This window comes from Dendrobates tinctorius, unplaced genomic scaffold, assembly GCF_039654945.1.
Source record: "Dendrobates tinctorius isolate UK_male_01 unplaced genomic scaffold, ASM3965494v1 ptg000119l, whole genome shotgun sequence".
Classification (NCBI taxonomy): Eukaryota; Metazoa; Chordata; class Amphibia; order Anura; family Dendrobatidae; genus Dendrobates; species Dendrobates tinctorius.
Window position 1 is genome coordinate 1,133,058 of NW_027361787.1, and position 72,089 is coordinate 1,205,146.

General features: G+C 43.4%; 2 protein-coding genes across 2 annotated transcripts; both read right to left on the reverse strand.

Annotated features, from left to right (window-relative positions):
* Positions 1-27,706: 27,706 nt before the first annotated feature.
* On the reverse strand, positions 27,707-41,488 carry LOC141101502 (uncharacterized). Its single transcript, XM_073590630.1, has 5 exons — positions 38,019-41,488; positions 34,356-34,544; positions 29,645-29,786; positions 29,416-29,560; positions 27,707-28,850 (listed from the first exon to the last, which is right to left on the reverse strand). Exons 2-5 carry the CDS (start codon positions 34,404-34,406, stop codon positions 28,490-28,492), a joined length of 699 nt encoding a protein of 232 aa, XP_073446731.1. The 5' UTR covers positions 34,407-34,544; positions 38,019-41,488; the 3' UTR covers positions 27,707-28,489.
* Positions 41,489-43,150: 1,662 nt separating this feature from the next.
* LOC141101534 (uncharacterized) lies at positions 43,151-56,038 on the reverse strand. The gene is made up of 3 exons (XM_073590659.1): positions 55,973-56,038; positions 47,973-48,063; positions 43,151-45,296 (listed from the first exon to the last, which is right to left on the reverse strand). Exons 1-3 carry the CDS (start codon positions 56,036-56,038, stop codon positions 43,354-43,356), a joined length of 2,100 nt encoding a protein of 699 aa, XP_073446760.1. The 3' UTR covers positions 43,151-43,353.
* Positions 56,039-72,089: the final 16,051 nt, after the last annotated feature.

A 72,089-nucleotide genomic window follows, 5' to 3' on the forward strand; every position in this document is an offset into this window, starting at 1 on the left:
AAGGATAAAACTAAACTTTATTAATTCCAAATGTAAAACTATACCCATAATTCACCCCCTGAAGGTTAGTCAGTAGGTGACTAATAGAAAAAACATGTACCCCACATCTCAGTATATAGGGTGAGGTGACGTATACACACTCACTCTCCAAGCCTCTCATTTCTATGGGTTTCATCATCCTCACCAAAGGCGACTCATCAAGAAACTATTTAATATTGACCTATTTTCAAGCGAGACTAATCGAAAAAAAAAAAAACTAAAATCATGAATCATGTTATTTGAAACAGTCAGAAAACTAGCCCCATATTGGCAGATCTCAGACCTGCAGCAGCCAAAAAGGCAAATGCAATTCTAGGATGTATTAACAGAAGCATACAGTCTAGATCACGTGAAGTCATTATTTCCCTCTACTCCTCTTTGGTCAGACCTCATCTGGAATATTGTGTCCAGTTTTGGGCGCCACATTTTAAAAAAGACATCAACAAACTGGAGCAAGTTCAGAAAAGAGCGACCAGAATGTGACCGGTCTGCAAACCCTGTCTTATGAGGAAAGGTTGCAGGATTTGGGAATGTTTAGTTTGCAAAAGAGAAGACTGAGAGGAGACTTAATAGCTGTCTACAAATATCTAAAGGGCTGTCACATTGTAGAAGGATCATCGTTATTCTCATTTGCACAAGGAAAGACTAGAAGCAATGGGATGAAACTGAATGGGAAGAGACACAGATTAGATATTAGAAAAAACTTTTTGACAGTTAGAGTGATCAATGAGTGGAACAGGCTGCCACGAGAAGTGGTGAGTTCTCCTTCAATGGAAGTCTTCAAACAGAGGCTGGACAGACATCTGACTGGGATGATTTAGCGAATCCTGCTTTGAGCAGGGGGTTGGACCAGATGGCCCAGGAGGTCCCTTCCAACTCTATGATTCTATGATTCTATGATGAAAAAGACAGGACTGTGTCGGCTCCTGTTATAAAACCTAAATAGACTGTATATTTATGTCATTCTCCGCGCTATACTGAGTAGGTTTATAAAGACAAAAGGGGGGAGGATACTAGATCTTTAACCAGATTGTTAGTTGGTTAGTACTTATAGTGAGGTTGGTGTAGAGTGTTCAGTGTAGATTGGAATATCTGTGTTGTGAATAACTCGCAGTTTCTCTTGTTTGGTGGTCGGAGATGCTAGTAAGGTAATAATAATAGAATGAAAATATCCATATATGACTGAAAAAAGGGGTTAATGCTATTCTTTACAAATCCACTATACTCACTGGTTATAGCTAAGATTTCTATTCCATTGGAGGTGATGGAGTGTTCCCTTTCTGGCTGACCAATAACAGAGTGCTGTATAAAAAGAACGGGGTTAGGTTTGGTCACTAATAGTGGCCACAAACTTGATATTCAGTCCCAGTGTCAGTGGTACGTGCGCACTTACTGGTGCTGGTTTTTACCCAGGAGGTGAGCAATGTCCGGTGATATGAACACCGTGGTTAGACTCCGGTTGTAATGTGTGGGTGATGCAGGCTGCTGAACGGGCAGTGGATCCCGATGCGATTCTTTATGCTGATCTCTGCTGGCTTTATTATAGCCGTTGCAGGGGTGATGTCCACTGATAGAATAAATATGGCAACCACTAAATGAAAGTAAATACGCTGATTCACTAAGTGTACGGGTGTCGCAGCTACCAGTTAGTCCTGTTAGGGCTCGTATACACTTGTGGTGATTGCTGAGTGTCGCAATCTGGCTGAGGCGGCAGCTACTGGTAGGATGACAGGAGAAGTAGCGTGTTGCCGGGGAGTGGGTGAAACGCCTGCACCTCACGTACTCCGGCAGGAAGTATCGTCGAGGACGCGGCGAGATCAGGGGGCGGGGCTACTGTGACGTCACAGGCAGTGTAAAGGACGGGTGCACGAGAGGCACAAAACAACCAACGCGTTTCGAGGGGGTTTCCCTCTTCGTCAGGGCTATGCTGTGTGCCTGTCAGCCCGTCCTTATATAGTAGCTCGCCCAACTGAAAACACTCCCCTTACTAATCTAAGACAATAATGGCTGTTCTTTATCTGTTGCCTAGTTATAATCCGATTAGTAGTAATTCTAATGTGATTAGATGTTATGTTGTTAGTTTATCACATTGGACAACCTGCTTTGTCTGAAAAAATTGGAGATTTACCTAGCCAAGTATATAATCTGTTAAAACATAACTTTTATTTTAAAACAATTTTAAGATAATTTTGCACTGCTTGCCCGAGACTGAATATAGGTATGAATATAAAAGGATTATAAAAACATATGAACTCCCTGTATGTTAATGAGGCATATAAACTATTATGTATTAAAAGACTGTGCACTAAAAGCTACATGCTGCTCATATTTGCAGTGTATCAATTTTTTCAAAATTAGGCACAAAACTAAAAAAGAAAAAAAAGAAGAAAAAAATGTAGGATAATAAAATAGAGAAAAATATAAAAATATATTTCTTTCTAAACCATAATGAACCTGTCGCAGTGGTTCTTTAATAAAGGAAAAAATTAGGAGGGAAGGGGAACTGGCGTGAAAAGGTGATATATCCTTAGTTTTTATGTGCCATAAATTGCGGATAAAAATGACAATGCAAAAAATATAACATAGAGGTAGGATAAAAGTTATTTAAAAACCTCTAATTAAAAAGCATATAGCTCTATCTCATAGTTGAGGCCTTTTGGGGCCAGACTGTCAAGAGTGTAAATCCACTTAGACTCCACTCTTGACATGGCTTTTAAATAATTGCCCTTCCTTGGATTTTTGGGGGACCACCTGGATTCCACAATAGGATACCCCCTTGTAGGACTTATTGTGTTTATCCAAAAAGTGACGTGATAAGGGGTGACCTATCCTTTTTTAATGTTATCCAGGTGCTCCTTCATCCTATCCATTAAGCGTCTCTTGGTTCTACCTACATAGAGTTTATTGCAGGGGCACCTGAGAATATATTTCACTCCCTTCGTTGCACAGGTTATTTCATCCCTAATTATGAACTCATTATTTGTCATATCTGTGAATGACGTTTGTAACTTCCATCGTGTCAGTGTCCTAATACAGCATGAACATTTGCCGCATGCCAAAAAACCGGAGGATTGTGCATCTGAATTGATAAGAAGTGTTTGGCGTAAGGATGGCCTAGTTACGTGTTTAATGGTTTTTGTAGTGGGTGCCACTAGAAGCCCTAGATTCTGGGCTCTAGTATACACAAATCCAGGGTGTTTCGGTAACAAGTCCCCTATATGTTTGTCTCCTTGTAATATAGGGCAATATTTTCGATTGATGTTATTGAATCTTTTATGGCCCGCATGAAATTGTGTAATAATGGGTAGTTGTTTGATTTGATCTTGAATGGTGGATGGAGTATCCTTATTACGAGGTTTGAATATTAAAGAGGTTCTAGACATATTTTCCACCTCTTTCTTGGTTTTCTTCAATATTTGGGGATCATAGCCCTTTTCCATAAACTGACCTGTCAGGCGTTCTTTCCTTATGGAAATCCTGGGCGTTTGTACAATTTCTTTTTACCCTCATGTATTGGCTCTTGGGTATGTTTTTTAACCACACCGGTAGGTGACAGCTATTGATGTGGATATAGCTGTTCGAATCCACCTCCTTGTGGTACCCCTTAGAGATTAATTTATTGTTTTCCACACAAATAGTTAAGTCGAGGAAATTCACACTAATCTTACTACATGTAGGTGTGAATTCCAAGCCATATGGATTTGTGTTTAAACTGGTAATAAATGTTTGAAGGTCTATAGATGTGCCATCCCAAACAAAAAGTATGTAATCAACAAATCGCTTCCACAATCTCAAGCCCTTATGGAGACTATTATTTTGGAAAATGAAATTGTGCTCCCATATGCCTACATATACATTTGCAAAACTGGGCCCGAAACGCGTACCCATAGCAGTGCCATGTGTCTGTAAATAATATTGGTTATCGTTTGAAAAATAGTTATGCTTGAGGATGAACTCGATACACTCAACAATAAACGCTATTTGGGAATTATGGTACATTCCCAAGGTATCGAGAAAAAACTCGGCTGCCTGGCAGCCTTTCAAAGGGTCAATAACTGTATAAAGGGACTTTATATCTAATGTTCCCAGAATGGAGTTGCTATTCCACTCTAGTGAATCTAAAATTTGTAGGGTGTGTGTAGTGTCTTTTAGGTAAGATGGCAGCAGTGACATACATTTTTGTAAGTGCGTATCAACATATCTTGATAGGATGGCAGTAAGGCAGTTTATACCAGATATAATTGGCCTGCCGGGGGGGGTTATATTCTTGTGAATCTTTAGGATATGGTAAAATACTGCTATAGAGGGAGTTTTATTATTAATGTATTGGAATTCTTTTTTATTTAAGATCCCTATAGTTTTGCCTTTTGTTGCCAACATGTTCAATTCCTTCATGAACTGGATGGTGGGGTCAGAAGGAATTTGCTTAAGCCCCCGTTACGCACTGCGATATCGCCAGCAATATTGCTGCAAAGTCACCGATTTTGTGACGTTGCAGCGATATTGCTAGCGATATCGCTGCATGTGATACTTACCTCCGACCGGCTCCCCCGCTGGTTATCGCTGATCGCGCGAGAAGCTGCTGGACCATTCCTCGTCGTCTGCTGCCTGCGGCGCTTCCTGCTGTGACAACGAGCGACGCGTGGAGCTGGGCGGGAGGATGCAGGATCGCCGCGTCTGACAGGTAAGTAGCGATCCCCGTCTCCAGGGATGTCGCTGGTGAGATCTGCCTGTGTGGCAGCTCACTAGCGACCACCCAGCGATGCACCAGCGATCCTGACTGCGTCATATAGCTAGTCGGGATCGCTGGTGCATCGCTAGGTGTAACGGTACCCTTATATGTGATTGCATCCCCTAGGAGTCTCAGGGATTCTTCATGATAAAATGAATTATCCATTACTACAATGCCCCCACCTTTGTCCGCCGGGCGGATTACAATTTGGTTGTTTTCCTGAAGTTTAATGATGGCCTTCCTTTCTCCTAAACTTAAATTGTGTGTAACCGTTTTAGTTGATCGGTTATTAATTTTTCTTATTTCTGCTGTTACCAAGGTCTCAAATGTTCTGAATGAATTTGAATATTCATTCAGAGGGTTAAAAGTGGAGGGTAAGGACAAACCAGTGTGAATAAAATTTGTAGATGTGGGGCTGGCACTAGTGTAGGTTGGTTTTTATAATTGTCCCCTTTTTTAAAAAAATATTTCTTTAGGGCAAGATTATGAAGGTATTTCTTCATGCTAATATATAGATTAAATGGTTTGGATGTAGCAGTTGGTGCGAATTTTAGACCCTTTTGAAGTAATAATCTCTCATTTGTTGAGAGTTGGTAAGAACTTAAATTAAAAAACTTTTGTGCATTCATTGATTCTATATGATCAAGTTTGTTTATTTTCTTTTGGGAGAGTGACCTACCCATCTTACCTCTTTTTGTTTTGTATCTGAAAAAAATCCTTAATAGATGGATGAGTATGGAGGCCTACTTGCCTTTTGGGCTTTGTCGAATGGTTAATAGTCATTTTTGATCTATAAATAGGTTAATAATTTGGACCATAATTTGAAACTGATTGCCTTCGGGCTGGATTTTTCCCATTTTGAGGTCTATTAATAGACAGGGTTTTTCTATATATTGAATTAATAGGTTTTGTTCCTTTGGCCGAATTTGATAATGTACTTATAGGTCTGCTAGGTTCATGTACCCATAATGTATTGCTTCCTGAGGGCGTAGATTCCTCCCAATTACTGGCATTATCTGGTTCCTCTTCCAATGCAGCTAGTTCCGAATATCTGTTGGTGGTAGGAATGTTGTCAACATCCAAGAAAGGAGAATCTGAAATAGTGGAGAGATCCTCCTGGTAGTGGGGGTGGTTGGAGGTACCATCCGCCCCCGGCGAGAGGTTTTGTGTATTTCTTAATTGAATACGAGTTGAAACAGGTGTGTATTGTGTTGAATTACTACATGTAGAAAACACCATAGATGTCTCTGATGGATTTTGCGTCAGAGATCTATTATATTCATCCAGAGTTATAAAATTATTATTATTATTTGGGCTATGATTAGAATCTTCATTACTATTGGAGTGATCTTGTTTGTAGGTCTCATATATAGAGATATTATCCCTTGCGAATTTACGCATTTTTTATTTATTATGTCTTTTTTTCCTTTTGCTTAAGTTTATACATAATATTAGCGGTGAGGCTCTCCAGCCCCTCTAGGTCATTGAAGGTGTTTAATTGATCAAAGAGTGCATTGATTATATTACTTGTTTTTTTAAGATTAGCTGCTCTTTTAGAAATAATGAATTGTAATATTTGGTTAGAAAATTTTGATCACTACTGATGTTTGCTGATATACTAATTATGCATTGTATTTGTTGACTTCTAAAGCAGAGAGGGAAAAACTATGCAAATAGTTGAAATAATCAAGTAATGCTATAATAATCTCTTCTCCATTCTTACCCTTTATGTAAATACTGAATGAGGGACACTTGTTAAGTGTAAAAATAGATTACATGCCTCTGTATAGAAAAAGCACAAAAATTGAGCTTGGTTTGAGTTGGTACACATACAGCGTATAAATGCATGTTCACATGGCCAAAAAGCATACAAAACCTACAAAAGACAAAATGAAAAAAACCCTGCTGTAATTAAATAAGTAAAAAGCAAAAGTGCATTTAAATCATACAGAGTTCTTAGTAATACTGTATTTGATCAAACATAGCATAAAAGCCGTCCCACCATCGACAAGGTGACTCTGCGGTCGGGGCGGTCCTACACTGTCTAATATTAAAAACCTTATCATGTGTCAAAGTTGACGTCTGTGTGAATAAGGGCAGACAAGGAACGGGTCCCAACCACTGGACACCAGTCAGGGGAAGCTTCTAAATACAATTTCCAGCTCAGAAGAGGGAGGCCACACCCCAGGTTGCACAGAATGCAAAAATACAAAGAAAAAACACAAAAATTGAGCTTGGTTTGAGTTGGTACACATACAGCGTATAGATGCATGTTCACATGGCCAAAAAGCAGACAAAACCTACAAAAGACAAAATGAAAAAACCCTGCTGTAATTAAAAAATTAAAAAGCAAAAGTGCATTTAAATCATACAGAGTTCTTAGTAATACTGTATTTGATCAAACATAGCATAAAAGCCGCTTTTTTTTCTTTGTATTTTTGCATTCTGTGCAAGCTGGGGTGTGGCCTCCCTCTCCTGAGCTGGAAATTGTATTTAAAGGCTTCCCCTGACTGGTGTCCGGTGGTTGGGACCCGGTCCTTGTCTGCCCTTATTCACACAGACGTCAACTTTGACACATGATAAGGTTTTTAATATTAGACAGTGTAGGACCGCCCCGACCACAGAGTCACCTTGTCGATGGTGGGACGGCTTTTATGCTATGTTTGATCAAATACAGTATTACTAAGAACTCTGTATGATTTAAATGCACTTTTGCTTTTTACTTATTTAATTAAAGCAGGGTTTTTTCATTTTGCCTTTTGTAGGTTTTGTATGTCTCTGTATAGAGACTGAGAGAGAGAAACAGCCAGAGAGATTCTGCCAGGACATCTATACATCCAAAGGACAAGAGACAGGACAGAAGCCACAGCATCATCACAAGATACACGGATGTATCATTCTGGAAGCAATCTAGGGATTTTCAGCCTTGGTAGGAAGAATACAGATCTGTTCATCACTGAACCGTGGATACGTTTGGAGAAGCCAGGTTGTGATGCTCAGATCCACTGGCCTTGTACCTTGCATGGACTCAATGGATTGTCATCTTCCTACACCTATTGCTACCTCATCTCTGTGTGCGTGCCACAGGTGGAGTAGTCGACCCTAGAAGATGAAGCTGTCGAGGTAGCTATTTTGGGAGGGCTAAATTAACCCTTCACGGTTGAGCTAGTGATTTCCAAATTATTCCAGTGTTGCTAGCAACTCAAATGACCACACGGAGACTGGGGTCTCTGTACGGGAGGATCGAGGCAGATCACTAAGCCCCTTTATTTTAGTCACATCTTTTATAATCTTTTGCTTAATTATGCAAGGTTCTCAAGTACCAATAGCATCATTTCACTTTATAAGCCAATAATATTGCAAGAAAACCGGAAACTACATATATGTCCGTACCTAATAAGCGTAGAAAGTAGTATAATGGCATATTCTTCAGAGTTTAACATTCCCACCTCCCTTATCTTTGCACCAGATGAGAACAATCTGGTTTCATGACAGCCCATGCCAATTACAAAAATTTATCTTACAACAACAAAACTAAGAAACGAAACCTTACAAAGAAATGGAGAAGTGAAACTTAAGCTCTGATTTTAGTATTAACCCTTGACATTCCCCCCTAGATAAATTTTTTAACACATATGCAGCATCAGAGGTGCTATCCCAAGCTAACAGCTTGAGGGGTACTGGTCTTCACATGACTGATGCCGTGTTACCAGTCATGGCTGTCGCGGCGCACCCATCCCCCTGTATACTGCAGTTCACGAATAACAATTTTTGATGATGGTGGTGGGGATCTTTTGTAGGTAGCCATGTGCTTGGCTTCAACATCTTCATCAAGTAGCCTTTTGAGATCGGTGCAGAGAAGAGCAGGGGCAACGACACCTTTGGTATCATCATTAGCTGGCTTAGTGCAGAATTTCCTAATACATACAGAAATACGCCAAAGAACAAGTTTTAGTATCACATATACAACAAGGATACAGGCAGCAATGTGCAACAAGCTCTGTAAGATCCCAGCTATCCAGCCCCCAATGCCCTTAAGCCAATTGGCTGGATTGAGAAAGGAGAAGGTGTCTGACCCCAACTGTCCTTATTACAATCATTGTCTTTATCGTATTAATCTCTGAGTCTTTGAATATCTTCTAACTTTAACTTTTAACTTCTACCAATAATAATATGGAAAATGCGAAAAACCAGAACATTATGTCCCTTCATTTGCTATTGGCTTGTTGGGTGATGAGGAGAACTTGATAGGGACCGTCATACAATGGTTCTAGTCCGTGCTTCCTGACATGCCTCTCCACGACTACCAAATCACCAGGCTTCAGGTTATAGAAGGTGTCGGTTTCTGCTGAATCTGGAAAAGAAGAGAAAACTAGAACATGGGTGTTAGCAAGATTTTTACTAAGCAGAATAACATATTGAACAACACGGTCAGTTTCTTCTGATAACAGCTGAGGCTGGAAATTTGCAGCTGGGGGCCTAGTACCAAACAATATCTCATATGGGAACAGGCCATATTTTGCAATAGGGGTAGTACGGATGTGGTAGAGTACAATGGGTAGGAGCTCTGGCCATGGAGCCGTAGTCTCCTGCATCATTTTGGTCAATTATCCCTTCAGTGTCCCCTCAGCCTCTCAACTTCACCACTGGGTTGTGGGTGGTACGGATTATGGAGGGCTACAGTGGATCCAAGCATTGTCAGAACTTCTTAGTACACATGAGAAGAAAAGGCCGGACCTTGATCACTTTCAACAACTTCTGGAACCCCATATCTGCATATGACTTCCATCACCAGTTTCTTCGCTGTGGTCTTTGCAGTCATGTTGGTAACAGGGAATGCTTCCAACTGGAGAACCGGGGCCCAGTAGAATTTTTGCACCAGTGCGAGGGCCTGATTTTTTTCCTCGATGTGTAGGCCCATGTGCCCATGTGGCAATAGCAGGGTACATCCGCTTAGGGAGACACACAAGTTTGTCCTTTTTCCAGAGACCATTATCCATACGTGCCCCATCAGTCTTCCATTGCTTCACCGCTTCCTTTGGAGACATTCTCTGCATCGTCATTAAGCAGTCTCGCGGGGTCCGACAGCAAACTTCAGTCTGTTGTCGATCATCAGGTTCTTGTAGGGTCAGTGCTTCTTGTAACTGTTTACACTGAGAGCGTGTGGTCACCACAGTTGGTATGGTTGGTTCAACGGGTAAGAGAGCGGCGGCTTTTGCTTGCATATCCGCAAATGTGTTGCCAACAGTCTGTGGACTGTTCCTAGGACCGTGCGCCTTAACTTTGATAATGGCCACCTGAGTAGGTAATGTGATCGAGCCCATGAGGGTTTTAACAGCTTCAGCATTTTTCACTGGGGTTCCGGCAGTAGTAATAAACCCTCGATTGGCCCATAGAGCTCCAAAATCGTGAGCAATACCAAATGCATACCGTGAGTCCGTGTATATATTAGCCCGTCTGTTCTTGGCCAAAGTACATGCAGTAGACAGAGCCTGGAGTTCTGCTTCTTGTGCTGACTGTGAGGGCAGGAGCGCAGCTGCGTGCACTACAGTGTCCTCTGTGGCAGCAGCGTATCCCGTGTGAATCTACCAAACTCGTCAGCATATCTTGAACCATCCGTGTATAACACCAGATCAGGATTTGGGAGTGGATTCTCACTGGCATTTGGTGGAGTAGCTGTTTCTTCAGTCAGAAGTCAGGAACAATCATATTGGAGGTAATCCTCATCACTGCCATCTTCCCTTATAGCTCATTATGCCGTCTTTCAAGGCATTGTAAAGGGGTTGCATTATGCGGGATGCATCCGGTATCCACTGACAACAATAAGTACATAAGAAAACGCTGGAGTTCAGATTCATCTTTTGGGAAAGGAAGGGAGCTGACAGCTATTTTACTTTCTTCTGCGAGGTGTCTGGCACCCTGAAGGAGACAGTGTCCCAAGAATATCACTTGACCAAGGCAGAACTGAAGTCCCGAGGCCGAAACCCGACAGTTCAGTGCTGCCAGATGCTTTAAGGAGGCTAACAATGGCAGCAATGGCAAAAGACACCTGCTCATATCTTTTTTGCAAACTGGTTGGGACTGTTTTGGGCCCCTTGTGGCATAACTGTCCATGTTAACTGTCGTCCCTGCTAAGTGAATACAAATAGAAACTGGCAATCTCGGTGTAACGGAATGCTAAAGAAGGCATTGGTAAGATCAATAACTGTAAACCAAGCAGCATCCTGGGGTATTCGGGACAAAAGAGTATGAGGATTAGGTACCACTGGAGTTTCCAGAATAGTGGCTGCATTAACTGCCCGTAGGTCTTGTACCAGCCGGTACACAGGGGGCTGGCCAGGTGGGGTCTTTTTCTTAACGGGAAACAAGGGCGTATTACACGGAGAAACACAGGGTACCAGAGCACCGTTATCAAGTAACGTTTGTATTTGTTCCTGGAGGCCCCGCTCCTGATCATGTTTCAAAGGATATTGATGGACTTTGGGAAAAGGGGCACCAGGTTTGAGAAACACTTTTACTGGTTCTACGGGCATTTTCCCTATATCATTTGACCCTTTTTACAGGAGTTTAGATAGTATCTCTGAGAGGTATGGGGTGAGTCACTGATCCTCAGACAATATTGGGGATGGATCTGAGCCTATCAGGGCCATCATAACTGTAGGAAGGGCATGCAAAATACAGATTTCCTCACTGTCTTCATCTACATAGGGATTATATAACAAAAAAAAAAAAAACATCTGACCATCATCTTGGAATTGTATTCCGGAGCGGAACTGTGATAATGAATCTGCCCCTAGTAAACTTACAGGACATATGAGAGAGATTACAAACTGAGCAGTAACGAGAATTAGCAGGGAGGGGCTGAGGAGCAAGATTCCCACTAGCTGAAGTCTGGGGGGGCAGAGTTTGCTGTGTGGGCTGAAGGGCACACTGTGTGCTCGCAGCTGCGGTGGGGGCTAGAGGCTGCTGTTTGCTCTTTTTTTTCTCTCTCTTTCTCTCTCTCTCTCTCTCTCTCTCTCCTGAACAGAGCAGGTTAAAGTCTGAAAACTTTTTTTTTTTTCTCTGGAGCTGGTAAATGCAAGGGGTGGCTACTCATAACCACTAGCAATAACGGGGACTAAGGCTAGCGGCGGATGATAATAGGTGCCTTCAGCAAAGGTGGGGGCTGCAATTCTCGGTCTTCTTGTACAATTGTCATCTAGCAGGGAGACCTCTTGTTTCAAATCATTACTTTTAACTATTTCCCTGACACATTAATATCAATCTTAGATCCTTCGTAACCAATCACATTCTCACAGCACAGTCACTTTCTTGAACCATAAAACATCCCGTCTTTGCCATAATAATAGACAATTTTTCCTTCTTCAACATAGCAGTAACAGAAACAATCAGGACTCACTTGCTGTTCAATGTCCACATAACCTTCATTATACAATTCATGTGCCAAGCCTCGGAATTCCTCAGCGCCTTTAAGTAATCCATCATCAGTCAACCTTTTAACTCCTTCATCCCATAGCGTAGGCTGTAGCCTCCTGCCCTTAGGAAATCCCAGAATCGAAAATATTTTTCCTGCATTCCTGACACATTTCTTTCCTCGTCTTTGAATCATAAGACTAACAGTATCTGATCCTTCACACAATTCCAAACTTTTCTTTTTCTTCCACAGAAACATAATTCTCTCCTTTAGAGCTAAATATCCTTCAGTTGTGCACAATACTGGAGCAGCCGTCTCCGTTTGTTCCACAGGGTCAACCCCCTCTGGGAAGCCCAAAATTCACGGTACTCAGTGAAAGGAGGAGGGCGTCTCAGACTATCCTTCCGGACACCTCTGGTTATATATATCTTTCTATATATACCTGAGTTACGTATCCTAACCAGTCTTCGATCACATGACCACGCCCAATACTAATAATGATCGGGAAGTTCAGGATATTTTGACTATAAAGAGAGTCCCAATCACTGGTCAATCCGGGGTGTCCGTCCCTTATGAGGTACGGTTCGAGCACTGGGCCCCCAACGGGACTACACCTCTATGTGATTCCACCCATGAATCACCCCACCAGGGGACAAACCTCAGATCCTCTTTGCAGCAACAAGCACAGGAAAACCACACCAACAGTCAGTCTGAACAGTATAACTGCCAACTTACCGTGGTCGTGGGGGGGTGATCAGTCCCAATTTTCCAGCACCTGTGTCTGCTCCGAGGGTCCTTTGTCTTGTTGTCCTCCGGGGGCAGAGGCGTCCCTGTTCGGGGGCCCCACGTTGCGCGCCACTGTCGAGGTAGCTATTTTGGGAGGGCTAAATTAACCCTTCATGGTTGAGCCAGTGATTTCCAAATTATTCCAGTGTTGCTAGCAACTCAAATGACCACACGGAGACTGGGGTCTCTGTACGGGAGGATCGAGGCAGATCACTAAGCCCCTTTATTTTAGTCACATCTTTTATAATCTTTTGCTTAATTATGCAAGGTTCTCAAGTACCAATAGCATCATTTCACTTTATAAGCCAATAATATTGCAAGAAAACCGGAAACTACATATATGTCCGTACCTAGATAGCGTAGAAAGTAGTATAATGGCATATTCTTCAGAGTTTAACATTCCCACCTCCCTTATCTTTGCACCTGATGAGAACAATCTGGTTTCATGACAGCCCATGCCAATTACAAAAATTTATCTTACAACAACAAAACTAAGAAACAAAACCTTACAAAGAAATGGAGAAGTGAAACTTAAGCTCTGATTTTAGTATTAACCCTTGACAAAGCCAGGTTGTGATCCTCGGATCAACTGGTGTTGTATGGACTGTCATCTTCCTACGCTTGTCATTACCTCCTCTCTGTGTGCATGCCACAGCTGGGGTAGTGAAGAAAAAAATATCTCTTTCTTACTTTTTTTAAGTAAGAGCACGGTGAGGATAAAAAGGAAAAGCAATGTTGAATTGTGGATAAAATAAATCTTGTTTAATTGTTCATTCAAAAAGTGATTACAAAAATGAAGAAAAGTAAGTTCATGACATGCAATAAATATTGAAGGATAAACAAGCATTCAATTATTCTTAAAAACCAGGGGAAGAGTCTTGAGGAGATCACTTGCATATTCCCAGTGCCTTCTGGGGTAAGTGAAGAGTCTCCGCGAGCTCCTTGATCACTGGGTTTTGGCCGTTGCAGCTGAAAAGAGGACATCGGAAAACTGCGCGCCGCTAGGCGCGCGAATTTTGGCTCATCTTTCATCGTTTTTAAGAAATCTCAATATGGAAGAGGCCAGGAGCCATTTGGTGAGCTGCATTTCTTGCTACATGTTCACAGACTTACCAGTGGAAAAGCCAAACTTCACATGCCACAAATGCAAGCTTGTTTCCCTGTTGGAGGAAAAGTTGCAAAATCTCGAAGAGAGGTTAGCTACGTTGAAGACCATTAAGGAAGGTGAAGAGTTCTTAGACAGAGCAGAATTATCTCTTCATGTTACAGGAAGAGAAGAAATTCGAAGTACACCTGAAGAAACAGAGGAATGGAGACATGTGACCCAGAGAAGCAGGAGGATCGGGAGGCAGTCAGCACCCATACTGCTCAGTAACCAGTACCAGGCTCTTACACAGGAGAGTGATGAAGAAATACATCAGGATAAGACTTTGCCCACAAACAGCAACCTTGTACGCCTTCAGAGTCCTCCTGGATGGAGAAAGAAAAATGTTGTGAAGAAGAAACGGAGAGTGGTGGTCATGGGGGATTACCTGTTGAGAGGAACAGAGGCCACTATCTGCCGACCGGATATAACTTCAAGAGAAATGTGCCGTCTTCCAGGTGCAAAAATTAAAGATGTGACTGACAGGATATCAGGACTCTTCAGACCTACAGATGACTACCCATTCCTGCAACTACATGTGGGGACAAATGACACCGCAAGAAGCGACCTGGAAACCATTTGCAGAGACTTTGAAGACTTAGGCAAGAAAGTGAAAGAACTGGGAGCGCAGGTGGTCTTCTCTTCCATCCTCCCAGTGGATGGCCATGGAACAAGGAGGTGGAATAAGATTCTGCAGGTGAACAATTGGCTACGTCGATGGTGCCGTCAGCAACGATTTGGATTTCTGGATCACGGAGTGAATTACTTTTACGATGGACTACTTGCTAGAGATGGGGTGCACCTTATGAAGACTGGAAAACATGTATTTGGAAGTCGCCTTGCTACACTTTTAAGGAGAGCTTTAAACTAGAACAACATGGGAAGGGAAGCAAAAGACCAGAAAAAGCTATACATCTAACAAATGCTATTGAGAACTCTGCTATTAGAAGTGGAAAGGAAGAACAAAGACAAGAGAATCTAAATAATAAAAATATTGGAGAAAGAGAAACCAATCACAAACTAAAATGTTTCTATACTAATGCACAAAGCATGGGCAACAAACAAGGAGAATTGGAACTACTAACACAGGAAAAGAAATATGATGTCATTGGAATCACTGAAACCTGGTGGGACAATACACATGATTGGAATACAAGACTAGAAGGACACAACTTATTTTCAAGAAACAGACTTGATAAACGAGGAGGAGGTGTCGCATTGTATGTTAGAAACGCGTATATCTGCACAGAGATTGAAGCTTCAGAGACTGGGAGTACTGTGGAAACTGTTTGGGTAAGAATACAAGGACAGAACAATGGAAAGGACACCATTGTAGGCATTTACTACAGGCCGCCTGTGCAAGCTGAAGATATGGATGAACTCTTTATGCATCAAATGGCCAAGTTCTCCAAAAAATATGACACAGTTGTCATGGGAGATTTCAACTATCCAGACTTTTGTTGGGAATCTCTCTCAGGCAAAACTAACAGGTCAAGGAAATTCTTATCCTCTCTTGCTGACAACTTTATCTTCCAAAAGGTAGGGGAGAAAACAAGGGGAACTGCTACCTTGGATCTAATCCTTATAAACAGGGAGGAAATGGTTGAGGAGGTAAAAGTGGCTGGGACCCTAGGAGGTAGCGACCATGCTATTTTAGAATTTTGGATAACTAGAGGCGGAAGACCTGTGAAGACTCAGACATCAAGGTTAGATTTCAGAAAGGCAGATTTTAAGGGATTCAGAAAGAGAATTGGAGGGATCCAATGGCTGGATATCCTTAAAGACAAAAATGTCCAGGAAGGATGGGAAATCTTGAAAAATGAAATTCTCAAAGCACAATTGTTAACAATTCCAAAAAGAGGGAAGAATAGGAAGCATTTAAGGAAGCCAGGATGGATGAACACAGAACTTAAGCACATGCTAAAAAGGAAGAAAAAAATGTTTATAAAATGGAAAGCGGGAGGCATATCTAGAGAAGAATATAATGCTGTCTGCAGAACCTGCAGGGAACAAATCAGATTAGCTAAAGCTGACAATGAATTGAGGCTTGCAAGAGATGTCAAAAGCAATAATAAAGGATTTTGGGGATATGTCAAAAGTAAAAGAAAAGTCAAAGATGCTATAGGATTTTTACAGGATGAAAATGATGAAATGGTAAGACAGGATGTTGAGAAGGCCGAACTTTTAAATTCCTATTTTGCATCTGTTTTCTCTCAGAAAGGAAATGTAACATCAACTGTTCTTCACTGTCCTATTAAGGGAATAGAAGAATCCAGGATATCTATAAACAGAAAGATAGTGAGGAAACACTTAGCTAACCTAAATGAATTCAAGTCACCAGGACCAGATGAATTACACCCCAGAGTACTGAAGGAGATAGCAGAAGAAATTTCTGAACCCCTCTCCATAATCTTTGAAAATTCTTGGAGAACAGGAGAAGTCCCAGAAGACTGGAGAAGAGCAAATGTTGTTCCTATCTTCAAAAAGGGGAAGAAGGTGGACCCAGGCAACTATAGGCCGGTGAGTCTGACTTCTATACCAGGAAAGATCTTTGAACAAATTATTAAACAACATGTATGTCAGTACCGGGATAAGAATGAAGTGATTAAACAGAGTCAGCATGGGTTTGTAACTAATAAGTCATGTCAGACTAACTTAATTTCCTTCTATGATGGAATCACTGATTGGGTGGATCAAGGAAATGCTGTAGATATAGTATATCTTGACTTCAGCAAAGCATTTGACAAAGTATCTCATACAATCCTTATTGAAAAAATGTCTAAGTATGGAATGGACAAGGCAACTGTTAGGTGGATTCATAACTGGCTTAGTGATCGGACCCAAAGAGTGGTCGTAAATGGCTGCACATCCAGTTGGAAGAAAGTCTCAAGTGGGGTACCACAGGTCTCTGTCCTGGGCCCTGTATTGTTCAACATCTTTATCAACGATTTAGATGAAGGAATTGAGGGTAAACTGATTAAATTTGCTGATGACACAAAGCTAGGAGGGATAGCTAATACTAGAGAAGAGAGAGAGAGGATTCAAAAAGATTTAAATAAACTGGAGAAGTGGGTAGCAACTAACAGAATGGTTTTTAACAGGGAAAAATGCAAAGTACTACATCTGGGCAATAAAAATGAAAAACGCATATACAGAATGGGAGGAATAGGGCTAAGCAACAGCACATGTGAAAAAGACTTGGGCATACTAATAGATCACAGACTGAATATGAGTCAACAGTGTGATGCAGCAGCAAAAAAGGCAAATGCAATTCTAGGATGTATTAACAGAAGCATACAGTCTAGATCACGTAAAGTCATTATTTCCCTCTACTCCTCTTTGGTCAGACCTCATCTGGAATATTGTGTCCAGTTTTGGGCACCACATTTTAAAAAAGACATCAACAAACTGGAGCAAGTTCAGAAAAGAGCGACCAGAATGGTGACCGGTCTGCAAACCCTGTCTTATGAGGAAAGGTTGCAGGATTTGGGAATGTTTAGTTTGCAAAAGAGAAGACTGAGAGGAGACTTAATAGCTGTCTACAAATATCTAAAGGGCTGTCACATTGTAGAAGGATCAACTTTATTCTCATTTGCAAAAGGAAAGACTAGAAGCAATGGGATGAAACTGAATGGGAGGAGACAGATTAGATATTAGAAAAAACTTTTTGACAGTTAGAGTGATCAATGAGTGGAACAAGCTGCCACGAGAAGTGGTGAGTTCTCCTTCAATGGAAGTCTTCAAACAGAGGCTGGACAGACATCTGACTGGGATGATTTAGCGAATCCTGCTTTGAGCAGGGGGTTGGACCAGATGGCCCAGGAGGTCCCTTCCAACTCTACGATTCTATGATTCTTACATATGGCCTTGAGTTGAGCAGCTGGTCCGTGTATTTGAGAGTCTCCAGCTATGGGAGATCTCCTGAACAAGAGTTAGGCTGGCTTTTATACTATTTTGACCCATAGACTTGCATTAGTGTCTGTCCTATAACCACATACAGTGATTTGCCGCTATATTCGTAGCCTCTTCCATATTAGAAGCTTATGGAATACACATATAGTTATTTTTTGCAATATGCATATAATTAGCTATGCATTACCTTAGCCTAAATGGGGTTTTACACATAGCGATATCGCTAGCAATATCGCTAAAACATCACCGATTTTGTGATGTTATAGCGATATCGCTAGCGATATCGCTATGTGTGATACTTACCTCCGACCGGCTCCCCCGCTGTCCATTGCTGATCGCACGAGATCGGGCGGCTCCATTTCTCGTTGTCTGCTTTCTGCTGGGCTTCCTGCTGTGTGAGACGAGCGACACTGGACGCGGGCGGGAGGACGTCTGGATCGCTGTGTGTGAAAGGTGAGTATCGTGCGCTGCATCGCTGCTGCATCGCTGTGAGATCTTTCTGTGTGAAAGCTCACTAACGATCATTTAGCGATGCACCAACGATCCTGACCGGGTCGGTATCGCTGGTCGGATCGCTGGTGCATTGCTAAATGTAAAAGGGCCTTTAGAAACTTAAGCCTATGGAGAACCATTCATTATCTCTAAATAGTCACATACTGACAGTTCTGACAAGTGACCTATAGGTTTGACAAGCAGGGAACAGATGTATCAGCCAAAATCCTCAGACTAGCTCACTCATCCACTGACCAGAGTTTCTGCTAGCTAGTTAGACTCTGCATATGTGAAGTAATCTATATTATTTTTTATTATAGAAATACTGATATTTTACAGTCCCCCCTGATTATGATTTTTAGAAATATCATAATCCTAAACTCATTCTCTCACCATTCGTATCACATTCATTCTTTATTCTGAAAACCTTGTGTCACCATCTGCTTTGAATGTCATCTGAATTCTCAAACCTATTGTATAAAACAAAAATTACATCAGAGAGTTTATATTTTTTCATTTTAACATCTCTCTTAAAATATCCTCTTCCTTTTTCATTTCTATCTTTATATTCTTATAAATTCTCCTAATTTTACACATAATAATTATTTGATATATTATACACAACAAAACTATAATAAATATGATAACAATCGGATTAGATGATACATTCCCTGCTGCCATTTTCGCTGAAGACTGTGACCAACTCGCTATGGATTTTCCTAAATTCCTCCACCAAGATGACCCTGACATACTCGTCCATTCATGGTCAATATCATGTAAATTACCTTGCTCATGTCTGAATACAATTTCAGCTTCTTTTATTTGTTTTGTCAGCAGATTTAATAAACCCTTGTCTTTCTTTATCTCATTTGTCCACAAATCCCAAGGAAATTTATTGACTTGTGACAAATTGAACTGGATCGGAAGGATTTTCAGATTTCTTGAGCCTATTGATGTAGTATTAATACAGTTAGTCCTCGGTTTACGACGGTCGCGCGTTACGTCGTTTCGTGGTTACGACGCTTTATACGACACCTTATTCTGACTTACGCGGTTTTGCGTCGTAAGTCAAACTACGTGCAGCAGCGGAAGAATACAGTCCAGTACTGCACACTGTACCCGGTTACACGAGGAAGACGAGTCTCCTGCATGCCACAATGCCCTTCATTATGGCTCCCAAACATAAGCCAGACTCTTCTGATGCCAGTGCATCAAAGAAAAGGAAGGCCATCACCATGGAGGTGAAAGTGGATATCATAAGGCGATCTGATAAGGGGGAAACACCAACAGAAATTGGCAGGTCATTAGGACTTAGTCGTTCGACTGTCGCTACGATTATCAAGGATAAAGATTGAATCCTTGAACATGTGAAAGGATCTGCTCCTATGAAAGCGACAGTGATAACAAAGCAGCGTAGTGGGCTTATTCTTGAGATGGAAAGATTATTGGTGCTTTGGTTGGAAGACCAAAATCAACGCCGTATCCCTGTGAGCTATGGTTATTCAGGAGAAGGCTAGGCGACTGTTTGAGGCGTTGAAAAGAGAAATGGGGGAAGGAAGTGAAAGTGAAGAATTTGTGGCGAGTAGGCGTTGGTTTTTGAGGTTTAAGGATCGTGCCAATTTCCATAACATTAAAGTGCAAGGTGAAGCTGCTAGTGCTGATGAGAAAGCAGCAACTGAGTTTCCTAAAGCATTGGCTGAGATAATTGAGGAGGGTGGTTACTGTGCTCAACAAGTGTTCAACGTGGATGAGACAGGCTTGTTTTGGAAACGTTTGCCTAACCGTACGTACATCACCAAGGAGGAGAAGTCAGCACCAGGTCATAAAGTCGGCAAGGAGAGACTGACTTTGCTTCTTGGGGGCAATGCTGTTGGCGACTACAAACTGAAGCCCATGCTGGTGTATCAGGCTGAGAATCCAAGGGCACTCAAGGGCATTTTGAAGGGTCAACTACCAGTCATCTGGAAGTCTAATAGGAAGGCATGGGTGACACTTGCAGTGTTTGATGACTGGTTCACCAACCATTTTGTGCCAGGCATGGAGCGGTATTGTACCTCCAAGGATATCCTCTTTAAGGTGTTGCTAATTCTGGACAATGCCCCTGGACACCCTGCCCATCAGGATGACTTTAACCCTAATGTCAAGGTGGTTTATCTTCCACCTAATACCACTGCCCTAATACAGCCTATGGACCAAGGAGTCATTGCTACATTCAAGGCCTACTACTTCCGAAGGGTCATTGGTAATGCTTTAGCAGCAAATGAAAAGAATAAGGACTTGACTCTAAAGGACTTTTGGAAAACATACATCCTTGATGCTGTGAATAACATTGCTGATTCCTGGGATGAGGTTAAGCACACCAGTATGAATGGTGTGTGGAAAAAAACTGTGTCCCCAGTTTTTGAATGATGTCACAGAGGTCCAAGAGTCAGTGACTAGTGTCATAAAGAACGTTGTTGATATGAGTAAGACAATGAATCTGGAGGTGGAGGAGGAGGATGTCACAGAGCTACTGGCATCTCATGGAGAGGAGTTATCTGCTGAGAACCTTATTCAACTGGAGAAGCAGATGATAGAGGAAGAGGAAGACATACCAACCCCAGAACCTAAGAGATTTACAAGGCAGGGCTTGGCAGGAGGTTTTGCCCTGATAGAGGAAGGGTTGTCAAGGTTTGAGGCTGAGGATCCCAACATGGAAAGGTACACTAGGGTTGCCAGAGGAGTCATGGATTCCCTTAGGTGTTACAAGGAGATCCTGGAGAAGAAGATGGTCTCCTTCCAAACTAACCTGCAGCAGTACTTCAAGAAGGTAGAGAGGCCTGCAATAGATCCTGCAACAGATCCTGTACCTCCAGCACCTTCTGCAGCTTCCTCCCAATGCTATTTTTGTTTATTACAGTACTGTACACTGTTGATTACTGTTACAGCACTTACAGTACAGTATTTCATTAAACGTACTGTACTGCACAATATTTTACTGTACCTATGTTTATTGATAATTATGTAAGGTACTGTGTTAGGATAGGCTAAGTGTTTGCAGTACTGTACTGTTACTATGGTACAGTACTGTATGAACGTATGGTCTGACTTATGTTGAAATTCGGTTTACGACGCCGCGTAAGAACGGATCAACGTCATAAGTCGAGGACTACCTGTACTTCCTTCCTTCTTTGTGAGAGCTTTAACATTTCCCTCAATACAATGTAAACCTACTGTCAGATTTTCGGCATGTACACAAGATGAGAAGAATGCAGAAACTGCTTCTCTTCCTGACATGACTTGGAAACAAATCCTGTTAGCGCTTACTGGTGTCACCGGGTCATGTATCGTGTGGACAGTCTCAACTCTGGCATGACATGAGGTATGATTATGGAAACATGAATGATAAATGACTTTATCCTGTCCAGGTAGACACATTACCTTGGAAACAAAATTTAAGCATGACGAAATGTCTAATTGTTCAGTGTTGATACCATCAAATGCAAACTCTGTGTAGTGTAATTGATAATATAGCAATTGTGTAGGGCTGACAGGAATTCCCAGAACACTTATAGGAACCAGGGTTTCTTCTCTTCCTGACACTGGGATCAGTGATGTTCCTACACAAATGTTCTGTTCACATTCTATCCACTTATTTACCCACAAATCTGTATGGTTTAACGCAAAGTTATATTCTATAGGCAAATCTCTCATTAGTCCTAGAGGTGTAATTCCACTTTGTAAGGCTTGTGCAATCATTGTCAGATTGGTGGAATGTTCAATCTGAATTTCTAGACATGTTTTGGCCACTTGAGATTCCTGTTCACTTTCCATTAAAGCTAAAGTAGCATCTTGTAGATGTGATACAGAAGATCCCAATACAGTAGCAGTGTTCAAAACCATCTTTTCAAGGACTTGATTCAAGCTTTTCTGAATCTTTACCCCTTTTCCTCCCATATACCCAATATTTTCCAGATCTGATTTAAGTGTATGAATGTCCATAGTGTTAATTAAACTTCCTACTGTTCCTAATCCCCCCAAAATACCTTCTAACATTCCCCTCTTACTCCTAACCTGTGTTGAAGTTCTTTTCCCAAACCATTGTTCTATTCCCATCTCCATGTTAGTGAGATGTGACTGACACTGGGGATATCTAGAAGAGATTTTCCAGTTAGACATGTTAAAGGTCCATACCATGGTCAGAAACACTCCATCTCATAACAGAGGTTTAGATTGGAATTGATTGATTTGGAAAGGAGTAGATGGTTGAAATCTTGTCTGTGTGCATACATTATCCACTGCTGATCATATATTTACATTTACACCTTTTCATTGTTTGTAGTTATTTTTCGTTACAACATTGGTAAAGTCCAGAATCTTTAGGAGATGGATTATCTACAGAAAAAATAAAATCCTTATCCAACCATCTCACATTACTGGATTGACCTCTGTGGATAACATTTGTTGGACCATTTGAAAAACTTCCCAAAAATGATTTATCTTTGGTCCATGATAACAGAGATTCTGAAGGTAGCTCTAACCTCGTGCTGCATTTTAATAATAAAGGAGACATATTTTCTTGACTATATACTGCTTGTGGTGTAACCCTTACTTCTGGAGCTATAGTATTTGATGCTGTAAAAACTACAGATACCTGTACTTGTACTGGTTCTCTGGTTATCTGAAAATTCCATGTTTTTACCCAATCCTCGTCTCCTTCTGTAATAGAAAGAAATGAAGGATCCAAAACTTTCCCAAAAAGTTGTGTCTTTAACCAAGCATCTGTTTTGGATGTTCCAACTTTCCCTTTTGTGATCATATCATTTGTAATATCTCCTGACCACTCAGCTTTCTCTTCACCTCTTATCTCTATATTCCGGAATAACACATCTGTAGGACTACATTCCCATGTGCCTGTCTTATTATTGTGTATATAATCTCCTTGTAACTGTGTGAACTTCGTCTTAGGTCCTGTGGCTGCATGTAATATTATGTCAGTGTCATGTATGAAGTGTAGCTCAATACAGCATTTTGCACCAAAACCCATGCAAATGTTTCCAGTAATATCTACTGAATCGTCCGGTATGTCCTCATCTATTAAGTTTTGTAGATTCGTTCCTCTTGGTTTCCTTGGATGTAAAGTTCCTTTGAAAGGTTCATTCACTTCACTAGTATTTGTTCCATGGTGTGAAATATCTTCAGCGTAGATCACAGTTGAAATAGTACAAAACAGCAGAAATGTGATTCCCATCAGATAGTAGCTTCTCCTGGGAAATGTCTTTTTCTCCTGAAGGATTGGTGTTGAATCCCTTCCATCAAGGACGTGGAGTTTCGTATTCCAGTTCTTATTGGAATCCATTTCTTCCTAAAAGAAATGCAGTATCATTATTTTGCAATATACAGTTTGCATTGATCAACATGTACCCACAATTTTTGTTGTCTGCGGGTATTTTTAACCACCTTAGATGCTCGTTGCACAAGAATCATCACTTGACCCATGGTTTCGATAATTTCAAAGGGACCTTCCCAATTACTTTCCCATGGTCCATTCTTCCTGAAAGTTTTAATCATCACTAGAGCCCCTTTCTTGAATTTGGATTCATATGGTGGCTCCATTCTCTGCATTCTTGATGCAGCATGTGGAAGAATCGTTTTCAAGTTATCCTGCAACAATTGCAACCATTTGGACCTTGCAACAGCATCTTTTTGTGGTGTGGACAAAAATGGTTCATGAGGAAAAATCAATGGCATTTTTCTTCCTGTCATCAGTTCAAAAGGAGTAAACTGAGTTGTGGCAAAAGTTGTTCCTCTTAGGCTAAGTGCACACGTTGCATATTTTAAGCAGAATTTTCCTGACAAAAATCGCATGTCACCGCTCCCAGAAGCCGCATGCGGTTTTTTTGCGGTTTTTAAAGCGTTTGATGTGCGTTTTTCATGCGGTTTTCTATGCGGGTTTTTATGCGGTTTGCAAGCGTTTTTACATTCACACAAAGTTGATTGAAAAAAGAAAAAAAAAAGTTTATGAAGTCATTTCCTGTTACAACCTCTATTCTCCATGTTTTTTTTGCAAATGGCAAGACAGTGAAGATGCGTCCATTGCAGAGCCTGTGTTTGAGCCCAGAACTGATGCTTATTTTGCATCTTACAACATTGATTTTGCTGCACCACCACAAGCAGGTAATGCTGGACACAGCATCTATCGTTTTTTGCATCATCTCATTGTGCGCGTCTATGCGCATGCATGGCGTGCACATGGTCTTGGATTGTCCTGTGTTTAATGTGCATTTATGCACATGTGTCTTTTGTGTGCATTGACAGGGTTCACATTGCGTTAGGGGACAATTTTCTGATGAGTCCACCATTGCCGGCAATGAAAATAATGCATCATAAGGCATGTCCACATCGCAATGTGCTATCAAGCAGGCGTTAATGATGCACCCTTGAACGCTGCTTGCCATTTTTTGGTTGCGTTGGTGAACGCACTTGTTGCATGTGCAAATGCTAGGTAGTGCATGTTACCTGGGCGCTACCATATTTTTGCGCAATCGCTGCGTTAATAATGATGACAATAATGACATCTGCTGTACTGCATACAAAATGTTTGCTTTAACGCCATGTTAACCGAGCCTTAGGCCTGCATTGCTCATAGTTTTGTGTCTGACAAAAGACTTTAAAACAAAAATGGCCAAGGTTTTATGTTTGAATTTTACAAAGTAAAGCACAATGGTCAATGGAAAATCAGCGTTCGCATGAACATGTGTTTGATTGCGTTACGGTGTGCATGCAATCTTTGCGTACAGATTTGTACATACTATATTTTACCACTCGATTGCTAGGGCGCATAAATGCAAGCGCGCGCAACTAGCTTTATATTACATAGGATTTTTGGTCACACAATGCGGCTTCAGAAATAATGCTAATGTTACAGTACCGTAACATAATGTCCGCATATTTCTTAATGGTTTATTATTTTGATGTATTTGGGACTCATATTTAATTATCCCATAGGAGCGATGTCGTACGAGGAAGAGGAGTACAGCTTCCAAAAGAATGTGGGTGCACCCAATTCTTCAAGAGCGTGTGGACAAGGGCCAATTCAATCTTCTTTACCAGGATTTAAGGAAGTAAGTTATAGTAGGGCAAATTATGTTCTTTGTGACTCAGTGAGGCACACATTTTGTTTAAATTTGTTTTGTTGTTTATTGTAATCATGTTCAATACTTTACCTGTTAATTTTTTTTTTTATTCTTGTTTCAGGTATCCTGAGAAATGTGTCCACTTCTGCCGGCTGACAATACCAGCATTTGATCGCCTACTCGACCTTCTTTCACCCGAGTTAAATTATCAAGAAACAGTCATGCGAAGACCCATCTCTGCTGAGGAAAGGCTGCTCATCACCTTGCCGTAATTTTTTTTCACATAACCCCTCTAAAGATCCCATCAAACATCAAGCAGATGAACGCAAAAGATTTTCCCAAAACAAAAAATTAAAAAAAAAATTCAGACATGGCAATGTATCTGAAGTATTGCCGTCTACTTTTCGGTTAAAACATCGAGGTGCTTGCATCCAAACCAAGGAAGGTTTCAAAGTGGCAAAAAAATAAAAACAGCACTACACACTACAGGGGAAAAATAGAGTGTCTTTATTTTACATGTATTTCATCAATACATATGTAGACATGCAGGACGTTAGAGGAATGCTAGGGGAGGGAGGTGCTGGACAACAGGTGTTTCTACTCGATTAAACTCGCTTCCACGGGTAAAGGACAGGTAGAAGTGATACAAAGCAAAAAGGCCATTCCAATAACGTCCTGCATGCATATTATCCTTTATTTGTATTTCGATGCTTTACTTACATTTTCCTTTCCTTTTTTTACAGGTTTTTGGCCACAGGAGAGAGCTACACATCACTGCACCTACAATTTAGGGTTGGTAAATCCACCATCTCTCAAATTGTGAGGTGTACATGTGCCGTCATCTGGCAGAAGTTGCAGCCCATCGTCATGCCATCGCCGACCGAGGAGACTTGGCTGCAGGTCGCAGCTGGCTTTCAGTCTGTGGCCAATTTCCCAAACTGCATAGGTGCAGTTGACAGAAAACATGTGAGAGTGCTGAAGCCACCACGATCAGGATCACGCTTCTTTAATTATTAGAAGTATTTCTCAGTGGTTCTGATGGCGGTGGCTGATGCACATTACAAATTTGTTGTCATCGACGTTGGTGCCTATGGTAGTACTGGGGATTCTCGGGTGTTGCGATCATCTCAGATCGGAATGCAAATTCTTCAAGGTGGCGGAACGCTTCCACCCCCAAGACCTTTGCCGGGTTCCACACTTCCAGTGCCCTTTGTGATGGTATCGGATGAGGCGTTTCCCTTAAAGATCAACCTGCTGCGCCCATACCCACGAAGGACACTGGATGACCGGCGGAGGATTTTTAATTATCGGCTGAGCCGTGCACGAAGATATGTGGAATGCACCTTTGGGATCCTGTGTAGTCAGTGGCGGATCTTTCACACTGCCATCCAGTTAGAGACTGACACTGTTGACACTGTAATTAATGCGTGCTGTGTACTCCACAACTACTTTCGAGAATACAGAAAAGAGGTAGATGAGGAGTCACAGCTGTCTGAATTAGTTGCAGTTGAAACCTCGGGTCAGGGAAGGCTTTCAAACTCGGGTGTGCGTGTGCGAGAAACATTCACTGACTACTTCATGAGTCCTGAAGGTGCCGTGCACTGGCAATACTCCAGTGTCAGTGTTGAGCAGCCTGAACAGCTGAGAAGAAATGATAAGTAATCCCAAGCAAGCAAGTAGCGTGCTGATAAAAACTTTTGGACAAAATGCTAAAAATTAATAAATTTTTTGGCTGGTCAACAATAAATCGGGTCTCTGCGAACATCTATTCTTTACACACCACCATTACCCACTACACTCAATTTTCACAACATATCTACTATTATTTGTTAAAACTTTTAACATATAGCCCATGGTGCGGTACTTTCCAAAAGGTAACATACCAAATATCACTACAGTACACAAAGGAGGCAGTTGTTTGGGGTGTCACAGCAGCACATTGGTTGGTTGAGCTGGGAGCTCCAATAGTGGTGAAGAGGCAGCGTGTAGTGAGCAGTGTTTATCTGTTTCTGTTTTGTACATTGATTACAGTGTGTTTAGTCTTTGGCACCAAAAAATATTCACACACACACTGAGTCTTGAAACTGTTTTTTTTTATATAAACAGTATCTAAATTGTGAAAAACACATATAAAAACACTGTATGAAACATACTTCAACAGAACGACAAACATTGTCGGAATAAATTTTACCCTGTCAACAGGACAGGCAAGGTGTCTGGTGGCTACGGAGGTTTTTTGACCAGACAACTTGGCTGGTATCTAAAGTGTCGAAAGCACATATAAAAACACTGTATGAAACATACTTCAAATGAACGACAAACATTGTCGGAATAAATTTTATCCTGTCAACAGGACAGGCAAGTTGTCTGGTGGCAACGGGGTTTTTTTGACCAGACAACTTGGTCGGTGATTAACCAAACCTCAAAATTGATGATAGTCTGGATCATAGCTATACGATGGATATAAGTTTTGAGACAACACCTGACTCATTGGAGAGTTTCCATGTTGACCACTACTTTGTGATGAATTTTGGTGGCCAAAAACAAATGAATCAGGATGGTCAGGACGTAAGGATGGCACCTGACCAAACCGCTGCGAAGCAGTTGATGCAGGTGGTGGTGGAGGCACACAGCGGGGATTAAAAAGGTTCATAATCCCACTGATTATGTCATTTGCCGGTGGTAGATTTGATGGTGTGTCAACAGACATTATAAGTACATTTACAGCAGACATTATAAGATTCCGTCAGTCCCGTGGCATGGACCTCAGGCGGCTGGCTATGTTTAAACCAAAAGTGTCTATGTCATCCTGATGTCTTACATTATCAATAAGACTGAGGGTTCGGCTAGTGAGTTCAATTGCACTCAGTCTCAGTTGTTGTCCCTTTTTTTGTTGCCGCCCTAGTCGATGCCACGGAATGACCAGAACCTGCCCGCATCCAAGTGCGCCTTGACACACCACCAGCTGAGCTACTGGTAGTGACAGGTGCAGGAGCAGCAGACGCCAAAGTCCCGTCAGAGGACACACTGGTGTCCAATAAAGAATCACAACCAGCTGCTTCAGCTGCCATGGAGGATATCACTGAAGAGGGCCTGTCATCCTGAGGAGCTGGAGAGGAAGACATGTCAAAGTCCTGGACCTCCTCGGCCAGACCAGTTTCCGGGCTTTTCTGTCCAGGGGCTGTTGACGGGCCGGAACTTATATTTCCATCCATTCTGTTGAAGGAAGAAACACAAAATTATACCAAAACTAAAAAGTCAAAGTTTATAACTAGGTAAAAATAAAATATATATAATATGTAAAAAGCTGAACTCGGGTATGACATGAGATTTTATGGAAATTTTTTTGAGCTTAAAGTCCACCTCTCGGCTTATAAAAAAGTGATCTAACATAGTTTGCAGCATATGGGGACATAGTCTATGGCCTAGCATATTGGGGAATAATCTATGGAGCATGTTATGGAGCCATAACAAGGATCATTACATGGGGCATATTATTATCTTTACCATCTTATGGGGCCATTTTTAAACTTTGTGCTGAAATATATGGCCTATTTTTGGTATGGAGCATGTTATGTTCACCTCTTGAAGTGTATGTTGCGTTATATGTGGATCCAGAATTAATATTGATATGCAATATGTTTAATAATAAAATTATTAAACATCGTCACATCTCACAAACATAACAGCATACTATCCCGAATATCAAACAATGTCCAGTCGTCATCCAATTATCGTGACGTTAGCCAGACACTACCCCAGTAATCAAAGCGCTAATTACCTCCGCACATTCCTGCTGGTTAAAATGAACTGCAGCTGATCAGCATATGGAACCTTCTTTCTAGGAGGTGAACTTCCACTTGGTGTCTTCATTGACTTGACCAGCCTGTCCGTTATTGAGCGCCATCGATTTTTCACATCATCCACTGCAATAAAATCAAAGAAAAACATTAATGTGTTTTCACAAATTACAGGCCAAATTTTAAATAGAACTCATAATACAAACTTACTAATCTGTTTTTGTCCCGCTCTTGGAAGGTCCGGCCACCGCGGATATATTTCGGTGACAATTGCTGGCCAAGCATCCCTTTTATTGTAGGATCCCTTGTATGCCGCACTGGCACGGTCCCACACTTCAGGATGTTTCTCTATCTAAAAAATGAATAATCCATGTTAATAACTGTTATTTAAAAAGAATTTAAAAGCAAAAAGTCTGTTTTGTCTCTATAATTTGGTCAACACATGTAGAGATATATCCACACTGAAACTCACACACCAAACCAATGTCGATATGTTTGAATCCTGCTAGACCTTCACCCAAAAAACCAAAAGCAACCCTATACGGCTCTTTCAACATAATGTCCGTCACCACTCGAACCACGTGTAACCATTTGAACGCAAATGAGCTGGGATTCAGAGCAAGAAGCATGTTTCAATTCTCATCTTATGTCACTATACGTGAAGCCTTGGGCTATCCCTTTTTCCTCACATTATAACCAACCGTCCTCGACATGACCCTAGGCCTAACACAATGCCAAACCCCACACCCTCTTCATGTCCCCTGGCCTAACAAGGCATACGCCAAGGGTAAACCTTGGCCTACGCTTTCCCTAACACCACCCTAATTCCTAGTCCTAAACATAACCATCAACATTATAATAGGCCTAACAATATACATAACCCTACGCACATGCCTAAGGCTATTTTCACACTAGCGCCTTGTATCGCTGGGGTTCATGCGCAATAGAATATATAATAATGCTGCATACGCTTTTCCATTTTGGGTTCTAGATGCATGAGTTTATACCATTCTATAGCCATGTTCATGCATGCTATTTCAAAAGCAGAAGTACACATGGCCATCCATGCTACTGCGTGTATTTGGCGCATAAAGGCGCATTTGTTTTGTTTATCACAGGTCACATGGAGGAAAAATAATACAGGACTATGGGATGGAGGATATGTATATGGGCATGGGACTATGGGATGGAGGATGTGTGATGGGTGTATGGGCACGGGACTATGAGATGGCGGATATGTATGATGGGTATATGGGCATGGGACTATGGGATGGCGGATATGTATGATGGTTACATGGGCACAGGACTATGGGATGGAGGATATGTATGATGGGTATATGGGCATGGGACTATGGGATGGCGGATATGTATGATGGGTATATGGGCATGGGACTATGGGATGGAAGATATGTATGATGGGTATATGGGCACTGGACTATGGGATGGAGGATATGTATGATGGGTATATGGGCATGGGACTATGGGATGGAGGATGTGTGATGGGTATATGGTCATGGGACTATGGGATGGAGGATATGTATGATGGTTATATGGGCACGGGACTATGGGATGGAGGATGTGTGATGGGTATATGGGCACTGGACTATAGGATGGAGGATATGTATGATGGTTATATGGGCACTGGACTATGGGATGGAGGATATGTATGATGGGTATATGGGCATGGGACTATGGGATGGCGGATATGTATGATGGGTATATGGGCACGGGACTATGGGATGGAGGATATGTATGATGGGTATATGGGCACTGGACTATGGGATGGAGGATATGTATGATGGGTATATGGGCATGGGACTATGGGATGGAGGATGTGTGATGGGTATATGGTCATGGGACTATGGGATGGAGGATATGTATTATGGTTATATGGGCACGGGACTATGGGATGGAGGATGTGTGATGGGTATATGGGCACTGGACTATGGGATGGCGGATATGTATGATGGTTATATGGGCACTGGACTATGGGATGGAGGATATGTATGATGGGTATATGGGCACGGGACTATGGGATGGAGGGTGTGTGATGGGTATATGGGCACTGGACTATGGGATGGAGGATATGTATGACGGGTATATGGGCATGGGACTATGGGATGTCGGATATGTATGATGGGTATATGGGCACGGGACTATGGGATGGAGGATATGTATGATGGGTATATGGGCATGGGACTATGGGATGGAGGATGTGTGATGGGTATATGGACACGGGACTATGGGATGGAGGATGTGTATGATGGGTATATGGGCACGGGACTATGGGATGGTGGATATGTATATGGGCACGGGACTATGGGATGGAGGATATGTATGATGGGTATATGGACACGGGACTATGGGATGGAGGATATGTATGATGGATATATGGGCATGGGACTATGAGATGAAGGATGTGTGATGGGTATATGGGCACTCGACTATGGGATGGCGAATATGTATGATGGGTATATGGGCATGGGACTATGGGATGAAGAATATGTATGAAGGTTATATGGGCATGGGACTATGGGATGGAAGATGTGTGATGGGTATATGGGCACTCGACTATGGGATGGAGGATATGTATGATGGGTATATGGGCACGGGCCTATGGGATCGTGGATATGTATGATGGGTATATGGGCACGGGACTATGGGATGGAGGATAATTATAATTTGCTATAACTAACCACAGTTAGTTACTATGCCCAGGCAGCGCCGGGCTCTTCAGCTAGTTTTATATATTATTCGTTTTTATTTTTTTTATTTAGAAGTTTGGGTGTCAATTTCTGTAAATAATCTGGAAAAAAAATGGCGTGGGCTCCCGCGCAATTTTTTCCACCAGAGAGGGAAAGCAGGTGAGTGACAGCAGATTTATATAGCCTAATAAGGGACCATTTTTTTTGGCCCCTCCCCAGCTAAAAAAATCTGCCCCCAGACACCCCATAAATGGCACATCTGTGAGATGCGCCTTTTATGGAACTTAACCCTCTCTCATCCCACAGCCATCGTGCAGTGGCATATGGGGTAATAAGGGGTTAATGTCACATTGCAATTGGAATGTGACATTAAGCCGGGTTAATAACAGATAGGCGTCAATCAGCCGCCGATCCATTGTTAACCATATATCTTGAAAGGGTTAAAAAAATAAACAGACATTATTTTGAAATGTTTTTATTTAAATAAATACAACTTGTTTTTGACCATGTTTTATTGAACGCCCAATCCAAGATTTGAAGGGTTAAAAAAAAAAAAATCCACCTCCATTGCTGATCTGAGATCTGCACAGGAGTGTGAGAAATTTTCCCATGCTCCTGAGTTCATCTCAGGACAACATGTTAGTCCGCGCATGCGCAGACCGGACCACCCGCGTAGCGCGAGCTGACTTCGGGTGAAGTCGGTAAACAATGAACCGGGGTGCTTTACGGCCCCATTCATTGTAGCGGCGTCGGGAGTTTAGAGCGGCCACATGTTATGTGGCTGCTCTAAACTTTAGATCTTCGTGGAACACTCATTTTTATGGGATTCTGCGGAGGGTAGGTATTTTTTGTGGTTTGTTTTTTTATATTTTTATTTAGGTTGAGCATGGTCTTCGGGGAATTAGCAGAATAGGTGAGTACGGGTTTTTTATTTTAATTTTTTTTAGGTGGCGACGTCGGGGACAGGTAATTATTATTTTTTTCCACAGGTAACCACTGGCCACCAATGAAAAAAAATTATTGGACACTTAAAAGAAAAAAAAAAAAAGGAAATTTTAAGGAAAGGCTGTTGGGGGAAAAAATGATATATGTGGAAGAGGGGGGGAAGCGGGAATTAAAAAGGCACATTTTAGTGGGGGCCCAAAACTCATATTGGCGGGGGGAATGGGGCAAAAAAAAAATTTTTTTATTCACAGCAGGAACAGCTCAATGGGAATACTGCTCCCATCGCACTGAGCCTGCTGGCACTACTGTATGGGAACAGACATAGGCCGATGGGCCTAGTAGTCCTATCGGCCTATGCCAGATAGCAGCAGTATACACAGACGCCCCATACACCACATCCACGCCATATACACCACACACAGACATCACGCACACACACTCACCACGCTTATCATGAAGGGGACATCTAGCTCCATCCTGTCTACCACTCCATGCCTGTAGCACCAGCCATGATACAGGAAGAAGGAAAGGATTGGGATGTCCTTCTTCCTGTATGGGATGGTCCTTGCATGGCATGATGGGGCATGATGGGAAGGGCTACATGTCATTTCCTGGCCGCATGCGGTATTTACCGTGAGAAATATGCCGAATGTATTAAAAAATGCGGTTTACATGCGATCCCATACAACCCTATGGAGCCGGAATTGCCGCTGATCCGCAAAATTAATGAGCATGCTGTGGTTTTTTCCGCGGTAAGATTCCGCCGCGGAAAAAAACGCAGCATTAGCACAGCAGAGCGGAATCCCAAAGGCTTGCATGGGATGCTTATTTTTAGTGATTTTGCGGCAGAAACGCGCGTGAAATAACGCCGCGGAAACGCAAAAAAAACGGATCGTGTGAACATACCCTTACACTCAACAGTACAAAAGGTACTGCATCAACCCAAGTATTTCCTTTGTCCAATAACATCTTGGCAATGCTGGATTTTATTGTTCTATTCATCCTTTCCACAATACCAGCAGACTGTGGATGGTAGGGTACATGAAACTGTTGTCGTACCCCTAGAATAGCACAAACGGCTTGCATGATTTTTCCTGTAAAGTGACTTCCTCGATCGGAGGTGATCATTCTTGGGATCCCCCAAGTGCAAAAGACATGATTCACTAATGCTCTAGCTGTAGACAAAGCATCATCTTTCCTGACAGGTAAAATTTCAACCCACTTAGAAAAAACATCTACTACAACCAATGCATACCTGAGACCATTTTTACCTGATGGTAACGGTCCAATGTAGTCGATTTGTAACGTAGACCATGGACCATCTGCAGGTGCAATTCAGAGTAGTGGTGGTTTCTGTCCTTTTGGTCTTGGATTAATTTGGGCACAAATGAGACATGATTGAACAATACTTTGCACTGTCTCCTCCATCTTTTCCCAGTAAAATTTCTCTCTGAGAATGCCTAATAATAATAATAATAATAATCTTTATTTATATAGCGCCAACATATTCCGCAGCGCTTTACAGTTGAACAGTTTCAAACACAACAATTTCTGTTGGCCCAAATGACCCAAACTTTCATGATTATATTTTGTGAACTCAACCTGTAGATGTCTTGGGACAACAGGACGCAACTCCCCGTTTAAGTCATGACACAAAACCCCGTTTTCACAAACAAAGGGAGGTTTTGGATCAACCCGGGAAGCAACAAGAGATGAGTCTTTTTCTTGTTCTTCCGCAAAAGAAGGGATATGCGTGTCTGTTCTTTGAACTGCTGAAACCTCGAGAGGTTCAGGTTCAAACACCTCTTCTCCTGTCAGGGCTGCCTCTTTGGCTAGCATATCTGCGGTTGCATTTCCAACAGATAATTCATAATCAGATGTTTTATGGGCCGGAACCTTGACAATAGCAAAACCATTAGGGTTTTTTGATGCTATCCTGAAAATTGTCTTCAGTGTGTCACTGTGAACAAGAGTCTTATTAGATGAATCTACATAGCCTCTTTTTTCCCAAACTGGCAAGTAATCTGTCAGTGATCTAACAACATAAGAGCTATCACTGTAGATCGCAATGGGACACTGATCATCTGCTTCATTCAGCTGTAGTACCATTTTTACTGCTTCTAGCTCTGCCCTTTGAGCTGAAAAATGACTCGGTAATTTGTGCTTCACAACCTGTCCTCTTTTGGGATAAAAAATGGCATATCCTGAATAATAGTGCCCATCTGAATAGAAATTGACTGTAAAGTACACACCTACCAGGTGTCTTGCACAGGTCTCAAAACTTCTTTCAACAGGTGAGAGAAGCTTAGAAAAATAGCCCAAAATTCTCCACTCTTCTCCCTGCAACTGTAACAGCACAGCAGACACTGATGCCTCTGATGTGTGCACTTGCAAAGCAAATGGAGCCGAAGGATCTACTGTGGACAAAGCAGGTGCATTTTGTAAATTAATTTTTAATTGTTCAAATGAGGTTTGCTGTTCATCACCCCAAGGACCAAAGTAATCACTGTTTTCACCTTTCAAAAGATCATATAAAGGTCTGGCCTTGTCTGCAAAATTCTCAATGAAATCCCATGAATAGTTCATAAGACCTAAGAAATGTCTCAATGCCTTGTGTGATGTCGGAATTGGTAGGGAAGCAATTGCCTCAATCCTTTCCTGCAGTGGCTGCCTTTTTCCTGGACTCAACAACACTCCTAAAAATCTGACCTCAGTCTGCATCAATTGATTCTGGAGGCAATTTATACTGACGCTGTGGTGGAGGATCTCATCCTTCCACATTTACCACCACATTTTCATTGTTCCAACCTCATTCCTGAACTGAGCCCAAAGAGAAGGAAAAAGCTGTACAATTTCTATCAATACCTCATCACCATCAGTTTCAGGCCACAAATGGTCTGATGACACCACATCATTTAAGCAAATACTTCCACCATGGCTATAATCATTAGGGTCAATGACTACCGGTTTACAACCATTGGAATCTTTCCAGATCACTTGATTTCCTAGATCAACTACCCATCTGAATTTCTGCATAAAATCTGAGCCAAGTATATTTTCAGAATCACGACAATACCAAATGTCAATTTCTGTTTTGAAAGAACTAGGTATTTCCAACGTCACATTGGGAACTAAGGTTGCTTTAGTTCCACCTTTTCCACTGAAACCGACGATTGTACAAACTGGTGAATCTGGGTTTAGCTTCAAATCAAGGTTTGTAACACTTAACTGAGCTCCTGTGTCAATAAGAAATACAGCATTCTGTCCTGCTAAACTTACTTTGTTAAATGGTCTTCCACAGTCATCCAATGTAACTCGAGTCACAAATTCCAATGGATGTGGTAGAGGAATAGTCTGTGATTGTCAGAAAGATGAAGGAGATGGGAGAAGACCAGTGTCCCTCTTAAAAGACCTTGGAATTCTATCCCTTGACTCTGTTTCCTTCACTGTCATCTCTCTGATCTGTCTGATTAATGGTGCATATGGTGACTGTGTTTGTCTGTTGGCAGTATGAGCAGGTGCAGATAATTGTAATGGAGGTGCGGAAGGTGTGGTGTATGATTTTGGCATGAGTCCGTTTTCCTTTCCAAGCTTACCTGTTCCTTGTGTACCTATCTCTGATTCTGTTCTGAAAAATTTCCTGCACTGCCACTTCAAATGTCCAGGTATACCACAAAAATAACAATGGATATTGTTCCTTTGTGTAGTATTTTTACCTCTATGCTCAATGTGATCCCTGTTCTTGGAGATTACTGTGGATCTAGGTTTCAGCTGACTGTCTTCCTTCTCATGAACTACCGCTATTTTAGCCTTGACCTGGTTTTGTTTCATGGATCTCCTTACTTTGTCAATAAAAACTGTTGCTTCCTGCAATGATGGCTGAGTGTTAGCCAATTGCACTGAGGCAGGATCCAAGTACTTGAACTTTTTTACAAAAAATTTGATCATGGATGCCGGCTCTTCGTGAGGCCCGAGATCCATTACCATTCGGTAGGCCTGTTCAAATTCTACCAAAAAAGAGAATGGATCATCGGAAATATTTGTTTGTAAATTCCCTAAAATATCAACTGTAGGCATGTCTTCTCCAGTTGTAAACAATACTAATTGTCTAAGTCTGTCTTCTTTTGTACTATGTGTCATTTCATGATCATCATTTAGTCTGGGTGTGGTCAGTAATCTTTTTCCCATATGTGAAGGTAGCCATACTTTGAATATCTTATTCTTTTGCTCATCATTAAGATTGTATTTGTCTGTGTTTGATTCAAAAGTGTCCGCATTATAAAAGGCGTCCATCTTATCATTGTAATTTGGAATGTCTTTTACAATTTTCATTAGCTGATCGTGTATTTTCAGATTAATGCGTGCTGCTCTGTCATGTAATTTTTTCCGTTGTAATTCTACTGCCTCTAATTCCTCTACTGAAGCATCTGGATCTTGTGTGTCTGGTCCAAATGATGAGGCAGCAGCACTGTCCTCCTGTTTACCTGTTGATCTTGTGTTAACTGAAATCTTTTTTATATCTTGTCGTAATTTAGACAATAACTCTGTCCTGGTATCAATCTGATCCTCCAATTGTTCTATGTGTTCTGACAATATCAAACAATTTGGACAATCAAAATAATCCTCGTCAGACTCTTGTGTGTCACCTGGTGTGTCAGTGTGATCAGTTTCCTGTGTGACAATGCATGTTTTATAAGTGTTGGGTTCAGTTTTCTCAAAGACTAGGCTATTATACACGTGGACCAGCTGCATGACATTTTGAAGCTTTCTTTGTAATTTCCTTACTGGGAAAAAACGCTTGTCAATTTTAACATTTTCTGCTTCACATTGATTATACAAACTAGACCATAATTGTGCGTCTGTATAACTATGATCAAACTTAAACTCTATGTTAGTTTTCTTAAAATAATCATGTATAAAATCCATTTTCTCACCTATGGAGCTTTGATCCAATGGATGGTCCTCTGTGTCCTTATGCAATCCTCAGATCTCCGTCTGGATGGGATGCTTGCAGCTCTGTACGATCCTCACTCGTCTACTTTAGGTTCAGTCTGATCCTTGTGCCGTGAAATAGTGGAATTCCTGAGGAGGCTTGTACAACAGGTGTTTTTAGCAGAGTTCTAGTTCTCCCCCTTGTACAACCGATGATGGAATGCCAGCCAAAGTTAGCACAAAAGGTCAGCCTGGCCAAGGCTCGCCAAAATGAAGAAAAATATAACTCCCATTCTCACTTTTGAGTAAGAGCTCGGTGAGGATAAAAATGAAAAGCAATGTTGAATTGTGGATAAAATAAATCTTGTTTAATTGTTCATTCAAAAAATTATTACAAAAATGAAGAAAAGTAAGTTCATAGCACACAAAATATAAATGTTACTTTAAAAGAAGAAAAAGAAGCATTTTGGTTCTTACATATGGTCTTGAGCAGCTGTTCTGTGTGTGTTCGAGAATCTCAAGGGATATGAGATCTGACTGAACAAGAGTTAGGTCGGCTTATATACTATTTTGACCTTTAAACTACAACCACATATGGTGGCTTTCCTCTATGTTCATAACTTCTTCCATATTAAGTGTACCCTAGTTATTTTACAATATGCATATAGTTATTAATGCATTTACTTTAGCCAGAGTAACTTAAACCTAAAACCTGCAATCTTTAGAACCATACATAACCTCTAAATAGTCACATATTGACAATTCTGACAAGTGACCTATACGTCTGACACGCAGGAACAAATGTATGAGCAAAAGAACTCAGAATAGCTCAGTCACTCTCTAAGCTAAACAGAGCTTGTTAGCAGGACTAGACTCTGCATACGCTACGTAGTCAATATATTTTTTTATTATAGAAATACTGATATTTTACAACAGTCAGCCATTGTCTGGTCAGGGAAGTCTCGTGGGCAAGGTGGAGGAAGAAGAGGAGGAGGATGATTATTTTGGGCAGGAGGATGCTTTTCAGGGGACAAGAGAAAATGTTGGCGTGGCAAGGTCAGGTACAGGGTTTGTGCGTGACTGGAGGGATGTTGATTTGCTAGAAAGTGCTCCTCCTCCCAGCAATCGCAGTGCATCATTGACACCTGGAACATTGGCCCACATGTCTGATTATGCCTCGCAGATCCTAAAAAGGGACCTCCGCATTGCCAAAATGATGAACGATGACGACTACTGGTTGCCCAGCATCCTGGATCCATGCTATAAAGGCAAATTCCAAAACATCATGCCACAGGAGAACCTAGAGCTAATAATGGCTAAAAAACAAGCAACTATGGTAAACCGTTTGTTTGAGGCATTCCCAGCACACAGCGGCGGTGATGTTTTTCCAACGAGCCGTAGGGGGCAACATGGAAGAGGTGTTCGTGGTGCACACAGCCGAAGTGGCGTTGGACACAGGGGTTTAATGACCATGTTGTGGACTGATTTTTCAAGTACTGCTCACACGACTGGTAATACAGCATCGATGGAAAGTGACAGGAGACAGCAGTTGTCAACTATGGTAACAAACTACTTCTCCTCCCATATCGATGTTCTCCCTCACCGGTCATTCCCCTTTGACTATTGGGCCAGTAAACTTGACACCTGGCCTGAATTGGCACAATATGCCTTACAGGAGCTCGCTTGCCCTGCTGCTAGTGTGTTATCTGAGCGAGTCTTCAGTGCTGCTGGATCAATCCCGACAGAAAAAAGGACCCGTCTGTCGACCCAAAATGTTGATGATCTAACCTTCATTAAAATGAACCATGCATGGGTTTCAAAGGATTTTGACCCACCTTCCCCTGCCAGAAAAATGGCTTGCTTTTGTCCTCCTCTTCTGCGGACTTCTCCAATTACTCCATTTGCAGCTGCTGAATGTCCAACATCAACATATGCCAATTTTTCCACCTCCCTAACTGGGCTGCCTCCTCCCACACGGTCGGGGTCACCACCTGGCACATGCACCCGTGCGAGTGCCGTTGCCCTGGACAGGTGGGTGGGAACACTCTTTGGCAATGGCACTGGCACAAGGTCCCTCATAGTAGAATCAAGTGTCTCTGACGGTGGGGTTGCACACCCGCCGTCAGACACACCGGCGTACTATGAGGGGCCCTGCGCCAGTGCCGTCGCCAATGAATGGGCCCCCCCTGCTTGCTCAGGATCACAGCACTTGCAAAGTTGAAATACTTACCTCTCCCTGCTCCACCGCCGTGACGTCTTCCGCGTTTCCTGACAGTGACATTCTGGTCAGAGAGCGCGATGACATCACGTCTGTACGCCCTCTGCCTAAACAGTCCAAGTGCAGTGAGATGGAAAATGGGGACGACGAGGAGTCCAGACTAGTACAGGGATTCCCTAGCGAGGAGACTTATTTAATTGTTTTCAATGTTGGGACAGCTATTTTTGGGGAGCACTATACGCTGGAGAATGATATATGAGGCCCACCATACACTGGAGCATTCCAAAGGTGGACATCAGACACTGGAGCAGCATTTACAGGGCCCATTATGCACTGGAGCATTAGAAATGGGGCCCATTATATATGGAGCATTATTTGGGCCCATAACACAGTGGAGATTCATCCATGGGGCCCATCATATACTGTAGCATTATGTGGAGCTCATCATATACTGTTTCAAACATTATATGGGACCAATGATTCTGTATGGAGAAATATATGGGCCTCATTACTCTGTACAGCGCACTATGCGGTGGACATAATACTGTACGGAGTTATATACTGTCCGTTTTTGGAGCTATTGGAGAATTTAAAATGGATATCAGTCATGAGATGTAAGAAGTGAAGTATTTTTCATTGTACTATACCGCTATTTCTCTGCCATATTAGAGGATCATGAATTGTGGCATGTGTTAAAGGAGCCAATTGACACTCTTTGGCCCTGGGCCCATGAAAATCTGGAGCCAGCCCTACCCCCCCCACACAACTTTAGCCAAATAACCCCCAGTGTTCAATGCCTAACTATTATTATAAAGTAAATTAAGGTTGACAAGCTTAAGTAATAAGAATTGATGTTTTTGGCATTAAAATGGGCACTGTAGGTGTGTTTCCTGTCCTCCACTCCCTGCCGACCTTGGTTCCCCATTGACTTGCATTGGGTTTCGTGTTTCAGTCGGCCTTCGACTTTTTGCAATAATCGGCCGATTTCGTTCGACCCGACTTTTGAGAAAGTCGGGTTTCATGAAACCTGACTCTACCCGAAAAAAGGCAAAGTCGCTCATCCCTACTTACTACCATATGACACCATTATTTACTCTCATGATGCCCTGCAGCTACTCCTATTAACCTTTGTGTATGCCAACCATACCTGCTAATGGCTCTGATGTCATTTTATGTCTCCATTCTGGCTAGAGCTCCCATAAGGTCATCTCACTAGCTGCAAAGTTAGTTAGTGAAAGTTTTTCTAAGATGGCAGCTCAGTCCAACATGGCTGTTCAATGTATTTATAATAATAATAAATTATATTTCTATATCGCTGACATATTCCGCAGAACTTTACATTTCAGAGGGGACTTGTACAGACAATAGACATTACAGCATAACAATAATCAAATAGACCATTACAAATACCAAGAGGAATGAGGGCCCTGCTCGCAAGCTTATAATCTATGAGGAAAAGAAAAAAGGTAGACACGAAAGGTGGGTGGTAACAGTTGCCCTGATTGATTGGACCAGCCATAATGTTAAGTGTGTAACAGTACAGACACAGAGGGCTAATGGATGCATAAAGCATGTGGGAACATGATGCGGGGAACCTGGTTATGGTAAAACTTTTGGCTGTGCCACACAGGGATAGATTAGGTTAATGTGTTGAGGCAATAGGCCAGTCTGAATAAATGCGTTTTCAGGGCACGCTTAAAATTGTGGGGATTGGGGACTAATCGTATTGACCTGGGAAGTGCATTCCAAAGAATTGGCGCAGCACGTGTAAAGTCTTGGAGACGGGAGTGGGAGGTTCTGATTATTGAGGATGCTAACATCAGGTCATCAGCAGAACGGAGGGCACGGGTAGGGTGGTATACTGAAACAAGGGAGGAGATGTAGGGTAGTGCTGAGCCATGGAGGGCTTTGTGGGTGAGGGTAATAAGTTTATACTGAATTCTGGAGAGAATGGGTAGCCAGTGTAATGACTGGCACAAGGTAGAGGCATCGGTGTAACGATTGGTGAGGAATATGATCCTGGCTGCAGCATTCAAGACAGATTGGAGAGAGGAGAGTTTGGTAAGAGGGAGACCGATTAGAAGGGAGTTACAATAGTCGAGACGAGAATGAATAAGAGAAACAGTAAGAGTTTTTGCAGAGTCAAAAATAAGAAAAGGTTGAATTCTAGAAATGTTTTTGAGGTGCAGATGACAAGAGTGAGCCAGTGATCGAATGTAGGGGGCAAAGGAAAGCTTGGAGTCAAGTATGGCACCAAGACAGCGAGCATGTTGCTGGGGAGTAATAGTGGAACCACACACAGAAATGGCAATGTCGGGTATAGGTACATTAGTAGAGGGAGGAAACACAAGGAGTTCAGTCTTTGACAGGTTCAGTTTCAGATATAGTGAGGACATGATGTAAGACACAGCGTTTAGACAATCGCCGGTGTTTTCTAGAAAGGCTGGCGTGATGTCAAGAGAAGAAGCATATAATTGGGTGTCATCAGCATAGAGATGGTACTGGAAACCAAATCTACTGATTGTTTGACCAATAGGGGCAGTGTATAAGGAGAAGAGGAGGGGGCCTAGAACCGATCCTTGAGGAACCCCAACAGTAAGGGGAAGGCGAGAGGAGGATGAACCGGCAAAAGATACAGTAAAGGAGCAGTCAGAGAGATAGGAGGAGAACCAGGAGAGAACGGTGTTCTTGAGGCCAATGGAACGGAGCATAGTGAGGAGGAGCTGATGATCCACAGTGTCAAATGCTGCAGAGAGATCCAAGAGAATTAGCATGGAGTAATGACCATTTCATTTAGCTGTTAGTAGATCACTAGAGACTTTAGTGAGGGCAGTTTCAGTAGAGTGTAAAGAGCGGAAACCGGATTGGAGAGGGTCGAGAAGAGAGTTATCAAAGAGATATATTTAGTACTGATCATTCTCGTACAATGAATGTTTTTATTGTAACATGGCCAATCATGAGGAATGACAAGGGGTTGTCCTAGTAGTGGTCAACACCTTTAAGAAGATACAATTTTTAGTTAAAATATTTCCAACATTTTGAACATGAAAAAAGCTTCTCCCCGTATGACTTCCCTTATGTTTATTAAGAGTTGATTTCGGTAGAAAACATTTCCCACATTAAGAACATGAAAAAGGTTTCTCCCCTGTGTGAGTTTTTTGGTGACTAAGAAGAGATGATTTCCTCACAAAACATTTCCCACATTCTGAAGAGGAGAAAGGATTCTCCACCGCGTGAGTTCTTTGATGCTTAAACAAATCTGATTTCCAGTTAAAACACTTCTCGCATTCTGAACAGGAAAAAGGCTTCTCCCATGTGTGGGTTCTTTGGTGCTTAACCAAATCTGATTTCTTTGTAAAACATTTCTCACATTCTGAACAGGAAAAAGGCTTCTCTCCTGTGTGCGTTCTTTGGTGCTTAATCAAATTTGATTTCTGGGTAAAGCATTTCCTGCATTCTGAACAGGAAAAAGGCTTCTCCCCTGTGTGAGTTCTTTGGTGCTTAACCAAATCTGAGTTTTTTGTAAAACATTTCCAACATTCTAAACAGGAAAAAGGCTTCTCGCCTGTGTGAGTTCTATGGTGAGTAACAATATGTGATTTATGTGCAATACATTTCCCACATTCTGAACAGGAAAAAGGCTTCTCACCTGTGTGAGTTATTTGGTGCTTAACCAAATCTGATTTCTTTGTAAAACATTTCCCACATTCTGAACAGGAAAAATGCTTCTCCCCTGTGTGGGTTCTATGGTGATTAGTCACATATGATTTCTTTGTAAAACATTTCCCACATTCTGAACAGGAAAAAGGCTTCTCCCCTGTGTGGGTTCTATGATGTATAGCCACATATGATTTCTTTGTAAAACATTTCCCACATTCTGAACAGGAAAAAGGCTTCTCCCTTGTGTGAGTTCTTTGGTGCTTAAACAAATCTGATTTCTGGATAAAACATTTCCCACATTCTGAACAGGAAAAAGGCTTCTCCCCTGTGTGAGTTATATGGTGCTTAACCAAATCTGATTTCTGGCTAAAACATTTCCAACATTCTGAACAGGAAAAAGGCTTCTCCCCTGTGTGAGTTTTCTGGTGTGCAACAAAATTAGATTTCTTGTTAAAACATTTCCCACATTCTGAACATGAAAAAGGTTTCTCCCCTGTGTGAGTTTTTTGGTGACTAAGAAGAGATGATTTCCTCACAAAATATTTCCCACATTCTAAATAGGAAAAAGGTTTCTCCCCTGTGTGAGTTCTTTGGTGCTTAAACAAATATGATTTCCAGTTAAAACATTTCCCACATTCTGAACAGGAAAAAGGTTTCTCCCCTGTGTGAGTTCTTTGGTGCCTAACCAAATCTGATTTCCAGTTAAAACATTTCCCACATTCTGAACAGGAAAAAGGCTTCTCCCCTGTGTGAGTTCTATGGTGATTAACCAAATCTGATTTCTGGTTAAAACATTTCCCACATTCTGAACAGGAAAAAGGTTTCTCCCCTGTGTGAGTTCTTTGGTGCCTAACCAAATCTGATTTCCAGTTAAAACATTTCCCACATTCTGAACAGGAAAAAGGCTTCTCCCCTGTGTGAGTTCTATGGTGATTAACCAAATCTGATTTCTGGTTAAAACATTTCCCACATTCTGAACTGGAAAAAGGTTTCTCCCCTGTGTGAGTTCTTTGGTGCTTAAGCAAATCTGATTTCTTTGTACAACATTTCCCACATTGTGAACAGGAAAATCTATTCTCTGTTATGTGAATTTTTTCATGTTTAAGAAAAGTCTTTTCAAGAAAACTATTTCCATATTCTGAATCTGAAAATGGCTCCTTTCCTTTAGAATCAATTAATTTTTTAAAGCTTGTATTGTGACTTTGATTTTCCTTAGTAGTTGGTAATGAACCAAAAGATGGGACCTGTTTCACAGGATCAGATGACAGATCTTTGCTATGAAGGGATGATGGTATATGTGGAGTAACGGCATTAACTTCAATTGTATCCTGTGAGATCTCAAGATCATCAGATTTAAAAATTGAAGATGTCAGCGTTCCCTCTGATCTCCAGGTACAGTCATCTGCTAAAAATAAAACCAATTAATAATTTTGAATAAAATATCCTCAAATTTTATACTTTTGGACATTTCTACTTAAGCTGTCCATAAAAAAATACAAGCTTTTTAAAAATATTTAAGTATTCACCAAGACAATGAGAGTTCACAGTCTAATCGAAAGCCTCATAGCATGAACCAGTGCATCATGGTGTTCAATGGTTTGTTCATTCTGCCTCCCAAACATGGAACAAAAAGCCAACAATGTTATATATGTGAAAATTATACCAATAAAACTTCTACTCATCTCACGGAAACACAAGACACCACTAAGGTCCATCATCTGACAGAGGAAAACCAAAAGGTTTCCACAATATTTGTGGCTCAAAAGCTCTTGAAAAGCAACATGGCTTCCATAAACCAATCCAGCAATATCCGCTCTCCCAAAGTCAAATATCCACTCTCTTCTGAGCCTTGTAGTGCGCCCAAACCATATTTAGCATCCATATATTTGGCATTACTATAGTGAGACGAACCCACTTAATTTACGGTGTGTGTTTCCTGGAGCACAATCTGGGCATTATGTGTTGGATAATAAAATGACAAATGTGCAATTTTCATGTTGCAACATCCAGTGCGAGCTAATTTCCGGAAAGTGTCACTACTCCCATAGAATAATTCACTGAGGGTTATATTTTCCATAATGGAGCCACTTTATGGGGATTTCTACTGCTTTAGTTTCCTGTAATTTTGTTATATTAGGGCATCTGCAGATGGTGTGTCCCCTCTCCACTGGAATCTGCTCCTGTGATGTTTGATTCCATCACCAAGCAGCGCCTTATTTATTGTGCAGACGTTGCTGGTAATAGAAGAGACATCGAAACCAGAAGCTCTGGGTGGCGCTGGCTCTGTCCAGCCGCTAAGATTAGGGTGCCTGAGACCAGTAGTTTCATCCAGCCTGGCAGTATGGGTTTGTGTGCTGTCCAGCAATATGGTAGCAATCTGCTACCTGCTTAAGCCAATTAGAAAGCACCAAACCCTCCTAAAGCTTGAAGCCTATTCTCGGAATCTGCCAGATACAGCCTTGTTCTCCTCTGATTCAGTCCTCTGTGCTCAGCTGGTGTATTTGTTTCCTGGTGTAATCCCAGCCCGCTTACTGACTACACTTGTGTCTTCTGATTTTCTACTTTCTCTGCCCTCCTGGTTATGGCCAACTACCTGACTATTCTTCTTGCCATCTCACTCCACAGAATAGCGGGTAACACCATGGCCCAAGCCTAGGGGTCTCTGTGTAAGTCCAGATCCATGTAGAGGGGTTAAAGGATGATGAGCAAGGCAATCACTGGGATCTGGAAAATAGAGTAGATAGAGCCAAGCCTTCTCGTGGTGGCCATCTTTTCATCTGCCAGGTGATCACTAACAGTGCTCCCAATACACCGTGTCTGCAAACTATTCCATCAAGAGCTGTGTACGAATAGCTAAATGGCGCTCCTTCCTTTCTTAACCCTACCATGTGCCCAGAAAGTAGTGTACAACCATATATAGGGGATTGTTGGATTGAAGAGACATTGGGAAATAATTTGTAAGGTCCATTTGTTTCCTATTATCCTGGTGAAAACTCTCTGGGTAATTAGAGTATGGGGCTCGGTGGCTCTTGGCAATCTAAAGTATCGTAAGGGCCAATATTTTCCATCAGATGAGTTTCAAGAAGAAAGATTAGACATTCATAGAGAACTTTTTATACTAGTGCAGAGGTGATGTGTCTTAAATTTAGATCTCAGGCATATGGCAGAGGTAATGGAGACCTTATTTTAAAGGCTACCAGGTAGTTGCAGACTCACATAAGTGAGGCAGGCCGATCCCACCATCATCAAACTGCCATACAAAATGAACCTGTACAAAAAGAGCTAAAATAAAAAACATGTTACCGTATTTTATGGATTATAATACATTCCGGATTATAAGACGCACCCCAAATTTTGAGGAGAAAAATAGGAATTTTTTTTTTAATAACATGGTGGTGCTTCTTATAATCCATGCGTCTTATTGCTGTGGTGAAGTGGGGTCATAGTGTCGCTGCTGGAGGAGGCAGGAGTGGGGTGCTGCTGCTGTCGCTGCCCGGGGTTGCCACCATTGCTGCTGCCCGGGGTGTCCGCCGCTGTGGGGGGACTCTGTCAACATTTCGTGAAATGCCAGAGCCCTCACATGTCCTGTGCGGTGGACTCTGTAAACATGGCCACCGGGGGGCAGCGCATGCACAGATGGAGATCTCTGTATCAAGATCTCGGGATATTAGATTTCAGTCCTGAATTACATCTCAGGACTCTAGGAAGCCAACAGCATCATTACCCTCCACTTTCTCTTACAGGCCCATCATAAGATTTTTCTTCAAGTGATTTTCTAACCTGTCAGCACATTCTACGTACGCTGTCATTTGGCTTTATAGTTTACAGATCTGGGCAGGTAACGGTTAGCGTCTCCTAATCCCAGGGGGTAGGTGGATCCTCCAGGTTGTAAGTTCTATAGAAAAGGGCTTTCAATGCCCAAAGTCATTTGAACAGTTTTGGGTGGAGGAGAATGTTGTGGTCTAGAGGCAAAATGGTGATCATAGTAATACGGCCGGACTACACCACCGATAAAGCAGCCACAGCCGGTGACTGAGAGGAATCTGTGACTTCTCTGCATTCAGTGGTTACTACTCACCTGGGTAGTCATATGTGGGAATCTCCTCTTTACACCGCTCATCATCTCTCACATATGTCTCTGTAGTATTAATATGGGTCAGATCTTCACCCTGAAACAAATATTGTAAAAGTCACAGACAGATGGAGAAGTCCCATCTATGATCAGCTCTAATCCTGCCATCTCCACTGTTCTCATTACACAAGTTGTTGGAATATGTTTGGTGCAAAAACTCATTTATGTCTATGAGTGTTTAGTTGCTAAATTTGTAAACTATTTATAAAGCTTAAAAAAAAACTCACAGAGGCTCACACAGGGGGAGCATGTGACTGTATTTCCTGTTTTCCTGCTGTGTCTGTGTATGAGAGAAGCAGCCTGCTGTAGATACTGCACAGATAGAGAAACACAAATGATTTATCCCTGATCTATTAAGCTTATCATACAGTTAGGTCCATATATATTTGGACAGAGACAACATTTTTCTAATTTTGGTTCTAAACATTACCACAATGAATTTTAAACAAAACAATTCAGATGCAGTTGAAGTTCAGACTTTCAGCTTTCATTTGAGGGTATCCACATTAAAATTGGATGAAGGGTTTAGGAGTTTCAGCTCCTTAACATGTGCCACCCTGTTTTTAAAGGGACCAAAAGTAATTGGACAATTGACTCCAAGGCTATTTCATGGACAGGTGTGGGCAATCCCTTCGTTATGTCATTCTCAATTAAGCAGATAAAAGGCCTGGAGTTGATTTGAGGTGTGGTGCTTGCATTTGGAAGGTTTTGCTGTTAAGGAAACATGCCGTCAAAGGAGCTCTCCATGCAGGTGAAACAAGCCATCCTTAAGCTGCAAAAACAGAAAAAAAACCATCTGAGAAATTGCTACAACATTAGGAGTGGCAAAATCTACAGTTTGGTACATCCTGAGAAAGAAAGAAAGCACTGGTGAACTCATCAATGCAAAAAGACCTGGGTGCCCACGGAAGACAACAGTGGTGGATGATCGCAGAATAATCTCCATGGTGAAGAGAAATCCCTTCACAACAGCCAACCAAGTGAACAACACTCTCTAGGAGGCAGGCGTATCAATATCCAAATCTACCATAAAGAGAAGACTGCATGAAAGTAAATACAGAGGGTTCACTGCACGGTGCAAGCCACTCATAAGCATCCAAAATAAAAAGGCTACACTGGACTTTGCTAAAAAAAAAATCTAAAAAAGCCAGCACAGTTCTGGAAGAACATTCTTTGGACAGATGAAACCAAGATCAACCTCTACCAGAATGATGGAAAGAGAAAAGTATGGCGAAGGCGTGGTACAGCTCAAGATCCAAAGCATACCACATCATCTGTAAAAAACACGGCGGAGGCAGTGTGATGGCTTGGGCATGCATGGCTGCCAGTGGCACTGGGTCACTGGTGTTTATTGATGATGTGACACAGGACAGAAGGATTGATATATTGGCCAGAGGGGGGTTATAAATACAAAGAATGACATATTTCTGAGAGTTAATCATTGCGTGCACAAACAAAATCGTCCCTCGGGGTCTCTCCGGGCCTCCCTGACCTCCCACCGAACATTCTTATGGATTAACAGAGAAACTCCCCTTGAGTAGCTGGTGTGAAAAGCATGTATGAACCATTGCACCCACGGTTTCTGTACCCACCGAACTGTTTCTCTAGTCAGGTGTGTCACTACCAAGGCCACAATGTGAGGACAGTAATGTCTGATCTGTGAGAACACCTTAATTTTCTTTTGAGGGGTTTTTATGCCTCTTACATTCCAGGTCATACAAATCAGCTTAGAACCTATTCCCGTCTATCTGTATATGATGCATAATGGTGCCCGATCCCAGTGCATAGACCCCACACAGATAACAGAATTTGGCGTCAGCTGCGGCCTCTATCTAAACAACTATAAAAATTAAAACTTTTGAAAAAGAAAAAGCAAAACAGGAACCTAGTAACATAGACCTACAGTCTTACGCCCCCATCAAAAAATGAACAAGGGGATACCATCACTGAATCCAACGTCCGGTATAGCTGGAATTTGGGAACTCGCCGGGAGAGCTCCAATTAGACCATTAATTGAGAAAATCTGATGTAACAACCGTCACATTAGGATTCCTTCGCCGGGAATCCCCCATGGGACCGTATCCACTCAGTTGCCTCCAATGGATCCGCAAAAAACACGGAGGAACCCTCATGGACAACTCGGAGCCGGGCCGGATACATCATCGAATACACAACGTTCCTGTTTCTCAGTTGCTTCTTGACCTCGAAGAGCTGTGCCCGCTGCCTCTGCAGCTCCACGGAGAAATCCGGAAAGATGGAAACAACAGCATTGTTGAATTTAATAGGACTTTTCAGGCGTGCAAGACGCAAAATGGTATCTCTGTCCTTGCAGTTAAGCTGGCGTGCCAGGAATGGTCGAGGCGGGGCCCCCGGAGGCAGGGGTCTTGTAGGGACCCTGTGGGCTCTTTCAACGGTGAACATTGAGGAGAATTCATCCCCCAGGGAGGTCTTAAGCCAATCCTCCAGAAATTGCTCAGGATGTTGACCTTCCGAGTGCTCAGGCAGCCCAACAATACGGATATTATTCCGGCGCGTTCTGTTTTCTAAATCATCCGCCTTCTGCTTCCAGGCATTTATGGAGCCCGCCACCTTCGTTAATTTAGCCTCCATAGGTGTAATGGTGTCTTCCACCCTGGACATCCTCGTCTCCACCTCCGTAATGCGTCCTTTCATGGCCTGCATATCCTGACGGAGTCTCCCCACCTCCGTATAAATATCCTCAATTTTCTCCGTCAGGGATGTCCTGGTCAATGAGATAGCCTGCATCAACTGCTCAGATGCTTGTTTAAGGGTCAATTCTTCCTGTTCCATCTCCTCCTCACCCCCAGAATGGCGATTTTTGCACTGAACTTGAGAGGATGTGCTCCTATTATGCCGCGCACTTTTAGCGGGGTCAGGTCTTGCAAACTCCTTTTATCTTTCCGCCGCCGCTCCCGACCCTTTAAGTCGGCTCATGATTGTCTGCAGTGCTTCCAATGAAATAAATGAGGCGCGCGATCCAGGTATTATCCACTACACAGAGGGATCACAGCGGGCTGGTAACAGTTAAGTATAGATCAGGCTACAGGGGGATGCCTGAAGGATTGCAAGGACGGTAGCCAGGCACAGTCCAGATGACCTTTATGGCCCGGGGAGGGAGGGGGGGTCCCGCAGTGGCAGCTGCAGTGGGGGAGGGCGCACAGAGCCTCCCTTAATGATGGTGCCAGCCGGCACAGTGAACGGATAGGAGAAGAGAGATATCACACGGGGCCCGTTTTTCCAGGGCACTCACCGTGCACTCCCCCAGATTGTCCGCTGTTTTTCTTCTCTGCCCGGCGGCGGTGCAGCAGTGGGAAGCCGGCGCTGCAGCTCTCAGCAGCTGAGCTGCGCACCCAAGATGGCCGACGCCTCAAGGGGGAACCAGCCGCCCGCCCCTATCTCCTCCGTCGCCCGCTCCCAGAAGCCATCTCCCGACCTGCCATGGAGTGCCCAGGGGGTCCCAGCGTCCAAGGAGGATCCAGTCAGCAGCAGGTGAGCTGTTAGGAAAGGGTCTAGGGACCAGGATCAGTCAGGATTCTGCGGAGCTCTCCTCACCAGCTTCCTCTCCCTCTCACGGCATAGCCACGCCCCCCGCATCTCAGGGGTTTTGGAGAAGAAATTAAAGATTTTCATGCTGCTGCATTTCTAATAAGTGGTCTTCCAGAGAGTTATGACAGACTTGTGACTGCACTAGATGCACGGCCAGATGATGAGCTGATACTAGAGTATGTTAAAGGCAAACTTTTGGATGAATTCTAGAGAAAAACGCAGCATGTAAGCAGCAGTAATGAATCCAGAGCAGAAACAGCATTAAAGACACAGGATTTGCCTAAATATAAAAGCAATCTAAGAGAAACTCGTGAATGTTTTGTCTGTAAAAAGCCCGGCCACCTTAAAGTAGACTGCAGAATTTGGAAAGTAAGAATGAATCAGCTTAAAAAGCAGAACAGTCATCAAAGGGTTAAAACAGCTGTAAAGGAAGATTCTGCATGTCCTGAAGCTGCATTTAATGCCAGAACAAGCCCATCTGCAAAGTCTATATGGTGCATAGATTCTGGTGCAAGTAGCAATATGACAAATAATAAGGATTTCTTCACTGACCTTAATGAAAGCTAATCAGAAAAGGTCATCTTAGCGAATGGTTACTATATGACTTCAGAAGGAATAGGATACTGCTACCTCCACTGTCCAGTTTCCTCAGCACAAAGCAGAAAGATCCCAATAAAGGTGTAATGCTGCTGCAAAGCAGTAGCGCGCAACCTCCATCAGGGGGTGCAGGTGAGGGAAAAAAGGATGCACTCACAGCATAGCACCACAGTGCAGCAGCCAGGTCGGTAATGGACAGGGAATGCAGTACCAGAGGAAACAATACATGTGATCAGATCCAAGCCAGAGAAGTCAGAGCTGGTCAGGAGCAGAGATGCCAGAGACATGAGACAGTCAAACAGGTCAGAGATCAAGCCGGGTCAAATACCAAAGGGTCACAGCACGGGGAGCAAACACTAGAACTATTACAGACGCTGCCTGCAGGCAGCAGCAGACCGAAATAGCCAAACAGATCCCAAAACGAGGCAGAGAAAGTTAATCCTCACATGACCAGGCCAGGGAGAGAATAACAAGAAACAAACCCTGACCTGGATCATGACAAAAGGATGTTCTCTATGTTCCCAGCCTTGAAAGCAATCTTCTGTCAGTAAAGAAGCTCACGCAAAACAGGAATCTAGTTACTTTTAGAGATAACAGCTGCATCATCTAAAAGAAGGGTCACAGTAGGAAAAATCCCACAAGAACTTTATCAGATAAAATGAAAAGAATGAGTTTACGGTGCTAGACAAGATCTGCATATGAACTGTATCCATGTATGGCACAGACGTCTTAAGCTGGAGTCACACATAGCAATCTCGCTAGCGAGATCGCTGCTGAGTCACAACTTTTGTGACGTAACAGCGATCTCACCAGCGAGATCGCTGTATGTCACAGCGATCAGCGAACGGCCCCCCTGCCGGTATCGCTGATCGCTGTAAGAAACCTCTGGACATTTTTTTGGTCGCTGGTCTCCCGCTGGCCAGCACGCATCGCTGTGTGTGACAGCGGGAGACCAGCGATCAGCTGTAAAAAATAGAATTAAAATAAAAAAAATTGTTATTCTCACCTTCCGACGTCCCGCGCAGCATTCCCGCCTCTCTCCACGCTCCCGGTCCCAGTAATCCTTTGCACGAATGACCGTGAGACTTCGCGCTCCTGCAAGACTGTGACTCTCGCGGTCATTCTCGCAAAGGATTACTGGGACCGGAGCGTGGAGAGAGGAAGGCTGCGCGGGACGTCGGAAGGTGAGAATAACAATATTTTTTATTTTAATTCTATTTTTTACAGGGATGGCAAGCGATGCTGGGCGCTCGGCATCGCTGTGCTGATCGCTGGTGAAGCGCTCTGTGTGACAGCTCACCAGCGATCACATAGCGACTTACCAGCGATCCTGACACCTTGAGATCGGTGAAGTCGCTATGTGTGACTCCAGATTTAGGCACAGAGACCCAGAAGCAGTAAGGAAGCTAGCTCATCTTGCAAATGGTATTGAAATCAACCAGTGCAGTCAAATGATGACATGCACTAGCTGTCTTACAGGGAAAATGTCCAGAAAATTCTTTCCTAAAATAAGCACCACTAGATCTGCACAGCCTCTGGATCTGATACAGATGTATGTGGTCCAATGAGTGTTCAAACTCCTAGCAAAATGAGATATTTTCTCACATTTATTGATGACTACTCCAGATATACAGTCGCCTACCTGCTTCACAGTAAGGATGAAGTTCCACAGAAACTTGAAGAATATCTTGCTGTAGTGTTTAACAAATTTGGAAGAATGCCAAAAGCCCTGTGTGCAGATAATGGAACCGAATATACAAGTGGTAAGGTGCAAACCATTTTGAAAAAGGATGGAATTGTGTTCCAGACTACCATTCCATACAACCCAGAACAAAATGGCATATCCCTGGTATGCACTGAATGTCCCCAACTTTTCCCAGCTCCTGACTGTGTTTGTGAATTGCATTTATTATCCCTGGTATGCACTGCTTACCCTACTTTTTGTATCCATAATGTACTTCATTCCTCTTGTGGCTTCCATGCATGTCTCTGAGTGGGCAGTCTGTTATGAATGGGTCACCGAGGAGGATAGCAGGACCAGGCTAAGCCACTAGAAAACCAGAGAGGTTGGTAACTAAGCGGATTGCAGACCCCTGATCCTATCCACACAACTAGCAGTAGCCGTGGGGCGTACCTACGAAGCCCTAGATGCCTCGGCACAGCCGGAGAGCTAACTAAGCCTAAAGCAAGAAAGGTAAAATCTAAACTGCCCCGGAGCAGACACCAAAGGAATAGACTGCCCCCAAACATATATTGTCGGTGAGACAAGATGAAAACACAAACGCAGGCAGGAAAATAAACTGAGCAAATGATGGGGCCCAAACTGACTAGACAGGACAGGAAAGGAAAGACACTGTTTGCAATCACGCAAAAACCCTGAAAAATCCAACACGTCTGATGCACAAAAACACTGAAGTCACACGACTTCGCCCCCACTATATCAGCACTCTGGTATATACTGAAAGCAAGGCAAAAAGAGACCAACACAACAGGGGACAGAACAAACTGACACAAGCAGTAACATATGGGCGGTGATCCAGCACAGCCCCAGCAGGAGCAAGCTGACCTGCACAAAGCAGAGATAGACAAAACCAGATCAAATGCAAAAAGATTAGCAAATGAACCACTTAGCTGAACCATGCAGGAACAGAGCAAGAGACGTCAGACATCAGACCTTAGAAGGCACAGGAAGAAAATCACCAGCAGGGATGGAAGGAAGTCAGCTGTATTAAATACACCAGTCAGAAATCCCAGATCTCCAATTGTCATCATTATCAGGTGGCAAGACTCTGTCAATCTGACCAGCTCCACTACCTCCAGTAACCACCAGAGGGAGCCCAGAAAGAGAATTTGCAACACCTTTGTCAATCTGACAAGTTCCACTACCTTCAGTAACCACCAGAGGGAGCCCAGAAAGAGAATTCACAACAGCAGTCCCTCCCCCCTTTTTATCACCTTTGGTTAACACGAAACATGTGGTCTGCCCACACACGCCCATATACCCTCGCACAACTGATCCCTCTCAGTCACATATATATTCAGGGCCATGCGTCTGACGTAGTCCGAGCAGGCATATTTCAAATTCCATATTTCAAATTACAGATTTCTAATTGCACTACTCTGAATTAGACTAGAATTGGACTGGAATTTGACTTTAAGGTGATGTAATAGATAACCACTACAATGCTTTGGTTTCTTTCCACTTTCACCCCCATACTATTCTATTTTTTTCTAACTCCTGTAATCCCCCCACCTAGTAAGGAACTAGTCATTTCCCCCTTCATCCTCCCCAGCCATCTCACCTCGTCTTCAGAACTGTTGCTCCACATACAATCCTTTTTTCTCTAGACATACACGGCAACATCATGTCCTATCCTGCTCCCATATTCTAACGCTCTGTCTGTTACTCCTCACTGCTGGTGACGTATCCCCAAATCCTGGCCCTCCTAAACACTTCCCCACACTCACTTCTAACACCCTGCCATGATCCTCTACACATTTTCGTAATGATGATAACCTCATATCCATTCATCCAGCTCCCACTCCCCCGATCCCTCTACCTGGAGCACTATTGAGTGCACGCTCGGTTTGCAATAAACTGTCGTTTATCCATGACCTCTTCTTCACCAACAAACTCTCCTTCCTTGGCATCACCGAAACCTGGTTCACCCCTCTGACTCAGCCTCTCCAGCTGCACTTTTTTACGGCGGATTCCATCTCTCTCACACCCCTCGCCTCAGCCACAAACGTAGTGGAGGAGTTGGCTTGCTCCTCTCCGATACCTGCTCCTTTACCCCAATTTCGCTACCACTCTCCGCTACGCTTCCCTCGTTTGAGGTGCACTCCATCTGCATCTACTCCCCCTCCAACTGGCTGTCATCTACTGCCCCCCCAGAACTAGCCATCTCCACCTTTCTCGACCACTTCACCACCTGGCTACTTCATTTCCTCTCTGCTGACATCCCCACTATCATCATGGGTGACTTCAACATCCCCATTGACACTTCCACCCTAGCTGCCTCTAAACTTTTATCGCTCACTGCCTCCTTGGCATCACAGGCTTGGCTCTAACCTGTATCTCATCATATCTAACAGACCGAACATTCGGTGTCTCCCTCTCCACACCACCCCCTCACCTTGCCCCCTGTCGGTGATCCTCAAGGCTCAGTTCTAGGACCCCTACTCTTCTCCATCTACACCTTCCGCCTGGGACAGCTCATAGAATCCCATGGTTTGCAGTATCAGCTCTATGCCGATGACACGCAGATCTACCTATCTGGACCTGACCTCACCTCCTTACTGACCAAAATCCCACAATGTCTTTCTGCTATTTCAACTTTCTACTCCACTCGCTTTCTAAAACTGAACATGGACAAAACAGAATTCATAATCTTTCCCCCATCTCACTCTACCCCTCCACCAGACCTATCCATTAATGTCAATGGCTGCTCACTTTCCACAGTCCCGCATGCTCGGTGCCTCTGGGTGATTCTTGACTCTGCCCTCTCTTTCAAGCCACATATCCTTGCCTCCTCCTGCCATCTCAAACTCAAAAATATTTCCCAAATCCGTGCATTCCTTGACCATGAAACCACAAAAACACTTGTGCATGCTCTTATCATCTCCCGCCTCGACTACTGCAACCTCCAACTCTCTGGCCTCCCCTCTGGCACCACTCCAATCCATCCTATACTCTGCTTCCCGACTAATCCACCTGTGTCCCCATTATTCCCCAGCCTCTCCTCTCTGCCAAGTCCTTCATTGGCTTCCTATCATCCACAGGCTCTAGTTCAAAACCCTAACTATGACATACAAAGCCATCCACAACCTGTCTCCTCCATACATCTGTGACATGGTCTCCCGGTTCTTACCCACATGCAACCTTCGATCCTCTCAAGATCTCCTTCTCCACTCCCCTCTTATCTCTTCTTCTCACAACCACGTACAAGACTTCTCCCGTGCTTCCCCCATACTCTGGAACTCTACTCCATCACATCAGACTCTCGCCTACCATGGAAACCTTCAAAAAGAACCTGAAGACTCACCACTTCCGACAAGCCTACAACCTGCAATGATCTTCAGTCTACTGAACCGCCGCACGACCAGCTCTACCCTCTCCTAGTGTATCCTCACCCATCCCCTGTAAACTGTGAGCCCTTGCGGGCAGGATCCTCTCTCCTTCTGTACTTGTGTGCACCTTGTTTTGCTCATGTTTATTGTACTTGTCTATATTTGCCCCTTTTCACATGTAAAGTGCCATGGAATAAATGGCGCTATAAAAATGTATAATAATAATAATTGCAGAGAGAACTCTCTGTGAAAGTGGAAGAAGTATGTTGTTTGATGCGAATCTACCTACAATGTATTGGGTAAAAGCCATCATGACAGCTTACCATCTTTAAAACAGAGTGCCAGGCAAAGCCACAAATAAAACTCCATATGAGCTGTGGAACTGCGAGAAGCCTAACCTGAAGCACCTCAGGATATTTGGAAGCAAAACATTTGTGTATGTTTCCAAAGAAAAACTTCCAAGTGGGAAGCACACGCAAAGCAAGGAGTCCTGGTGGGCTCTAGGGAAACTCAAAAGGGATACAGAATCCTACACCCAGAGACCAACACAGCAACAATCAGCAGAGATGTAGTGACTGATGAAAACTCTGAATTGCTCAAATTCCATGAAGTTACACCAGTTGTTGAACCTAAGAAGCAAGAACAAGAATCTTAATCACCAAACCCAGATGACGTAATGGAAAACACTGAAGTGTAGATAAGCTCTGAAGCCACCAAGGAAGACACAGAAAAACCAAGTCAACCTCCAGTCAGGAGATCAGAAAGGCCAAACAAAGGTATCCCAGCTAGACACTTTTCTTATATGGTCAGAACACTTCCTGAACCAGAGCCACAGTCATGGCAAGTGATGCAAAAACTGCCTGTCCACGAGAAGCAGAAGTGGATAAATGCTGCTAATGAAGAGATGGCTTCCCTTCACCAACTCCAGACATGGGAGCTTACTGAGCTACCACAAGGAAAAAGAGCTATCGGATGTAAGTGGGTCTTCAAAAACAAATATGACTCAGAAGGTAACGTTCACCGGTTTAAGGCAAGATTGGTCGCAAAAGGGTACTCGCAAAAGTATGGTGAAGATTATGATGCAACATTTTCTCCAGTTGTGAAGCAAACCACATTCAGAACTTTAATGTCCGTAGCTGCAGTTCAACAGATGACAGTGAGACATTTTGACATCAAAACAGCCTTCCTACATGGTGACATTGACAAATCCACCTGAGGAAGGCAGCGATCCGCTGCTGAAACGCGTAGAGGTCTAATAAAAGGCTCTTCACTATCTACTTATTGCAGTGTGCTCTATTGCCATAGCGCTCCTCAAACTGACCACATACCATTTTTTCCCCAAAAAATACATGGTGACATTGAAGAAGAGTTGTACATGAGCCAACCCAAGGAGTATATTAAAAAGGGTGAAGAATTCCTTGCCTAATGAGGTGGTGATGGCGATCTCAGTCCAGGGGTTCAAGAGAGGCCTGGAAGTCTTCCTGGAGCATAACAATATTGTATCTTACAGTTAATAGGTGCTTTAGAAGGACGTAGATCTGGAGATTTATTCTGATGGAATATAGGCTGAACTGGATGGACACATGGCTTTTTTTGGCCTTACTAACTATGTTATTATGTTTAAGAGCACCTTGTTTGTAAAATGCAAAAATCTCTCTATGGACTTAAGCAGTCGGCAAGAGCTTGGAACTCGAAAATGAACAAAGTCTTGATGGATGAAAGATTTAAAAGCTCTCAAGCTGATCCATGTTTGTTTAAGAAAAATGTAGCGAAGGAGTGGATGTATCTTCTCCTATATGTAGACGATGTAATCATGTCTCATCAAGATGAAAAAGAATTTGCAAAGCTAGGTGAAATTCTCAACCAGCACTTTGAGACTAAGGACCTTGGAAATGTGACATATTATTTGGGAATCCAAATCCACAGAGAGGAAGATGGGAGTTTTCTTCTTAACCAAAGCTCTAAAATTTCCACAATCGTAAACTAGTTTGGAATATCAGAAGCCAAAGGCTGAGAGTTACAGACAAGCAGTGGGGGCGCTTCTGTACATAACAACAACAACTTGTCCGGATATCACAGCCACAGTCGGAATTCTCTGTCGACGTGTAAGCAAGCCACGCCAGAGAGACTGGAATGCAATTAAGAGAATTCTTCAATATCTTAAAGAAACTCAAAGGTTAATGTTAAGATTTCTGCATCAGGAGATCTCACTCTCAGAGGTTATGTCGATGCAGATTGGGCTGGAGATTCAAGTGATCAGAAATCAACAAGTGGTTACATGTTCAAGTTAGGAGAAAATTCAATTTCTTAGTTCAGCAGAAAACAAGTGCCAGCCGCATTATCTTCTACAGAAGCAGAATATATGTCTGCTGCCTATGCTTATGTAATTTGGTTGAAACAACTTTTGGAAGATTTTGGCAAGCCATTAGCTCAACCAACAGTTACCTTGCCAGCAGTAAGAAGATTAGTGCAAGGACTAAGCACATTGATGTAAAACATCACCACTTACGTGACTTAGTAGAACGTGGTGTACTCCAGTTTGTTTACTGCGAGTCTGACAAGATGATAGCTGACGGTATGACAAAGCCATTATCAAGAGCCAAGTTTGTGGACTTCAGCACCGCAATGGGAAAAACAGGATAAGTAGTTGTTGAGTGGGGGTGTATGAGTGTTTAGTTGCTAGTTTTGTATGCTGTTTATAAAGTTTAAAAAAAACTCTCAGAGGCTCACACAGGGAGAGCATGTGACTGTATTTCCTGTTGAGTCTGTGTATGAGAGAAGCAGCCTGCTGTAGATGATGTACAGATAGAGACACGCAAATGATTTATTCCTGATCTATTAAGCTTATCATATATTGTTCCTGATTGTTCCTGAATAAGCAAGTTCTGTTGTCACACGCTTGGAGAGAATCGTGAGTAATCCGCTGCCAACACTAGTTCTGTGATGTATTAAGAGAAGTATAGTCTACATCACGTCAAATAATTATTCTCATCTTCTCCTTGTGGGTCAGATCTCTTCTGGAACACTGTGTCCAGTTCTGGGCACTAAAGTTAAAAAAAAACATTGACAAGCGAGAGCAAGTTCAGAGAAGAGCTACGAGGATGGTGAGGTAAAACAAGACTGAGCACAAGACTTTCACAGCCGTCCACACATCATAGGGGAGATCTCCTGACACCTTCTCTCCATCTACCTGATGATCCTGAGGAGCACTGGGATATTCTTGGTTACAGTCCTGTGGAAGAAGAGGACAGGGACATCTCTCTGGTGTTGTCCTCTTACTGGATAGATCTGGAGGAAACACATACAGGGACTGAATTCATTCTCTACATACAGATAATTATAGGCCGTGTGTATTTAGTCCTATTACCTGGAGATGTTAGGGGCTGGGGAACCTCCATTATGACGTCCTTGTACTGATCTTTGTGTCCTTCAAAATACTCCCACTCCTCCATGGAGAAATAGACAGCGACATCCTGACACCTTATAGGAACCTGACACATACAATAATACCGTCATCCCCCCGATCCCTTCATAGTGTTACTGTATAATGTCCCAGCATTCCCAGCAGTGTCACCTCTCCAGTCAGCAGCTCAATCATCTTGTAGATGAGTTCTAGGATCTTCTGGTCATTGATGTCCTCATGGATCAGGGGGTGAGGTGGAGGCCCCGTGATTGGGCTCAGGGTTCTTCCAAATCCTTCAGACACAGGGTCCTGACAGCAATCACTTGAGGTCTTCTTCACCACTGTGTAATCCTGGTTATGGAGAGACACATTAATAAATCTCACTACAGACATTCCCAGAGTCCTCACCTCTCCAGTACTGTCTGTTATTCCCATAGATAAGAATGATGTAATGTGACGTCATCAGAATCTCTCACCTCTCCAGTGAGACGGAAGAGGATCTCTAGGGTGAGGTGTATTATCCTCTCCGCCATCTTGACTCTGTCCATATCCATCCTTGATGGGTAAATCAGGAAAATTCTCTTATACAGAAGATCTTCACTGAGAGGATCCGATATTGTAGAGACCTGAATGAGAAGAAGATGATCCGATGTAACATCATAAGAATCCTGTGTAATAATACAATTACTGGAGATATTAAGGGAAACATATGAGGAGATTTATTATTTTACAGGGTTTAGTTTTCTTCCCTGATATCTACCACTGCCTCTTGCTTCATATGGAAGGACATGCTGCCCAAGTTTTCTCCTGATAGGTGCCATTCCCCTGATGAATTATACCTTTGAAGAAACGCATCGTAAGGCACCCAGGGTCAGTTCAGGGCTGGCTAGACATTAAGGGTCAGCTGTGGACTGCCCTTGTAGGGCAGGAGTCTTTGGGGACCAGGGTCAGCCAAGATAACAGGGACTGACAGGGATAAATTCCCCACTTAAGTTATTGCATTTTGGAAATTGCCCCCACTGGGAATTTATCTACAGGTAAAGGCACAATTGTGTCTCCATGGGGGTTGTGCTCACAGCCAAACATCGTGTGGCCCTCCAAAGAAATGCCACCCCGCACCATTACTGACCCACTGCCAAACCGGTCATGCTGAAGGGTGTTGCAGGCAGCAAATCGCTCTCCACGGCGTCTCCAGACTCTGTCACGTCTGTCACGTGCTCAGTGTGAACCTGCTTCCATCTGTGAAGAGCACAGGGCGCCAGTGGTGAATTTGCCAATCCTGGTGTTCTGTGGCAAATGCCAAGCATCCTGTACGGTGTTGGGCTGTGAGCACAACCCCCATCTGTGGACGTCGGGCCCTCAGACCATCCTCATGGAGTCAGTTTCTAACTGTTTGTGCAGACACATGAACATTTGTGGCCTGCTGAAGATCATTTTGCAGAGCTCTGGCAGTGCTCCTCCTGTTCCTCCTTGCACAAAGGCGGAGGTAGCGGTCCTGCTGCTGGGTTGTTGCCCTCATACGGCCCCCTCCACATCTCCTGGATGTTACGCTGCCAATTTTGGGGCTAAAGTCACATTTTTGTGAGGAAAAAAGTAAAATTGTAATTTTTTCCTTCCACATTGCTTAAATCCCTGTTACACTATCTGAATTCAGATATTGTCCTGGTCAAAAAGGAGAATACAGGGAGCTAAAGGGTTAATAGGACTCACAGGAGGAACCGGCCCATAAAGCAGAAGATCCAGGAGTGTCCGCCAAATATATGACTGCTCTGTGCGCACAGGACCTGTGATGAGGTCACAGGAGGGGAGGAGTCAGGGGTCACATGATCAGGGGCCGCAGTGTGTGCAGGACTCAGTGTGCTGGAGCGCTCCCGATAATCAGCTGCGTGTGTCGCGCTGTGTGATAGTCACAGCACCTGCATGGAGGGCGACACATGCAGCTGATTATCGGGAGCGCTCCAGGGATCCGGGGTCCCGATGCAGCTATTCGGTAAGCGATATTAGCCAATAACAACTTCTCCGACGATATTCGCTCATCTCTAGTAATAACAGCTCAAAGAAATTCACCAAACTTTTCATTAAGTTTAATAGTAAGACCCTATTAAATATTGAGCACGAGTGGGATGAACCTCTAAGATGACACATGTCCATTGTATTTTAGGCAAAAATAATAATAAAAAAAATATATATAGAGACTTTTTTATAATTTTATAATTGCAAGAAGAAAAAAGGGGCGATGCGAATGTGGCGCCCCTGAGGCTCAGTCGCCACAGAGGTACTGCACCTCCTCCTGAAGTGTGGTAACTAGAGTTGAGCGATACCGTCCGATACTTCAAAGTATCGTATCGGATGGTATCGGCCGATCTTTAAAAAAAGTATCGGTATCGCCGATTCCGATACCGGAAGTCCCATTCAAGTCTATGGGACTTCCGGTATCGGAATAAGAAAAACCCTTTCCTGCCCTTGTACAGCCTCTCTGGGGTCTGTACGGGCCTTTCGGGGGGCTGTGCCGGCCTGCCAGGGGGTCTGTGCAGGCTCCGGTGGTCTGTGCCGGCCTGCCGGGGGGCTGTGCAGGCTCCGGTGGGCTGTGCCGGCCTGCCGGGGGGCTGTGCCGGCCTGCCGGGGGGCTGTGCAGGCTCCGGGGGGCTGTGCCGGCCTGCCGGGGGGCTGTGCCGGCCTGCCGGGGGGCTGTGCAGGCTTCGGGGGTCTGTGCAGGCATCGTCCGATGGGACTACAAGTCCCATCGGGCGATGCCTGCTACCATGACAGTGATTGACACATTAGCCAATGATGGGACAGTAGTAGTCCCATCATCCGGCTAATGTGTTAAATGTTAAAAAAAAAAAAAATACTACATACATACTACATGCTACATACATACTGCATGCTACATACATACTACATACATACTACATGCATGCTACATACATACTACATGCTACATACATACTACATATATACTACATACATACTACATACATGCTACATACATACTGCATGCTACATACATACTACATACATACTACATGCATGCTACATACATACTACATGCTACATACATACTACATATATACTACATACATACTACATACATGCTACATACATACTGCATGCTACATACATACCACATACATACTACATACTACATATATACTACATGCATGCTACATACATACTGCATGCTACATACATACTACATATATACTACATGCATGCTACATACATACTGCATGCTACATGCATGCTACATACATACTACATACATACATACCACATATATACTACATACATACAATACATTCATACAATACATACATAGACATACAGTACATATAACATAGAGTAACATACTTACCAATACTTGTGACATTGTTCCCCGAAGCCATTGTCGTCTACGGAATAAATATTAACATAACAAACCACAAAAATACTCACCCACGATCCGAAGCAGTCCACGAGTGTGTCCCACGACGATCTTGGGTAGAGAACTGCAGCATCAGATGATGCTGCCGTTCTCTACGGGCTGCAGGAATCCAATGACGGAAGGTAGGTATCCTTCCGCACTGTATTCCTCCGCCACTTAAAAAAAAAAAAGTCCCTAGTCTCACTTTATGCCATTGCTGTGTGGGAATTTCCCACACAGCAATGGCATAAAGTGAGACTAGGGACTTTTTTTTTTTTAAGTGGCGGAGGAATACAGTGCGGAAGGATACCTACCTTCCGTCATTGGATTCCTGCAGCCCGTAGAGAACGGCAGCATCATCTGATGCTGCAGTTCTCTACCCAAGATCGTCGTGGGACACACTCGTGGACTGCTTCGGATCGTGGGTGAGTATTTTTGTGGTTTGTTATGTTAATATTTATTCCGTAGACGACAATGGCTTCGGGGAACAATGTGACAAGTATTGGTAAGTATGTTACTCTATGTTATATGTACTGTATGTCTATGTATGTATTGTATGAATGTATTGTATGTATGTAGTATATATGTGGTATGTATGTATGTAGTATGTATGTAGCATGCATGTAGCATGCAGTATGTATGTAGCATGCATGTAGTATATATGTAGTATGTATGTAGCATGCAGTATGTATGTAGCATGCATGTAGTATATATGTAGTATGTAGTATGTATGTGGTATGTATGTAGCATGCAGTATGTATGTAGCATGTATGTAGTATGTATGTAGTATATATGTAGTATGTATGTAGCATGTAGTATGTATGTAGCATGCATGTAGTATGTATGTAGTATGTATGTAGCATGCAGTATGTATGTAGCATGTATGTAGTATGTATGTAGTATATATGTAGTATGTATGTAGCATGTAGTATGTATGTAGCATGCATGTAGTATGTATGTAGTATGTATGTAGCATGCAGTATGTATGTAGCATGTAGTATGTATGTAGTATTTTTTTTTTTTTTAACATTTAACACATTAGCCGGATGATGGGACTACTACTGTCCCATCATTGGCTAATGTGTCAATCACTGTCATGGTAGCAGGCATCGCCCGATGGGACTTGTAGTCCCATCGGACGATGCCTGCACAGACCCCCGAAGCCTGCACAGCCCCCCGGCAGGCCGGCACAGCCCCCCGGCAGGCCGGCACAGACCCCCACAGGGTGCACAGACCACCGGCAGGCCGGCACAGCCCCCCGGCAGGCCGGTACAGACCCCGGGCAGTCCACACAGCCCCCCCGGCAGGCCGGCACAGCCCCCCGGCAGGCCGGCAGAGACCCCCGGAAGGCCCGAAATGACGGCGCATCATGATGCGCACACACCGCGCATCATGATGACGTCAGTCTGTCAATCAACTTTGAACTTCCGATTCCGATGCCGAATTCCGATATTGAAAAAATATCGGAAGTCGGTATCGGAATTCCGATACAGCAAGTATCGGCCGATACCCGATACTTGCGGTATCGGAATGCTCAACACTAGTGGTAACCCAACATCCAGGTAAGGTGAAGACACCTGACCATGCTCCAACACCTGCACCCCACACCACAAAGTAGTGTAGCAAAGCACCTTCGGCGGCTCCCTGCTTGGAGTATAGCAAAGCACCAATTGGTGGCTCCCTGCTTGAAACACGAAACGTGCTGGGAGGTGGGTGGAGTTAGTTTATATTACAGAGAGCAGGAAGAGTTGAGAATTGAGATGTCAGTTGGTTAGAGAGTTGGAGAGAAGATCCCCGGAGAGAGGGATAGATGGATGGAAGTGCTGCAGCAGATCCCAGTGACCTGAGTCTGCAGGCACAGGAAAGGAAGAGAGAGCAACATAGACTGAAAGCCTGATACTCCATAGAAAGGAAGATCAGTACGGAACGTGAGGATTAAAAGAGAACAGAGGACGTGGGTTAGAAGAGAACCCTTCCTAGAAGTTCTAAGCGCAAGGCCGGGACCCGGTCCCCGAGGTTGTATGGATACTAATGGTCCTGCAGCAGACACCGGAGGAATAGAAGTAGTGACCACTTTATTCCCACACAAGACTTGGGGGCACAACAGCAACTGGATAGTGAGCCGGGACTTAATAGCAAGGAGTCCCCGAAGCAGGCTACAGCTGTCTGCCGTACAAGTAGAGTTCATAAGAACATCGGACAGGAGGAACTCCAGTGTAACTCTGTACTAGGAGTACTTCATTTAAAGGCGCCATAAGAAGAGACGTTCAGAAAGGCACATGTTGGCGGAGTGTTGGAAAGGAGTATTCCATCTGGCCTGGAGGTTGACTGAGTCTCTGACCCGGAGGACACGGCACGGAGGCGGGCACCTGTGTGTACTACAGACTGTGAGTAAAACTTTGGAACTACATGCCCTGGTGTCCTCCACTCATTCCTGCACCAACCTGCCCAGCACTGTCACATCCCTTGTGCCAGACACTACACCATCTACGTGTCACTTCACCTACTCTGCCCTGGGACTACAGCCCTGCCTGTGGAGGGCTATAACCTCATTGCTGCACCACACCATCAGTCCCAGAGGATCTGCATGCAGCGTCGGCTTACATCTCTATTGCCGAACACCACAGGTGGCGTCACAAACTATTCATCTAATCAACTACATTCCACCATTCAATCCCGTTTTTACATTGGGCGCCCAGGGCCACGGACCGGGTCACCGCTGCTGTGACATCTTCCCCACTGAGTTACCGGCCCGGTACCGAGTACCCCACAGCCCTGGGAGGGCGACCCACGAAACTTTGGGCACCCTTGGAGATTTGTGTACTGAGATAATTTTGACCAAGATTTCACACCTTAATTGGCTTGTTAGAGTTATGGTGAGATCACATGTGACAAGGAGCTACAGTCTGAGGAAAGGGCTAAAAAGCCTTCACTAGACTCCTGTACAGCTGTATAATGAGGCCCAGGCTTTATAATGAAGGGACAGGAGTGAGGGCCTGTTCCCAGGAGCTACAGTCTGAGGAAAGGGCTAAAAAGCCTTCACTAGACCCCTGTACAGCTGTATAATGAGGCCCAGGCTTTATAGTGAAGGGACAGGAGTGAGGACCTGTTCCCAGGAGCTACAGTCTGAGGAAAGGGCTAAAAAGCCTTCACTAGACCCCTGTACAGCTGTATAATGAGGCCCAGGCTTTATAGTGAAGGGACAGGAGTGAGGGCTTGTTCCCAGGAGCTACAGACTGAGGAAAGGGCTAAAAAGCCTTTACTAGACCCCTGTACAGCTGTATAATGAGGCCCAGGCTTTATAGTGAAGGGACAGGAGTGAGGGACTGTTCCCAGGAGCTACAGTCTGAGGAAAGGGCTAAAAAGCCTTCACTTGACACCTGTACAGCTGTATAATGAGGCCCAGGCTTTATAGTGAAGGGACAGGAGTGAGGGCCTGATCCCAGGAGCTACAGTCTGAGGAAAGGGCTAAAAAGCCTTCACTAGACCCCTGTACAGCTGTATGAGGCCCAGGCTTTATAGTGAAGGGACAAGAGTGAGGTCTTGTTCCCAGGAGCTACAGTCTGAGGAAAGGGCTAAAAAGCCTTCACTAGAATCCTGTACAGCTGTATAATGAGGCCCAGGCTTTATAGTGAAGGGACAGGAGTGAGGGCCCGATTCCAGGAGCTACAGTGTGAGGAAAGGGCTAAAAAGCCTTCACTAGACCCCTGTACAGCTGTATAATGAGGTCCAGGCTTTATAGTGAAGGGACAGGAGTGAGGGCTTGTTCCCAGGAGCTACAGTGTGAAGAAAAGGCTAAAAAGCCTTCACTAGACCCCTGTATAGCAGTATAATGAGGCCCAGGCTTTATAGTGAAGGGACAGGAGTGAGGGCCTTTTCTCAGGAGCTACTGTCTGAGGAAAGGGCTAAAAAGCCTTCACTAGATCCCTGTACAGCTGTATAATGAGGCCCAGGCTTTATAGTGAAGGGACAGGAGAGGGCCTGTTCCCAGGAGCTACTGTCTGAGGAAAGGGCTAAAAAGCCTTCACTAGACCCCTGTACAGCTGTATAATGAGGCCCAGGCTTTATAGTGAAGGGACAGGAGTGAGGACCTGTTCCCAGGAGCTACTGTCTGAGGAAAGGGCTAAAAAGCCTTCACTAGACCCCTGTACAGCTGTATAATGAGGCCCAGGCTTTATAGTGAAGGGACAGGAGTGAGGGCCTGTTCCCAGGAGCTACAGTCTGAGGAAAGGGCTAAAAAGCCTTTACTTGACACCTGTACAGCTGTATAATGAGGCCCAGGCTTTATAGTGAAGGGACAGGAGTGAGGGCCTGATCCCAGGAGCTACAGTCTGAGGAAAGGGCTAAAAAGCCTTCACTAGACCCCTGTACAGCTGTATAATGAGGCCCAGGTTTTATAGTAAAGGGACAGGAGTGAGGACCTGTTCCCAGGAGCTACAGTTGAAGAAAGGACTAAAAAGCCTTCAACAGACCCCTGTACAGCTGTATAATGAGGCCCAGGCTTTATAGTGAAGGGACAAGAGTGAGGTCTTGTTCCCAGGAGCTACAGTCTGAGGAAAGGGCTAAAAAGCCTTCACTAGAATCCTGTACAGCTGTATAATGAGGCCCAGGCTTTATAGTGAAGGGACAGGAGTGAGGGCCCGATTCCAGGAGCTACAGTGTGAGGAAAGGGCTAAAAAGCCTTCACTAGACCCCTGTACAGCTGTATAATGAGGTCCAGGCTTTATAGTGAAGGGACAGGAGTGAGGGCTTGTTCCCAGGAGCTACAGTGTGAAGAAAAGGCTAAAAAGCCTTCACTAGACCCCTGTACAGCTGTATAATGAGGCCCAGGCTTTATAGTGAAGGGACAGGAGTGAGGACCTGTTCCCAGGAGCTACAGTCTGAGGAAAGGGCTAAAAAGCCTTCACTAGACCCCTGTACAGCTGTATAATGAGGCCCAGGCTTTATAGTGAAGGGACAGGAGTGAGGGCCTGTTCCCAGGAGCTACAGTCTGAGGAAAGGGCTAAAAAGCCTTCACTTGACACCTGTACAGCTGTATAATGAGGCCCAGGCTTTATAGTGAAGGGACAGGAGTGAGGGCCTGATCCCAGGAGCTACAGTCTGAGGAAAGGGCTAAAAAGCCTTCACTAGACCCCTGTACAGCTGTATAATGAGGCCCAGGTTTTATAGTAAAGGGACAGGAGTGAGGACCTGTTCCCAGGAGCTACAGTTGAGGAAAGGACTAAAAAGCCTTCAACAGACCCCTGTACAGCTGTATAATGAGGCCCAAGCTTTACAGTGAAGGGACAGGAGTGAGGGCCTGTTCCCAGGAGCTACAGTCTGAGGAAAGGGCTAAAAAGCCTTCACTAGACCCCTGTACAGCTGTATAATGAGGCCCAGGCTTTATAGTGAAGGGACAGGAGTGAGGGCCTGATCCCAGGAGCTACAGTATGAGGAAAGGGCTAAAAAGCCTTCACTAGACCCCTGTACAGCTGTATAATGAGGCCCAGGCTTTATAGTGAAGGGACAGGAGTGAGGGCCTGATCCCAGGAGCTACAGTATGAGGAAAGGGCTAAAAAGCCTTCACTAGACCCCTGTACAGCTGTATAATGAGGCCCAGGCTTTATAGTGAAAGGACAGGAGTGAGGGCCTGTGCCCAGGAGCTACAGTCTGAGGAAAGGGCTAAAAAGCCTTCACTAGACCCCTGTACAGCTGTATAATGAGGCCCAGGCTTCATAGTGAAGGGACAGGAGTGAGGGCCTGTGCCCAGGAGCTACAGTCTGAGGAAAAAGCTAAAAAGCCTTCACTAGACCCCTGTACAGCTGTATAATGAGGCCCAGGCTTTATAGTGAAGGGACAGGAGGGAGAAAAGTCGGGAAAGTAGCAAGAAGAGCCGGACTGCCCATCACTAACCTGCAGAGCCGCACTCCACATATATGGCTGCTCTGTGCACAGGACCTGTGATGAGGTCACAGGAGGGGAGGAGTCAGGGGTCACATGATCTCCGGAGTGAAGATGCTCCATGGAGCCTTCTCCTCAGTCAGTGACATTCCCGCCATTATTCGCCCCTCACTACTGGCACAATTACCCCGCGCCGCCTTCTCTACACAGTGTTATGTGTGGAATGTAACGTGTGATTTCTCTGGAGGGAAATAGACCCCACACAGGAGGGAATTATCACCAGTTACCGGCCGTCTACTATATGGCGGCATATGATTGTGCTATCGACTCCACACCAGGAGCTAAAATGCCCAAATCTCATTTATGTCTTTGGAATGAAAAAAAAAGCCTACAAAGCACAAAATGTCAAAGTTCATGAGAAAGTCCGTCACACACAGATAAATTATAGTTCATGAGAAAACAGAACACACTTACATACAATAATTATATTATAAAGTGCCTATGAATGAAGTGAGGTCACCTAAAAGAATGAATAAAGATATACTGTATCTTTCGGACTATAAGCCGCACCGGACCATAAGACGCACCCCAAATTCTCAGAAGGAAAATAGGGAAAAAGTTAATGTGTCAAATGAGGGTCTGTCCCACAGTCTGAATTCAGTAAACCCGGGGGGATCGGCAGCGCTGGTGGAGCCGGGTCACAGGAGGTGTGCGGTGATCCGGCGATGATCTGACTTATCCCAGGCTGGTGCAGCAGGAGCCTCTGTAACATCTGTAATCTCACTGAGGCCATTTGGAGTAAGGGGGTTTAGTTTATAAATCCAGAAGATTTCTTCCCGATGTACTTGTCCAATGCGATTCTGACCCTGTGGGGGAATCTCCTCTGTGGGGAATATTCTCAGTTGTGTTGAATCTTTCTTGTGTTTGATGGTGCAGTGACGTGAAAGCCCATGTTGGAGAAAACCCTATGGAGTATTGGAGCGGTGTGAGTTCAGCCTTTTGTGGAGGGGTTGGGTCGTCCTTCCCACATATAATTTCTGGTATGAGCATATAATCACGTGTGTAACATAACTGGTGGAACATGACATGGGAGTTTTGGTCGGGAAAATTTCACCAGTAGAAATAAGGGTGAGATCAGAGAGACCATGGCAGATCCAGTCACAACAGAGGCAAGTTTTCAGATTGCATGTAATGATTTTATTCGGGAGACAGGCGACTTTTAGCAAATCTTCCTTCTTCTCTTTTATGTTTCTTGGTGCTAGGACATTTTTCAATGATGGAAGTCTTCAAAATGTCAAAAAGGGATTGCTGGGTAATGTTTTTCCCACTCCAGCTGTCTGACAGGCTCATGATGCTCCTGCAGAGGACGTGAGTAACTCAATATATCATCCAGGTAAACTACCGCAAATCTACCCATCGGGGAGAAAAAAAATGACATTTTCAAAGACTGCCGGAGCATTGTTTAATCTGAATGGCATCACCAAATTTTCAGTATGACCCTCCGGTGTATTGAATGCGGCCTTCCATTCATCACCATTGTGTATACCTATAAGAGTAATCATAAGGAATTGAAAGAATTGTCACCCAGATCCTTCTTACAATTTTATTCCATGGTGAAACATGACATCAAACCATATTAGAGTGCGGCGTGCAGGTAGCAGGGAGCTATACAGAGGAGAGAGCCTGACGGACTATGGCCGTTTCGCACTTGCTTAGCACTTCTACCAGTCCATGCTTGTCAGGGGGTTACACCACTTCCTTTCAACAAGGGTTAGGGAATGGTTAACTGAGAAGTGCAAAACATTTACAGTGAGTACAGTGAAATGATTAATACAAAAAATTAAAAAAATATATCATAGATCACAGCCACACAGACATATTCAATGTATCACTGAGGCCAAGAGGAACTTGTGCATCGCAGTCCACAATCTATGCTGCTTCTCTTTTTAGTAGTAATCTATTCTGGTCACCGCCTTGTACAGGATAATCAGCGGGCTCAATCCCTGCACATCTCAGCACATTGGGATCCGCATTATGGACCTCTCTTATATCATTAATGTCACAGATCCTTTTCCTGTGTAACTGAATGGCAATGTTCTCTGAGCCTGATGTGCCGCGGTCTAATAGTCTGGGCAATATAATA

Excerpts from the sequence above, each read along its gene's own strand:
- LOC141101502 (XM_073590630.1), bottom strand. The coding sequence starts at position 34,406 with ATGGTCCATGGTCTACGTTACAAATCGACTACATTGGACCGTTACCAT. Across the intron at positions 29,787-34,355 it reads CATTGGACCGTTACCATCAG|ATAGAGAAACATCCTGAAGT; the intron begins GTAAAAATGGTC and ends TTCATTTTTTAG. Across the intron at positions 29,561-29,644 it reads AGCGGGACAAAAACAGATTA|TGGATGATGTGAAAAATCGA; the intron begins GTAAGTTTGTAT and ends ATTTTATTGCAG.
- LOC141101534 (XM_073590659.1), bottom strand. The coding sequence starts at position 56,038 with ATGGAGTGCACCTCAAACGAGGGAAGCGTAGCGGAGAGTGGTAGCGAA. Across the intron at positions 48,064-55,972 it reads AAATTGGGGTAAAGGAGCAG|GGTGAAGATCTGACCCATAT; the intron begins GTATCGGAGAGG and ends TATTTGTTTCAG. Across the intron at positions 45,297-47,972 it reads TCCCACATATGACTACCCAG|ATGACTGTACCTGGAGATCA; the intron begins GTGAGTAGTAAC and ends TATTTTTAGCAG.